This window comes from Papaver somniferum, chromosome 11, assembly GCF_003573695.1.
Source record: "Papaver somniferum cultivar HN1 chromosome 11, ASM357369v1, whole genome shotgun sequence".
NCBI lineage: Eukaryota > Viridiplantae > Streptophyta > Magnoliopsida > Ranunculales > Papaveraceae > Papaver > Papaver somniferum.
Window position 1 is genome coordinate 69,785,107 of NC_039368.1, and position 72,089 is coordinate 69,857,195.

General features: G+C 36.7%; 2 protein-coding genes and 2 pseudogenes across 2 annotated transcripts; 2 read left to right on the forward strand and 2 right to left on the reverse strand.

Annotated features, from left to right (window-relative positions):
* The first annotated feature begins 3,816 nt into the window (after nt 1–3,816).
* Nucleotides 3,817–22,267, forward strand: LOC113324527 (annotated as a pseudogene).
* Nucleotides 22,268–36,366: 14,099 nt separating this feature from the next.
* On the reverse strand, nt 36,367–38,517 carry LOC113324529 (annotated as a pseudogene).
* A 3,995-nt stretch (nt 38,518–42,512) lies between these two features.
* On the forward strand, nt 42,513–43,124 carry LOC113324530. The gene has a single exon (XM_026572849.1). It carries the CDS (start codon nt 42,513–42,515, stop codon nt 43,122–43,124), a length of 612 nt encoding a protein of 203 aa, XP_026428634.1.
* Nucleotides 43,125–44,400: 1,276 nt separating this feature from the next.
* On the reverse strand, nt 44,401–46,957 carry LOC113320106 (glutaredoxin-C4-like). The gene is made up of 6 exons (XM_026568045.1): nt 46,772–46,957; nt 46,623–46,693; nt 46,234–46,481; nt 45,582–45,655; nt 44,837–44,935; nt 44,401–44,734 (listed from the first exon to the last, which is right to left on the reverse strand). The coding sequence occupies exons 1-6, from the start codon at nt 46,926–46,928 to the stop codon at nt 44,667–44,669; spliced, it is 717 nt and encodes a 238-aa protein (XP_026423830.1). The 5' UTR covers nt 46,929–46,957; the 3' UTR covers nt 44,401–44,666.
* Between the last annotated feature and the right edge of the window lie 25,132 nt (nt 46,958–72,089).

Genomic DNA, 72,089 nt, shown 5'->3' on the forward strand with positions numbered 1-72,089 from the left:
ATTGGAATACACAACCAAACTAATTACAAAAGTAATCAATTTAATTGTCATTTGTTTTGCTCGACATAAAAAGACTTATGGAGCAATAACTAAATAACCAAACAAGATGATTAATTTAGTTCAAAAATGCTCAACATAAAGTACCTTACGGAACAACCAACGAAGCTAATAAAAAATTAATCAACTTGGTTGTATCGTGCTCAACATAAGACACATTACGGAGCCTCACAGTATTACATAAAATATGGATCAGTGAAGATCAATACTGTGGAATACACAAGGATTCATTCTATCTTCCATCACTATTTGCATAACGACAATAATAGACATAATCCTTGAAAACAAAATATTTTAACTTATTTTCCATCAAATAATTGACAATATAGGCTTAACTTTTGTATTTGTCAAAAGTGCATTCATTCTTTTACTAGTACATGAATACCGAACACGAACGACTTTACTTATGACAAAGTATGGGACAAACATAGTTCACCGACGTAAACACCAATCCCATAACCCATTGCAATATAACAAATCATAAAGATTAAATACTGCAAAACATCACCCTCCAAATATTTTTAGAATTTAAACCAATAAACCTAAAAAAGAACAAGAAGATGAACAATAATAGCTATGTGTAGTCACAATCATTGCTATTCCAAGCACTAGTTATTCTTCCAACTAAAACAAAAGTAAGACATACCAGGCAACAAAAATAATACCCAGTTTTTAATAACCAAAGAAACTAAGCCTTGTCAGCAACTAGAGATCGAAGATGGAAGAGTTCATCAGTTTCCTTCTTTAGTTCATCTTTCAGAAAAACAAGATTTCTTGTTGCAATCCCGAGATGTTCTCGTACTACTTCAAAGTCTTGAAGAAGATTTCCTACCGGTTGTGAAGACATCTGAACCGGTAGGTTTTTTTCATGATCAACTGCATGAAAGCATGTTATGGATACATCAATCAACTCACTGGTTTTTCCCTGCTCGACTTCAACAATCTTGTTGCTTCCATCGATTGTGCACAAAAAATTCAATAGAATATTCTGACCTTATGAAACCCAATATTTATAAGGTATTCCAAAAACCCTAAGAACCATGGAGTTCGTGTGGGTCTGGTACGTGTGCTTGCGGTCAAAATACATGTGACAACAAGGAAAAAAAAGAGAAGCAAAGAAGTACAAGAGAGTGTTGTGAAGCGACAGACACTTAGTGAAGGGATGCAGAAAAATATAGAGAAAAAAAACTTTAAGCAACAACTTAATACACTCCTGCTACCTTTCTCAATATGAGCATCTTGAGAACAAAGAGCATCTTTCTTTGTATAAGAAGGATGCAACCTTATGCAGTCATGGTGTACTAAGATGAACATCTTGCTCATCAATATTCACTTATTCTTTTCCTTTATCAAGGATATTTAGAGAGACATTACTTGTCATAGATAAAGAAGTTTTATCAAGAAAAGGGTTCGAAGTACCTGAGTCAACTATTTTCCATGTTTTCTTGATGCTCCGTTTGAGTCTGTTTGCACTGATTTTTAGATCTGAGACTCGATTGTTGATATGTAAGAAGTCTAGAGAGGAAGTCTTGGATTTGCAGCTTTTTTCAGAGAGAGATGAGGAACTCAAATTTTCTTTCTTTCTCCTATGCCTTTTTCTTCTTGCAGGGTCAGTCACCCTTTCGCCACTCTTCCTTCTTCCATTGTAGGCATTTTTTTGTTTTGAGCATACAATTAAGAAAGGAATTAACACAGTACATTCCTTGGGTGTTTAAAATGCCTTTTCCAACAATGTGTGAAACCGGTTTAATGATTTCTTTAGACATCCAAGTAAGAATGTTATGAAGCTTTTCATTCCTCAACCGATAACGACATCTTCGCTCAGAATGTCCTTTATTCCCGCAGTAATAGCAGTTGATGGAATTATTTTGAACCGTTCTCTTTTGAGCAGATTTAGAAGGAGTAGAATTCTTTTTTTTTGGGACAATTGCAAGCTGCCAAAGGTTTTTCATATGGAGAATTATCACTAGCTTTAACAAAGTTGATCTTACTAGTTTTTGGAGCGTCTATTCCTTTATATCCCAGACCACGTGTATCACGGTGTTCTTTACATGCTCCAAGCATAGAAGATAATTTTGTAGAGCTAGAATTGAATCTACTCAGACTCTCTTCCAGTGATTTTACTTTGCTAAGAGTAGCTGCAAGCTCAGTCTCCAAGGATTTTTCTTTGGCGAGAAGACTGCGCTCTTTGTCGCTAAAACGCTTTTGTTGAGAGTCATATCTTGCTTCAGTTTCTGCAAGTCTTTCTTTTAACACGAAAAGATTTCGAAAAAGATTATCACATTCAGATTTTTTTGTGCGTACATCTTCTTCACGATCTTTAACGATAGATTGTAAGAGTTTATATCCACCATCATATCCTTTAAAGAGTTTTCTCAAGTTTCTATTTTCTTGACAAAGAGGACCCATGTATTTACTCAAGAAGGTTGTTGACTTCTTTTCTTTCAAGGCACGATCAAACAGCTTGATATATTGAGAAACTTCCTCATCAATACTTTGTCCTTCTTCTGAATCACTATCATCTGAAAGATTATCCAACTGTTCCTCAAGAGATTTTTTCCAGTCGAAAGTAGATTCAGTCAATGGACAAGTCTTTGAGTTTTTCTCAGAAGTTTTAATCCTTTGAGACTCACGTGAGTAGATCTGAACTGGTGTTGCATTATCAGAGATGTACTTATCGTCCATAGAGTCAGATCGCTACAAACACAGACTTGTAAGGTCTTAAACGTGTTTGCCTGCTCTGATACCAATTGAAAAAGCGGTGGTCTAACAACAACACCCAACATTTCCCTTAGCAATCTGTATGGACTAACTCCGAAATACTTTCTAGAGAATCAACTAGACAGTCAGACTCAATCTAGGTAAGAGTATTTCAAGGAGTTAATATCTCTCTCATGTTTTGATTTACTCGAGCTAAAAGAAATCAACGAGTCCTTAATCAAACACAAGGAATAATTTGGATGGTACCAAAGACCAATATCCAAGGATCAATCAATGACAATCAACAACCAAAGGTGGAATTACTATAATTGATGATCTAACGCACAACCTGTATTATTTCAATTATAAAGATAAAACAATATAATGCGGAAATTGAAATAACACGGACACCATAAATTTTGTTAATGAGGAAACCGCAAATGCAGAAAAACCCCGGGACCTAGTCCAGATTGAACACACACTTATTAAGCCGCTACAGACACTATCCTACTCCAAGATAACTTCGGAATGGACTGTAGTTGAACCCCAATCAGTCTCCCACTGATCCAAGGTACAATTGTACTCCATACGCCTCTGATCCTAGCAAGATACTGCGCACTTGATTCCCTTAGCTGATCTCACCCATAACTAAGAGTTGCTACGACCCAAAATCGCAGGCTTTGACAATAAACAAATTTGCCTCACACAGACAAGTCTATCAAAGGATCAATTTGTCTCCCACAGAAAAGCCCTAAAGTTTTTGTTTCGTCTTTTGATATATAATCAAGGTGAACATGAACCAATTGATAATCCGGTCTTATATTCCCGAAGAATAGCCTAGATAAATCAATCACCTCACAACAATGTTAATCGTATGGTAGTGAAACAAGATGTTGCAGAATTAAACAAAAATCCACCATCAACAACATGCTTGAGATAGCAACGCATGCGAGTTTGACCGAACAATGCTCCAACAATATTGGAGTTTGTCCAAACATATTGTTAAGCAAAATATTGGGTGTGGTTGTTAGACCCCCGCTTTTTCAGTTACCAACGCTAATGGTATTTGTGGAGGAAGATGTAACACCATTAGGTGTGTTGATGGCGGCAGATGATGCACTGGTGTCGGCATCCGGAAGAGTGGTACCAGGAGTATTGTCAGCGCCAGCAGCATCAGGGTTAGTTACCGATCCAAACCTAAGATCCACCATTTTTCAATTGATAAAATTGAAATAAAGATTTAGAAACTGATTTTTTGCAACCGAGATATTAATCTCCCACTGTGGTTGCCAATTTGTAGTAGGGTAAAAACTGATTCTGCTAAAAATAGTAAGTTTGGTGTGCCGATGAGAAACGAGTCTAGATCCTAAACAAATGTACTACACATGAGTACTTTAGATTCGAGAGATAAATCTGTACAATTCTGTCCTAAACCTAGAAATGATCGTTCCAGTCTTGCTTTGGTTACAAAATGAAAGAGAAGGGTTGATCTTAGAGAGGGAAGCATAGAAGGTGTTGATATCAGACAGACATATTCTGCAAGGTGTAATGGTCTATGACTTGTACCAAAGTATGAAACTTTCTTGTAATATATAATTTGTGTGTTCTCTGTGTTTTTATAGATACTTGCCTTGATCATTCCTTGAATAAATTAAAAATCTATTTATATCAAGTCATAATCGAACACCCTGATCTCGTAGGAAGTGGATCAGTTGAGATGTGGAGATCGTGTAAAAATGGTGAGAACCATATCCCTATTGTGAAGGGGAGGATGGTCGTTTTTACATCCACTACTCCTTTACTCTTGTCAATTTTCCTCCTTTCCTGACACTTTCTCACAATGGGAGTGTTGCACGCCGCATGCTGTAAACCGCCAGACCAATACCCTGATGATCATCCCCCAGTTATGTGACATGTTTGATGTCTCGAGTATTTTTTTAGAAAATATGGATCAAGTCACATGAAGAATGGAACAAATCTTGCATAGTAACTGCTAAGTGGGTCTTGTTTACAAGACCTAAACATCTCGACCAATCATGCGCAAGCTAGGAAGCAGGTGGTCATAAGTAACAAGTCAAGTCGTACGAATGAGACTTGCCGTGACTTAGTACTCGAAAAAAAACATGTAGTGCTTTTGGGTTAAATAAAAAAATTAAAAAATTAAAAAATTTATGAAATCGATATTCATAGAATACGGTTTTTAATCGATGCTTACAAGGCATCGTTTTTAAGCAAGCAACTCAGAATATTCGATGCATAAGAAGCATCGTTGTATAGATCCTGCTCGAGTTAGTCGCGGATTTCACGTTCTTAAAAGGGGTGTGACCGGCTTGAATTTATCGACCATTTGAGGAATGTACATGCAGAATGGGGATGAAGTGATCATCTCCTTTAGGAGAGGGATGGTCGGTAGTGCTCATGGCACCTCATTGGTCGGCCCAAATTACATCTAATCCAGCCAAACTAGCCGGTCAACTTGGATGGTTGAGATAATTTACGGCAGTTTAACCTAATTAAGACCCCTATGGGAAGCGTGACTAGGCCTCTTTGGGCGATAATTCGGAGCAAAGCAGGTAGGCTAGGAGCGACCTGATTGGCTGAAATATTAGATAGCCCGTAGGTAGTTGTCATGGAGATTACGTGGTCATGTTAGGAGAGAGCCAAGCTTGTTAAGTTGACCGGCCAAGTCGTGTGGTCTTGATCGTTCTGCGACTGTCTTGGACGGTCTAGATTGAATTTCTTATATAAACAAGCAACTTGACTAGCGTACTTTGGCCAATGATTTGGAACGGAGCAGTTAGGCTAGGAGCAATGTAATTGGTCGAGGCAATAGACGGGTGTCCGGTCTTCACAACAGCACCCTATTTGCCGAGTTTGTAAGGGATTATTTTAGCTAATGGAGCCGACCAAGTCGTGTGTTCGTGATCAATTTACGACTGACTTGGACAGCCAAGATCTGTTTTCTTAAGAAATATAAGCGCTTCGGCCAGCCTACTTCCACTAACAATTAAAAGTGGAGCTTGTAGCTTTGAAGCGATACGATTGGCCGATAGGAAAGAGGGGCCCGTGGACATCAATATGGAGAAAGGCCGGTGGTCCATGGAAGGCGCAAGCTATGGCAAGTCGACCGGCCAAGTGGCGTGGCCGTCCCCCTTTTGTTATTTCCCCAATTAGTCGCGGTTTCCCTTTTTCCCTATTTTCCAACTTTTGGTAGGATTTGGATCCTACTAGCTCTATTCCTAGCTTTCCTAGGTTTTTGTCTCGACCAATAAGGATCAAGATATCATGCTTGCTCCGTTTTCAGGGAAAAAACTCTAATTTTTTGTGAGTTGACACAAAATTAGGTTAAAAATTGATTTGTAGAGCTAATGAGAAATCTGTTTTGACCAAGATGTTATTTGAAAATGTTGTTATTGTCTTGATGATGGGTATATTAGAACAACTGAATGACTAATATCAGTTATTGTAGGGATGGAGTTTGAGTATATGGGTTCTAAATGACTACCAGACATCTATTTTCACTGGGTTTGTCATATTATGAAACACTACAGTAGTAAGTTTCTCGCTCACCCTTGGTTTCATTTTATCTCGGCTTTTACCTGTTATATTAGATGGGTTTATAACTTTGATATTTTGATAACAGTCTCAGTGCCAAAAGGAGCTGCAAATGGAATTTCATCAACTACAATGTCTTTATTCAAAGTGTTAGGTTAAGCTGGTGGTGGTTCCATGTAAGTATAATGTTTTCCATATTCTCAATGTGGTACAAAAACTAGTTTACACTTGTTAGCCATTTCTGAGATTATTTTGTTGTGGTTCAAAGGTCTTGTAGCTGATGGCATGAGATTACTACTTTTGGAACAAGCAGGAGGTAATAATATTGCATTAACATCTCAAATATGTCAGTATGTTAACTCTGCAACCATTTTCCCATTCTCAGTTCACCATTGTGATTACTCCATCTGAAATCTTGCAGATAAGTCATGCTTCAGTCCTGCCTAGTGCTCGGGGCTGTGTTAAGCTTGACGGAGAAAGAGTTCGCAGTAAATAAAAGTGAGTTTTTAGCTTTAAAACTCCTTAATTTTTGTTCTTAAGATGTTGATTAGTCCTTATTTCACTATGTTGAAGACTTTTTACTTGAAAGTATCCTTGCGTTGTAGAATACTTAAGTAGCGTATTCATGACAATCGAGTTTAAACATTGCAAAATACTTTCTACCTAAAATTAGATGTTTAATTTACATAAATAATAATATTCTCTTTACGTTTGCTTTGCAGGTGATAGACACATTTTTGTGTTTAATTTGATCTCAATAGTATATATTGTTGGCACTCGAGTTTGTACTAATTTTGGTGTTTTATGTGTTTGTAGGCACCTTTGGAAAATAAACATTTTTTTGGAAAATTCGGCTCGAAAAGTTGGTAAAACCCCCGGAGGACACGTGTTATTCGGACTCTCACTGTTGGATAAGGGGAACCTCAATTACTAAGGGGCACCACAGGTCACCCCAAAAGGCATCTGCTATTCGCACCCCAGTACAGGATTAGGGGGAGGTCATCTTCTCCATTTGAATTTTGTTTTTGCCGGGAAAATGGAGAACACTTCTGCAGATTTTTTTATCGAATTGTTGAACATGTTCTAGGGAGATTCAATGGCTGATTTTTGGTAGATAGTTGTGATATGGCTTATTGAACACACTGTGGGCGTTTGGTTCGACAAGAATTGGCTAGAATCAGCTAAACAATTCACGGGTTGAAAACAGGGCAGTTCGTGTATATCACGGGTTTCACGTGATTTGGAGAAGATTCAACGTGTTTTGTGCGTGCATGGAAGACCCTCACAGCCTGTTGGAGCGTGAAGGAGTTAAATATGGTAATTTGGAGGCTTGAAAACGCGTGAGAAGATGAAACAGGAAAGAAAATATTCCCAGAAATATTTTCTTTACTGCCGAGTTAAAGAGAATTATATAGATTGAATGAGCGAGATTTGATGGGTCTGTTGGCTATAAATAGGTTGCTGGGGTTGAGTAGAAAGGGTGTCGAGAGTCTGGAGGGATGAGGAGAGCCAGGGAAGAAGAAATTCGAGTTTTCCCAAACTCGGTTTCTGCTGCTGATGATGATGATGAACATGAAGAACACGAAGAACGGACCTGCACCAGCAGTCGTTGTGCTACAGTAATAACAACTCACACCTGTCGGTCGTACATCAGGCAGACTTATTTGCTACAGCGTTTGCGACACAGCTTCAGCAGTCTTATTTTGTCACTGAGGGTCGTAGTTCTCTGGTTTGTAACAAATATAATTGTTACAAACCCGGTTTATTGTATTTCTCACATTCTCATCATTTGTAAACCATTTTTTAGCCATAATAAATTATTTTGAGAGCATTTTTACTATGATGAGCTAATTCCCTCGTAACCAAGGCAGTGGAGGAATCTATTCACGCAACATAAATGGGTAACTATTTCATTTAATTATATAATTCACCTAATCGCTGCTTTTGCAGAGTTTTAAATTATTTGAATGATTGTCTTAATTATTTGTTATTCAGTTTGATATGTTATGCTTGGTTTAATCTCTTGATAATCTATGCTTAAGGTTTACAATAATGTTTGAGAATCTGTATGATTGATAGTGAATTAAAGATAAAAGAGGACTTAAGAATTGAATAGAGTTTTGAAATATTTAACATTCAATTTTGCATAATAGTGGAATCTAGTGTCTTGGTTACCTCTCGCACCCATTGTTAATATTTTTGTATATATAATTTTATTAAATCTAAAATTCCATTTCCTTCACAAGTCTGAAATGAATCCTATTTACTACAATCACAATCAAAAATCTTAATTATTTTGGCGCCGCCGAGGCGGATTTGTGCTTAGGTAGAATTTTTAGGTTTTTATTATTTTTTATTATTCCATTTGATCTTTTTACGTCCCTTTGGTTGTGTCTTTGTATTACAAGTTTGAAGTTGGATACTAAAGACCTTGGAATCAAAACTTAAAGCTAAAAGAGAAGGAAAAAAGACAAAGCAAAAAAATAAAGAAAAAAAGAGAGAAAAAAACAAAAAAGGAGAGAGAATTATTATTATTTTTTAAGAGACTTTCCATTTTTTTTGTCATTATTATTATTATTTTTTTTTCTTTTCTTTGGACTGGACTTTGGCCAATTTATTTTAACTTTAAACCCTACGGAAGGGTTATATAAAAAAAAATTTAAATATAAACTGTTTGCAGGGAAGGACGACGATTAAAATATCGTCTCGGCCCCTCGGGTTCGCACATGACATAGGAGTCGTGGCCCGAGTCGACTTCAGCGGTTCTGCGCCCGTCTGGTACGGGAGGTAAGCTTTCGAAACACCCGCGAATCCCCTGTCAGCGGGTTTATTGTATGCCTTAAGGTGAATATATGCTGAGGATTTGAATACGGTTGTTTTAATTTCCTAGTAAAGGGTAAGGCCTGGCCAAATTAAGATAAGGACTCGGATTTCATCACCGTTTCCTTCTTGTCCGCTTTAGGAAAACGAAACCAAACGCAAACCTAAGCTTAAAATTTTGACTAGAACGAGACCTATAGGGTAACGAGCTTAGTATGAAAGTCGTTCGAAAAATATTGGTTACTCTTTTAGCATACTTCGAAGTTCATGATGGTTTCTGTGAGTTGAATGCGTGATTACGCCGCCTTGTGATAGCGGTGAGGCCTTGGGTATCAAAGCTCCACTGAGCTTCCCTCGCCTCAATTCAACTTACTTTGACTCGGATTGATTCCAGAGGGGTTTGCTTAAATTGTAACGAATTCCCTTTCGAAGGATTAGAAGCTGGTCTAGAAACAATCTAAGTGGAGCCATCATGCTTGTTGTTTGCTAGATTTTATAGGTTTGATTTGGTCGAGTCAGCCTTGTTTGTGATTGTGTAGAATTCCCTTGCAATTAAGAATGTCGAACTGGTATGATAGAAGCCAATACAATGATTATCGACCTGAATTTGAATATGGACATCATCCTTTCTATGACCATGTTGGGAATAGTGGTTGGGAACGCCATCCTTTTCAAGGTTATGGTTCATACCATAGTGAGCCCAATTACTATCCACACGCGAATTGGTCTTACGAGCAAGAAAATCAGGAACATTATAGTACTAGTTACGCGTTTTTGGAAAATTACTTAAAAACTAGTCCTGATTATGATATTTCTGAACCTGTTCCTTCTCTAGAAGAGACCCAACAACGGATTAAAAGGACGTATAAACGTTTAGTTGCAATGAATAGTTTAAAAAAGAGTGTACACGGTATTCTGAGATGATAAACGAGAGTAGTGAACGTATAAGTGTTATGCTCAGTGAAATTCAGGCACGTCTAGAGGCAGAAAATGAACAGTTAGCTAATGCTGCTCGAAATGATCTAAATTTCCAAAATAGTGTTTCTAATTCTACCCTTGATATCAATAGTGAATATTTGCCTAATTTAGAGGACGAGGTTAGAATAAAAGACACTACTTATTTAGATAAGGTTCAATCATCTTCGTACTATTATGATGAGGATAGTAGTAATGAAGAATCTGAAATGTGTAGGCATAGTGATCAGGAATCTATTAATCCAATTGAGCTTTATAATGATTCTAGTTCAAATCCAAATAATTTTTATGATTATTCACCTATTCAAAAGGACGAGGATTTGATTAGGGATACCACCGTTTTAGACGATGTAGTTTTTTCCTTTTGATTACGAAGCCGATAATGCTTTAGAGGAACGGGTTTATTCCGAAAATGCTGTTTTAGAGTCTAGCGACTTAGAAACAATAGTCTTAGACGAAGAAAATGAACTCGTAGAGCTATTAAATATGAGTAAGGATGCTCGCTTGAGTATAACCTCGAAGGAGCAATTGACTATTTTCAGGATTCCAATGATCTAGAAATTAAGGAAATTGTAGCTAGTCTATCTAGAGATACCCAAAAATCTAAGTTTGGGGGTGATTATCATTCTCCTTGTGCCATACCTTTAGCTCTTACAGAGATCCCTCATTTTGGACTTGATATCTCTGCCTCGACCATTTTACAAGATTACCTTCATACTCGTTTTCCCGAACCTAATGATGTCCAGGAAGAAGTTCAGTCGTTAGAAACCCATCCTCTGGTTGATGTGGTTTGCCCAGGCTAATACCCAGATTGACTTTTTTTCCCACCAAATAGTTTTCTTCCAAATGTGGGAACGTTTATATTTCAAATGTGTCGAATATTAAGTTGTGAGACTAAACCTAAATGCTTTAGGAAATTAGAATCGACATTTGCTTAAGAGTGACCACTACTCTCATTGTGGTCAATTTTGTAAGTCAAATCTTATTGACTTAGAGGATCCTCAGTTATTTAGGTTATTTTTTGCGCTTCTAAGATCATATTTGAGTTTTTCCAGACTCTAGGACCTAATGATTCGGATCCCACCTATGAAGAAACGCAACCAATGAAAATATTTTATTTAGACCCTTTCTTAGAACCTGAACCTGAACCACAATTAGATATAAATATCTTAATCAGGAAACTAGATAAGGGCATGCTATCCTTGTTCACTTTCTTGGGTTATTGTAGTTTCCTTTGGTCAGCTCTTTTTGGTTTTGAAGACCCACAGTTATTTCGGCTGTTACTTTTTGATTCTATGAGGTGACTAATTCCTTCCGATGTCTGGCTGAAGACTTTAAACTTAGCACTTCTTGGGAGGTAACCCAATCTCATGCGACACGGTAATATCTTTCCTTAACTCTTTTGCTTCAAATGGTAACAGTTTCTCCTTGTTCATATGCTTTTAATTTTATCTTTAGAACATTGAGGACAATGTTAGATTTAAGTTTGGGGGTATGGGAGAAACTTTTTAGTTGCACTTTTGAAACTTCTAGCGTCACATGGTATCCGGTTAGCTAAGTTTACATACTGTTTCTCACCGAAAAGATAGAAATTGGAATGCTAGAGATAACAACTTATTGAGACATTAGAGAAAAAGACATTGAGATCCTTGAAATTCAGGAGAGAACTTGTTCCTTTTAGAGGGTAACCGTGATGGACCTAACCATACATGATGGAAAGGCAAGTAGGTCAGGGAAATGCCAGAAAGACAAAGCAACCTCACAATGTAGTCTTAGTTACTGGATTGCGACTCTCTCTCAGTAGAAACTTATCATCATCAACAAGCGGAGCGACATCAAAATCTATGAAGAAAGTTGAAGACGTTTTAGGTTTAGAAGCAACAATAGAAGAGAATAATTCAAAAATCAAAGTTGAAGTTATAAGAGCAAATGATATAAGTTGTTAGAATCCATGATACCAAGACATCACAAGTTGCGAAGATCCAAGTTTTGAAAGTCCTTCTCTCATGGCCATGTAAATTTTTGTCTTGTAATTTTTTGTTTTCAAAAAAAAAAATGAAAATGAAAAAAAAAAATGAAACATCATTACGTTCTTTTTGTTCAATAAGGCCATAGGGAAGAAGAAATTTATAAGTCAAGCAGAAATCGAAGAGAAGAGTTAATTGTCAAGGTTCTATGAGGTTCGAGAGTTTATCATCAACAGTTGAAGACCGAAGAAGGCGTTGTTTCTACTGAGCTGAGAGAGTCGAGAGAGTCGAAGAAAGATGCATTTTGGTTGCTTTGTTAGTCTGCTTTCAATCTGGCACAAAATCTTTCTAGCACTGGTTTAACTCATCACACGTAATTAGTCCAGCTGTGTAGCAGATGTCCCTCTCCATCTTATCCAGCTGTAAAGCAGCGGACGCATCTTACAATGTTTATCTAGCTGTGTAGCGGATATCTCTTTATCTAGCAGTGGTGTGGATGTGTCTCCCCTTTTCTTCAGTCAGCTTTAGAGCTGACACCTTTAATTTCTCTGGCATTCTACTTACTTGGAGATAGGTTGAGAATATGTATGTCTTCATAGCTCTTTGGATATTTGTGACCAATTAGGAGTAAAGGTTTTGTGGGTATACCTCTGGTAAACCCTCCGGAGACAACACTCCGCCGCTAGGGACACCTAGCGGTTTAACGGCCTGCTGCACGTGCTAAGTGTAGTCTTTTTATCTTTTCAAAAATAAATTTTGCTCGAGGACTAGAAAATAATAAGTTTGGGGGTATTTGATAGACACATTTTTGTGTTTAATTTGATCTCAATACTATATATTGTTGGCACTTGAGTTTGTACTAATTTTGGTGTTTTATGTGTTTGTAGGCACCTTTGGAAAATAAACATTTTTTGTAAAATTCGGCTCGAAAAGTTGGTAAAAGCCCCGGAGGACACGTGTTATTCGGACTCTCACTGTTGGATAAGGGGAACCTCAATTACTAAGGGGCACCCCAGCTCACCCCAAAAGGCATCTGCTATTCGCACCCCAGTACAGGATTAGGGGGAGGTCATCTTCTCCATTTGAATTTTGTTTTTGGCGGGAAAATGGAGAACACTTCTGCAGATTTTTTATCGAATTGTTGAACGTGTTCTAGGGAGATTCAATGGCTGATTTTTGGTAGATAGTTGGGATATGGCCTATTAAACACACTGTGGGCGTTTGGTTCGACCAGAATTGGCTAGAATCAGCTAAACAATTCACGGGTTGAAAACAGGGAAGTTCGTGTATATCACGGGTTTCACGTGATTTGGAGAAGATTCAACGTGTTTTGTGCGTGCATGGAAGACCCTCACAGCCTGTTGGAGCATGAAGGAGTTAAATATGGTAATTTGGAGGCTTGAAAACGCGTGAAAAGATGAAACAGGAAAGAAAATATTCCCAGAAATATTTTCTTTACTGCCGAGTTAAAGAGAATTATATGGAGTGAATGAGCGAGATTCGATGGGTCTGTTGGCTATAAATAGGTTGTTGGGTTTGAGTAGAAAGGGTGTCGAGAGTCTGGGGGGCTGAGGAGAGCCAGAGAAGAAGAAATTCGAGTTTTCCCAAACTCGGTTTATGCTGCTTCTGCTGATGGTGAACATGAAGAACACGAAGAGCGGACCTGCACCAGCAATCGTTGTGCTACAGTAATAACGACTCACACCTGTGGGTCGTACATCAGGCAGACTTATTTGCTACAGCGTTTGCGACACAGCTTCAGCAGTCTTATTTTGTCACTGAGGGTCGTAGGTCTCTGGTTTGTAACAAATATAATTGTTACAAACCCGGTTTTATTGTATTTCTCACATTCTCATCATTTTAAACCATTTTTGAGCCATAATAAATTATTTTGAGAGCATTTTTACTATGATGAGCTAATTCCATCGTAACCAAGGCAATGGAGGAAGCTATTCACGCAACATAAATGGGTAACTATTTCATTTAATTATATAATTCACCTAATCGCTGCTTTTGCAGAGTTTTAAATTATTTGAATGATTGTCTTAATTATTTGTTATTCAGTTTGATAGGTTATGCTTGGTTTAATCTCTTGATAATCTATGCTTAAGGTTTACAAATAATGTTTGAGAATCTGTATGATTGATAGTGAATTAAAGATAAAAGAGGACTTAAGAATTGAATAGAGTTTTGAAATATTTATCATTCAATTTTGCATAATAGTGGAATCTAGTGTCTTGGTTACCTCTCGCACCCATTGTTAATATTTTTGTATATATAATTTTATTAAATCTAAAATTCCATTTCCTTCACAAGTCTGAAACGAATCCTATTTACTACAATCACAATCAAAAATCTTAATCAGCAGGTTTATACTAGACTAATGATGCTCTAAAGGCTTTTATTCGCTTCTTTATTGTACATTTTAGTTTGAGGTATACGCAAATGGATCCACTAAATGTTGATTGTAGTGTCCCTTCAGTTTATCGTACATTTATTAAGGAAGCTCCTTATATGAGCGAGGTATAATTACATGGTTTAGGAAGTGGCTATTCTGCGTAGAGGTGATGTGGCTGAAGCTCTCACGGTGGACCACACAGCTCGACGAGAAGGTGAGTGTAACAGAAATCAAGGTAGTGTACGCTTTACAAAGGGTGGAGATTCACAGAGGTGGTCAGAGGGTTCATGGTATCTTTCTGTTTCAGGTAGCATTGAAGATCTCCATCTAAGGGAATAGGTATGTATTTTTGTTAACTTTAATGGGAATTTTGGTTCATTTCAATTGACTGCAAGTTTATTATAAATAGTTGATCTATGGGTTTGTTTCATATGTTGAGATTGTACAACAAACTTCACAATATTATTTTGAATATGATGTGTACTCTAGTTTTCCGAACAAAGTTTGTTGAATATTTGTAGGTGAATTAAATTGTAAGTTGAGAAGACTGTAGATGCAATAATTTGATTTAATTTAGTTGAGGATTGATTTTGAAGCTTTGAGAAATTAACATAATAAGTTAATATCTTCTTGCTACCTGCGTGAATATCTGGGCCTGGTTTTATACAACTAATTAGGCATATTTTTATTCATTTTCCATTCACTCATTTCTTTCTTTGCGTGCTGCAGGAAATCACTTCTACTGGAATTAAGAAAGGTGAGTTGTTTATAGCTGATGTTAACACTCAGCTGAAAAACAAGAATATCACGACTGATTTCAAAGTTGACACAAACTCTAGGGTAAGTGGTTCTTTTTTTAATAGTTGACTGATGTTTACTTTGTTGTAGTTGTACACATATATTAACAGTCTACAACCGAAAAAGTTCACCAATATGAATTAGTTTCTTTGTATCTTTTTCAAATATATTAATGTACATGATTTATCTTGACACTTTTAGCTCTCTTCAACTGTTTCAATCGACGATCCTGCACCTGGTCTCAAGGCAATTTTTAACTTTTTCGTTACCGATCAAAGGTATGGCAAGGTAATTGGTTTTCACTTTTCGGTTAACTTTTTTCTGTCAGTTATAGGTAGACATTGTGGAGTACTGCACAAATTAGACTGGATTTTCCTTTGTCAGTCAATGCAATTTGTCGACTCTCGGTTCATCTCATCTTATCGAATGTTGATCAAGTTCTTCTCGTTGTCTGAATTTGTTGCCACAATCGATGGGTTATTAAATCAAAAATATCTTTGCTTATTTTACCATGTATTTTTTATCTGCTAGATGCATCTGTTAACATTACTCTGATTTAGACTAGAAATTTAAAAGGTGCAGATCTTAATCCTACTCTGTTTTTGTAATCTAGTAATCTTTTGCTGGGAAGTACAATGATGTTTTGTTTTATTGTGTTTTTGATGATCGTAACATGAGGATTATGTTAGTGATTAATCACATCTCTGAGTGGTTTGGATGGTAACAACTCGAGCTTCAGTATCAACATGAGCACAACGGCATCATTACTAGCATTGGCTTGACAGCAAACCCCGTGGTCAACTTCTCTGGAGTTGTAGAAACAACCCTTCTTTCTATTGGTACTGATCTTTCTTGTGACACTGCATCCGTTAACCTCACCAAATGCAATGTTGGAGTGAGCTTCGAAAATGCTGACCTGATTGCTGCTGTCACTTTGTGAGTGTTTTCTTTTGAGCTATTTCAGAAGTAAAACTCATAGATAGCTGATATGGATGACAAACACTTTGTTTTCAGTTGTACAGTGTTTTTCTTGTTTTGATTGACAGGCTCCTTGTTTTCTTTTGTTGATGTGTGTATTTTTTTCAATGCTTCTTACTGCCACATTGACAGTCCCTTGACCAATACAGTTGTTGGTGCCGAGCTTTCCCATAGTTTCAGTACAAATGAGAACACCTTGACCATCGGTACCCAGAAAGCTTTGTTCCCATTGACTTCTATCAAGGCTAGTATCAACAACCATGGTAAGTATAACAGGGATGCAAGTGGCGCATGATGATCACGCATTACAGAGTTGCAGGCCAAGTCAGTGTGCAGCCAGGATAGCGCGACATTACATAGACTGTCAAGTGCTAAGAAAGGCATAACCTCGCAGGGCCAATGAAGTGCAAGAGTAACACTACATTGTAAATACATTTGGCTAAGTAATGAAGCTTATTGTCCGACACAATGAATCTTCATTGAGGAAAGGCAAGACAAAGCCAAAGTAGCAAGATACAACATGCAACATGCGATGTTGGCATTATGGCATATTCGTAATCCAGAGATGGCCCAGCTCAAGGAATGGATTAAGGATGCAAGATAAGTCATGAGATGACTTGTGCATTGGCCTAAGGATTGGCCAAGGCCTGGCCAATGCGAATGCAACAGTGGCGTTGCCAGATGCGACATTGTTGGCCATTGCTCAGTAAAAAGAATGCAAGTGATGCACTTAGCGTATGAAGCTAAACCAAGCAGCAGAACAAGACATGATTGGCATGACTTTACTCAGATTTTGGCATCAAAAGAGTTAAGTGCATGGCTTAAATAAATGTAGCGCTAAGATGGATGCACATTGGCTCAGGCCAAGTTGCATGTAGCGCGATATTGGATGGATGTTGGTTAAAGCTGTCAGTTACGAGAGCCATGTGCATCACACACATGCTGGAGCAAGGGAGTTGGTTGAGATAGTTATAAATCCTCTTTATAACTAAGTTTGGCATGTTCAAACCATTGAAGACAAGTGTGGATTTAATCTTCATGACAACACAAAAAGTGGCAGTTGAAAGAAGATTGGTGGTTAGGAAAACTACCTATGGACATGTGGCTATCTGTAGGATGTGAAAGCGGTTGCACACAGTTTTGGATAGTGAGTTTGTTGTATAAATAGTCCTAAGGAGTGGGAAAATCAGTAGACTTACACAAGAGAGAGTTATTCTCATGTTTGAGAGAGAGTTAGGCATTCACCAAGAGGGTGAATGACCTGTTTTTGGTCCATGTGATGGACGAGTTTAGTAATCTTCTTTAGTGCAATAAAATGGGTTTGTTGCAGTATAACTTTGTGTTTGTGATGTTGCTGATTTTGTGAGTTTGTCAATTGGTTAAGTATATGGCAGAACCTCTTATGCTTATGGGGGCATGAAGAGTTAGAGAGAAAGAAGATGAAGACTTTCGTTGCGTATTGCCTTATGAGTGAAGGCAGATGCATACTTTGATGCAAGTGTGCAAGGCTGAGTACTTGTGGGTGAAGTTGATTCACTGAACCACATAGTATTGCCGGTCATGTCCCATGAAAATTTTAGGCGATTAAATGGGCATGTGACAGCAGGTATCAGAGCTGTGTTTGGGGACACAGTTGCTGATTTTTCTCTCTTTTACTCAAGTTGGTGTCATTTGTTTGTCAAATTCAGTAGTGAATTGTTTGGGTTTCACTAGTATGGAGACTAGAAGAAGTTGGTAATGTGTGGAAATATCAATTGGAATGAACTTTGAAGCTTGAAGTAGCAACATGCCAAGAAAATTCATGGCAAAGGTGCCTGAATTCCAGCCCAAAGTGTTAGACGAACATGCAAGAATCATTGAAAACCGGGTTTTCAAGTGATTGCATGAAAAAACTCAAGAGTATGCTGACTTCTATGGTGCAAGTCAGATGTTAAAGTCCATGTTTCTCACAAGTATGCGAAGATTACGAATTTGGAATGCATATCTTTGTGGTGTTATCAGTAGCGAGTACATTACAAGTTGTAATGGGGATTTTGCGAAAATTCCTAAACTCAAAGAAGTTGTTGGACTTTGCAGTGGCAAAGAAGATGAAGAACATGTCTATGTGATAGGTTGAAGGTGTTTTCATCGTAGCCAGTTGATGGAAGATTATAGTTATCTCTCTTGAATGCGTGTACCTTGGTGGTAATGCAAAGTCTGGTAGCGGACCAGCATGTTTGTGGAAATTTTATGCCATAAAAGAAGAGTTGAATGGCCAATTCTTATCTAGCATAAATCTTATTGAAAAGATGAAGAAATAAGCACAAGTTAGGGTAAAACCGATATACCACGGTCTTGCGTTTGCAAAGAGTTCTTCGTTGATGCTAGATGTGCACAAGGAGTGTTCTTGCACCTGGTTTATGAGTGGGATCAATATTCTTGGACAAGGGTGTCCAAAGACCTGCATTTGATCATAACCACAAGAGGATATTCTTGTCAACTACAAGTCAGTATTGCTACAAAGCTGATTTTGGAGAAGGGGAAAGACAAGAGTTGCCAGTTGTGCATGGGCAGTAAAAATGAGTTCCAAGTTTGAAGAAGAATGCGGCATTCTTGCTTCATGGAACGTAGGAAGTGGCGCCTCATTTGCAAGGATTATGGCCTTGTTAAAATTGTCCAAAGTGTTTATCCACGGAAGTCATTGAGTGATATGAATTTGTTGAGCCCTATAGTGATGCTCATAATCACCAAGTTAAGTCTGTTCCAGTTGTGCAAAGGTGCACAAGTTTGTGTCAAGATTTGTGTGCTAATTGGCATAGCATGTATGCAACAGTAGCATGCGCCAAATGAGATTTGGGCATGGCCAAGATGCATGATGCGGTTGGAGATGCAATTTAGACGAATCATAGATGCATGGAAAAAGAAGGACATAGTAATGGTGATATATAAGAATGGCATGAGGTCATTTTTGAAGAAATCTTCATGAAAGCTAAAGCAACTTAATAGCATCAGTTTGAAGGAGTATTCAACTAAGTGTCAATTATATTGTACTTCGTTATGGGAGTTGCATAAGAATGTTGATAGTTGGAAGAGTGCATGTGGCAAAGTGAATTGTTACATTGTGGACAATAGGTGTTGTCCCGCTTCCTTTGTTACTTAGAAGCGGAGATGAAGTCAGTATTGCAAGGCTTGTCAGGTCTTACAAGTTGCAATCAGTGGTGCGAGTATTTGCTCAAGTTTGAGTATAGTTTCAGTTTGGGTCGAGTGGACCTTAGTGTTAGAATGAAGTCTCTCTATGTATGGTAGAAGTGAATGAGGGTATTTGAAGTGAAAGAACTTGCCTCTTTATTTCAAAGTAAAGCTAGTTCGCGTGGAAGATGCTACATAGCATATTAATCCAAAATATGCAATAGAAGACGCCGGAAGTGAAAGGAGCGAATAAAGTTAGTGGCGCAGTCGAGTTTGCTGTTGGGAGTTATGTGGAAGTGCGAAGCCATTTGGTAGCGAATGCATGGAGTAACGCAGCAAGAATGAAGATATAAGTCCATCAAGTAAATGAGTTAAGATTGACTCATAGTTATGAGGAACATGATATTGTTTTTCCGCCCATTAAAGCGTAGCAGTTTGAAAAAGCAAGTGATGCTTAAATTGTTGGTTTCAAAGGAGAGTGAAGAGGATACTGCTTTTAAAGTGACGGTGGAGAGCCCCGAGTATCCTAAGTCATGACTAATACAAAAGTCATGCATTTCAATCATGGTGTTGCGACAGTGAATGCAAAGAACAGTAAGGTGCGGGATCTTTGGCATACAAATGATGCAAGTCCAAGAAGGTGAAGTTTACAACATGATTTGGAGGCCAAATCTAATAAAGTCCCGAAGTTTGCAAAGTGCAGCAAAGGATATAGATTATGGCGCTTACCAAGAGTGGTATGGAGTCATATGGTGTATACCTTAAGGCATGGCATAATTTGGCGTAAGCGCATATGATTGAAGAATGAGGCCAAGTCTTGCATAAGTCCTGTTCTGTTGCATGGTGCAACTAAAGTCGTAAAATGAAGGCAAAAGACTATGGCATTGATCATTGTGATCAGCTGGGAAGAATCATTACTTGTGTACACTTAGGCACAAATGATTCATGCGATATTCAAGCACAATTCAGGGAATTGACAAGAAGAATTTCCAAGTTGCATTTGGGTGTTGATATGCGATTGTAGTTGAAGTTGGAGCGTAGGCAAACATGACAACAACAGTATAAGTCAGTAGGATCAGTGGCAAGGTAGTAAGATAAGTGATGGAATTTGGTACTAGGCATAAAATTCTTGTAAAGAATGAGGGCCACACAAGTTTGCTGAATTTTGAGAGTGGCTCAGAAGCGTACAAAGCCGGAGAACAAGTATATTGAGTATGCTTGGTTGCGTTAAACGAGGACGTTGAACAGATTAGGTGGGGGAGGTTTATAACAGGGATGCAAGTGGCGCATAATTATTACGTGTTACAGAGTTGCAGGCCAAGTCAGTGTGCAGCCAGGATGGCGAGACACTGCATAGACTGTCAAGTGCTAAAGATGACATAACCCCGCAGGGTCAATGAAGTGCAATAGTAGCACTACATTGTAAATACATTTGGCTAAGTAATGAAGCTTATTGTCCGACACAACGAAGCTTCATTGAAGAAAGGCAAGACAAAGCCAAAGTGGCAAGATGCAACATGCGATGTTGCCATTATGGCATATTCGTAATCCAGAGATGGCCCAGCTCAAGTAATGGATTAAGGATGAAAGATAAGTCATGAGATGCCTTATGCATTGGCCTAAGTCTTGTCCAAGGCGAATGCAGCAGTGGCATTTCCAAATGCGACATTGTTGGCCATTTCTCAGTAAAAAGAATGCAAGTGATGCACTTAATGTATGAAGCTAAACCAAGCAGCATAACAAGACATGATTGGTATGACTTTACTCAGATATTGGCATCAAAAGAGTTAAGTGCATTGCCTAAATAAATGTAGCGCTAAGATGGCTACACATTGGCTCAGGCCAAGTTGCATGTAGCGCGATGTTGGCTGGATGTTGGCCAAAGTTGTCAGTTACGAGTGGCATGTGCATCACACGCATGCTGGAGAAAGGGAGTTAGTTGAGATAGTTATAAAGAGGCTTTATAACTAAGTTTGGCATGTTCTAACCGTTCAAGAAAAGAGTGGCTTCAATCTGCATGACAACACAAAAAGTGGCAGTTCAAAAGCAGATTGACGGTTAGGAAAACTACTTATGGACATGTGGGTGTGTGTAGAATGTGGAAGGGGTTGCACACAGTTTTGGCTAGTGAGTTTGCTGTATAAATAGTCTTAAGGAGTGGGAAAATCAGTAGGCTTACATAGGAGAGAGTTAGTCTCATGTTTTAGAGAGAGTTAGGCATTCACCAAGAGGGTGAATGGCCTGTTTTTGGTTCATGTGATGGACGAGTTTTATAATCTTCTTTAGTGCAATAAAATGGGTTTGTTGCAGTATAACTTTGTGTTTGTGATGTTTCTGATTTTGTGAGTTTGTCAATTGGTTAAGTACATGGCAGAACCTCTTATGCTTATGGGGGCATGAAGAGTTAGAGAGAAAGAAGATGAAGACTTCCATTCCGTATTGCCTTATGAGTGAAGGCAGATGCATACTTTGATGCAAGTGTGCAAGTCTGAGTACTTGTGGGTGAAGTTGATTCACTGAACCACATAGTATTGCCGGTCATGTCCCATGAAAATTTTAGGCGATTAAATGGACATGTGACAGTAAGGCAAGCGCTCTTATCCAGCATGAGTGGAAGCCAAAGTCCCTTTTCGCCGTCTTAATTAACCAACTGACGGTGAGTTAGAGTAGACCATAATCTTATACTAAGTTTTCATCAACCAATCTAGTCTTTGTTATAGAGAAGCTCGGGTAATAATACTGGTTTCTTGTATGACTGTTTTACATTTTATACATTTGTTTTACTGTCACAATAGGAACTGAGAATGTGATGCTTAATATCTAATTTCTAATATGAATTGTTCAGGTATGATCATGGGTACAGTTGGGTCAACCGTCTATTAAAATCTTTAGCAGTCGCATTGGCTCTCGTTTTCCTTACTAGGTATTCATATTTTCCCTAAAGCTAATTAGGCTCAAACATTATTCTCAAACTTTATGTTTAAATGATGGAATTCAATTTAGACTGTTCGATTATATCTCCCCGAAGGATTGAGAAAGACATCCTTGAAATATAATTAATATCCATAACATGTCAGTTAAATGCATAATTATAATTTTTGGTGTTGTCTCTTAAAGATTTCATCATCATACTTCTGTTTTTGCATGTTGCCTCTTCACTTGGTGTTTACCTTGTGCTTGTACCATTCAATTTCTTGACTAATCAATATATCATCTGTGGTATCCATGGTTTTAAATCTAATTTGAAGGAAGTGACCATACCCATCACTTATATACTGGTAAGTCATACTTATCATATCTGATTTCTTTGGTTATGTACATTTATATCCCTTTATTTCTTCTATTTTTCAGAATCATAACTTACTTTTGCTACGGATACACCATTATAAGTTGGGGGGGGGGGGGGAGTTTATCATTTTGTTGTTTAATCAATTGTCTATTAGTTAATCATGTTGTTTAATCGTAGAACTGACTAGCTAGCTTGGACATATGTATTGCTTTGAACTCAGGATTTCAATCCCTTTTTGTATAATTTTATACCTAATGGATATAATGAATGAATGTTGAATTTTCAGTTTGAGTTTGAATTTGAGTTTTAGTTTTGGTTTCATTTGAATTTCAATTTGCATTCTATTTGAATTTAATTTGAGTTTCATTTGATGTTCAGTCAGATTCAGCCATTCAGGCATTTCAGCAAATTTGAATCTATTTTTTTTCTATTATAATTTATATCTATGAACGGTCTAATGTTACTGTACCTCGTTACCGTTAGAATCAGTCGATATACTGAGACCCGCGAATTCTGGTCGTACAAAAAAAAACACGCTTTATCTGCGATCCTATCAGAGACCGTCAAAAACAGGTACTTTAATTCATATATATGACCTGTCCTGACGGTCATGGAACTTTTATTTTCCACTAGTGATATTTATTACATACATTAGCGCAACACTGGTTTCGTTGCCGCAGCTTGCGCATTTCGTACCTTCATGCATATTTGGATACAAACACTTCGGGAGATTGATGCTACTCAACTAAGAGTGAGCATTAAACGTCATATTATGTCGGAATCAAGAGTTCAGCTAAGAACACAACATAGAATAGATACTTAGCAGGCTCCGCATTAGCGGATAATGCAACTAGGAGCTTAAATAAAATTCATAGAATATCGGGGATTATTGCAACATGCACCAATAGTATTCTAATAAATGTTTTATATAGAGATACTGAATTACTCAGCACATATGTAAGCAGAGAGGCACATGCACTCATCATCTTTAAATGGCTCTAATTCTTAACAGAATGAAGACACATAAATATAGGGTTTTACGGTTTTAGCCCTGAACTAAAAACCACCATCAACAGTAAGGTACTTGGGAGTCAGAAAAGGGACATGGAGTTATTGGGTAGTTTTTGGAGTCGTAGCCATACATCAATGGTAGTTCTTAGGATTTTTATTCTTTTTCTTTTATTTATTTTTTTAATGAGCAGCTAAACCCAATCTCTGGGACGACGGAGGAAGTTGCAATTCTTTTATGATTTTAGCATCGAGCTTAAATTGATTATATGATTTTGATTAATTAGCTATGTTTTTTTATTGATGGAGCATGCTTAGCCTAGGGTTTTGATGTCCCATGTTTTTGATTAACTGCTAATATTTTGAAAATCTACTTGTCTAGGCAATATTTTTAGAATCAAATTAAACATTTAAGTTGTGTAATTATTGTTATTAATTGAATCACTAATTTTGGTCAATGGTGGAATCTTAGTCTTAGCGATTCACTAATTTTAGTCTTAGTGATTCACTAATTTTGAATCACTAATTTTTTTATTAATTTAATTTTTCTTTATTTTAGTATTTAAAATTAAGTCTAAAAATCGAAAATCTTCAAAAGTCTCAACGAACCTTTTTCTACAACTATTAATATTTTATTACAGCTAGAGTATTTTTTAAACACAAAACAATATACTACTAGGAATAACCTAGACGTAGATCATAAATTGTGTTGAGGAATTTTCAATTTTCAGTTCTCATCCTATCGACTAAATTATAGCTGAGAGTTCTTTATTTCTCTGTCGTGTCCTAATGTTATGGCTGGGAAGATAAGAACTCCCACCCATATGCAGTTTCTGAAACTGCTTTTTTGCAGACCTTAATTTTTCAAAACCAATTAAATGAACATGCAAAGGCAGTGGGGTTTTCAATTCATACCTTATAGCAATTATATCAGGAGTATCACCGTCAGCTTCATCTCCTTCATTCACTACTTCATGATCTTCAGTTTCATCTTTACTTGAAGATGATTAATTTGAAATCCCTGGTTAAGGGGTTGTTTCAGATCCTTTCAGATTTTCCTTCGTCTTCACCGTCGTTGACGATGATTTTTTTTTGAAATCGATGATTAATCATCTTGAAACGGAACGGAGAAAATAAAAAGATGATGAAAACAAAAGAAAAAAAAGGAGAACAGGAGGAGAAGAGGAAGAGGTGAGCCGTTTACGATTTCAGTTCTTATTTTATTTATTTTTTAATTAGTTTAGATTAATTAGTGGAAGTGTAACTGGGGAATAAGTAAAATTTATTGAGGGTGTTTTTAAACTTTTACGTACATTTGGTCCCCACATCCATATATTAGACATTATAATCTAGTGCAGCCCCCAAAATCCAAATGGGTGCAGCCCCAATAATAAAATTGGAAAGAGTTGAAAAAAAACAAACAAAAAGATATTAGCATTTCCATTCTCTATAATCCATTGAATTCATCTCACTCCATTTCGGTGAATCCGACTCTCCTAGTCTCTCAAAAAAAGGAAAAAAGATACAAATGTTATTAGTTGGGTTGATATTTTGTTTCAGGGCCAAGTCATAGAAAAATTTCAGTCACTTTGGACGAAGCAATATCAATAAGTAAAGGAGAGAATGGTGGTTGATGGTAATAGAACTAATAAATGGAGGTGTGGGTTTTTATATATTTCTTGGTCTCTTTTTGTTTTTCTTGATAATGAGTTGAATTTTGATGTTTTGGTGTTGTGGGTTTTGCTTCAGAGAGAAAGAGATGGAAGGAGAGAATAATTTAAGAACTTTAGAATTTTTAAGAGGAAGATTACTAGCAGAAAGAGTAGCTTCAAAAGCAGCTAAACATGATGCAGAATTCATGGAAAACAAGGTTAACTTTATCCAACATTGTTTTTGCATTTTGTTTTCTTTCTCATATGATATGATAATCCCTTTTCATATTCTGACTAATTTTGAATTGTTTGGTGGGTACAGTTAAGGGAGCTAGAAAAACAACTAAGTACAGAGACTGAATTACAGACATGAAACTAAAGTTACTAATGAAAAAGATGAAATCTATGAATATTGCATCACTTGTAAAGTCATCTACTAGTTCTTCGGATCTTAGAGAACTAGAAAAGAAAAATTCTGATTCACAAATTTCTAAGCTAGTAAAATTGTAAAATGTAGTACGTCACATGACACGAGGGAATTTCTGATGGTTCAACTACAAGAGTAGGTAGAGAAAATGTTGGAAAAACGATTAATAAAAAATAATTTTTTAAAAGTTTTAATAAAAATTATAATTTATTGTTTTCTATTGTGAATGAAACTTATTTGTCCCACATTGTGAAGTTTCCAATTTTTAATAGTTTTGAGAAACAATATAAACCTTTTAGTCCCATATTGGGGAGTTTTTCTTCTTAAGTTGTTTTTGTCAATTATATAAACAAATTCACTACTTTTGTAAAATCAATGGGAAAGGGGTTGCTCTATATTTAGAGGGACCCCTAAGGGAAAAAAATATTTTATATTGTTTTCTCAAGTGTTCAAGATTTTCCTTTATGGTTTTTTTGGAGTTGTCAAGCTCAAGTTGAGCATCTACTACATATACTAGTAGTAGGTGTAGTAGGGTATTTTATCCTGGAGATATCCGTCCTGTGAGGGCTATAACATCACTCTTGAGTGTAGCCGGTCGCTCATGTCTTAAGGGAAACGTGTTGAACACGTGACTCACTCTGTTTTACAAAGCTTTGCCTTATTGTTGTTGCGGAGATATGGGGAGCTCGTCCGTTTCATCAAATCGATCACTTCCATTATAAAGGAGCTAAGTATCAATAACTTTTGCTTATTTGATTTTTCCTTGTTTTTGATTATTGCACCCAACAATCTTAAGACACCAGAATTTGTAATAATCGAAAATGGTTGGTTGGTTTGTGAATCATGGATGTTAATCGTGGAGTGAAAAAAAAAACGAATTTTTGGTCAGCTGTAGAGTTTCAAGTTTATCTCTTAACCTAAAAGGAATTTCTATGAACCCTTTGACACAACGTAGTAGACATCCTGATAGGTACCCACTTAAAATTTCAGATTTTTTGGAGTTGTAAAAGTATTTTTTTGATATTTTACAACACAGAGAAACGTTCCTGAAAAATTCTGACGGGCAGAATTTTGTTGTTAACTAAAGTAGTTTTTATGGGGTAACCATGAGTTTTTTGATATGATGGTTCAAACGAAGTTTATAAATCTAGATATTATCTTCAAAACTCATATTTTATCTGAACTAAGGTTTGTGAGATGTGGTGTATTAGGTGATTGGGAAATTACCGTATCCGTGGTCAGAGTATAAACGAAGTTTGTGACGTGAAATTGAAAAGGAACATGGCTACCAGGCGCATGTGGATGAACACAAGTCTTCCAAAGCTGACAAAGGCGAGAACATCAAACACAACTCTAAGCGTAGTCTTCATAAGAAAGGTATGTTTCGTAAAACTGAATCCGACATTACTTTAATTAAGGGTGATTGTTATGTTTGTAAAATTCCTGGCCATACGGCAGTAAAGTGTAGACAACATAAAACCTTAATAAGTAGAAAGTTAATGCTAATTTGGTTGAAACAAATTAGAACGATTTCATTGACATGATGTCGGAAGTTATTTTAATAACCAATGTGAGAGACTGGTGGGTGGACTCTGGAGCCACTAAGTATGTTTGTTGAAACAGAGACCTGTTCACCTCTTATCAGAGGATAAGAGATGTCGAAAAACTCTATATGAGTAACTCATCTGCTACAGAGGTTTCATAAAAGGGAAAGGTCGAGCATAAACTCATATCTGTAATATTCTCACACTGAATGAAGTTTTCATGTTCCGAGCATATGAAAGAATCTTGTATCTTGTTCTCTTGAATATGGTAAAAGATTGAATATCTTAATTAAATGTGGAAAACTTTTTATAACTAAGGGCATTGATTTTTTAGGAAACAATTATAGGACCTAGGGTCTATATAAGTTTAAGGAAAATCTGATGAAGTGAACATAGTTGATTCTTGTGTTTTTTTTTTTTTTTTTTTTTTTTTTTGTGTCTTTGAATGTTTTGCATGGTAGACTTGGAAACGTAAAATTGTAAGTCAATGCATAAACTGCCTAGCATAGGCTACGTACCCAAATTTAATTTGGATCTTGAACACAAAAGTGAAATGAATATGCTATAAAATCTTTTAGCACAAATGTTCAGAGTAATTCTAAGCCTTTAGAATTAATTCAGTTAGGCCTAGTTGACATGAGTTCAACCCAAAACCACTATGATAAAAGATGGTTTATAACTTTCGTGGATGATTGTACGAGGTACTATCTTGTATTCTTTATTAGAGATAAGGATGAGGCGTTAGAAGCCTTAAGATGTATAAACTTGAAGTTCAAAACCCATTAGAAGCCTTGAACATAACAAATGTATCCTTAAGAAGATATGTTGATTAGTTCAGGATTACCTGCGGCCTTGTGGGGGGAGGCAGCCCTCTTAACTAGTATATCCTGAATATAGTACCCTTAAGGATCAGATGAAACTCCATATGATTTATGGAAAGTTAGATGACCTTCTTATGAATGCGTCAAAGTGTGGGGGTGTTTGAATAAGATTGTCATTCCTCTTCCTAAAAGAACTAGATATAAACCAAAAATGTTGATTGTGTCTTCATATAGGGTATGCTGAGTATACTTCTACATATAGATTTTTGGTTGTGTGTTCTGATTTTTCGTACTTTGGGGATGCTGAGTTCTTTGAACATGCTTATTCTTAAACCTGTACCTCATTAGAGATGTGTTGTTGATCCCCTAGATTTATTTTCAAATAGTCAGAACTTATCTTAAAGGAAGATGAAGTTAAGGTTGATCCTAAGAGAAGTAAAACAATTAGACTTGAGACTTCTTATAAAGCCGTCTTCATAACATGCCTAGCTTAGTCTAAGCCCTGGACTTGTAAAGAATCCTTGATATCTACTGAAACCACATTCTGGTAAGAAGCTTCATTTAGTGAAATGGACTCAGTCCGTCGGAACCTGACTTGGGAGATTTCTAGTTTACCTCCAAAGAGTAAGACCATGAGATATAAATGAGTCTTTAAGAGGAAACATTAGGTATATGGAACTGTGGAAAAATATTAGGCTAAGTTGGTAGCTAAAGGCTATAAACTAAAAGAAGCTGCATATTTCCTTGATTCTTATTCACATGCGACGATATTTACTTCCGTTGAGATGCTAATTGTTATTGCTGTCATAAACAAATTAGAGAGACATCAGATGATGTTAAGACAGCTTTTCTAAAATCGTAAAATTAGATAAAAAAATTTTACATAGACCAATCTGAGGACTTTGTAGTGAAAGGTTATGATGACAAAGTTTGTAAGTTGAACAAAATTTTGTATGGTTTATAAAATTAGCACGCAAACAGTGACATGAAAAATTTGATCATGTGATAATATGCAGTAGATTTAAGTTAATGAATCTAACAAGTATATTTACAAGTAACTTGTTAAGGATGCCTGTGTGATTGTATGCTTGTGTGTTGATGATATGCTTATACTTGATACAAACATAGATGTGATTAATTCCACTAAAAATATGCGCTGAATGAGAACGTTGACTTGAAACACTTAGGCCCTGTTGATGTAATCTTAGGGATGGGGATTAGAAAATAATCTAACATATGTAGTCTTAGTCATTCTCATTATGTTGAATTTGTACTTAAGAGATACAATCAGTGTGATTGTAAGCATGCTTGTACTCCGTACGATTATTCTTAAAGACTCAAAAAAGGGTAATGGAGTATCTTAACTTGAATACTCAAGAGTTATAGGATGTCTGATGAATTTAATGAACTGTAAGAGTCCAAACATTGCCTATATTGTGAGTAAGTTAAGTAGATATAATTGTAGTCCAGAGCAATAGCATTCAGATGCACTGAGTAGAGTATTATGGTACCTAAAATACTCTATTACCTTTTATTTGATTTATGAAAGGTATCTTGCTGTCCTTGAGGGACTTTGTAACGTAAACTGGATATTTGACTCAGAGGAGTCTAAGTCTACGAGTGGATATGTTTCACTCTAGCATGAGGGTTTGTTTTTGGAAGATTTACAAACAAACATATATTGCTCAATTCATTATGGAATCTGAGAGTATTGAGTTAGATAAAGAACGAGAGGGGGCCGAGTGCCTAAGATGCTTTTTAGAAGACATTCCTCTCTGGCATAGGCCTGTGCCAGCTATATCTATACATTGTATTAGCCAAGCTATAATAGCTAAAGCTGAAAATAACTAATCTCAATCGGCGTTATTTCCATTGATTGGATAAAGTCCAAGGAGAATATCGCGCAACCTTTGACGAAAGGTTTATCCCAAGAGATAGTTATAAATGCATCGAGGGGGGAGGGGCTTAAGCTCATAAATTAAACTTTCCATGAAGGATACTCAACCTTGCTGACTGGAGATCCCACGATCAAGGTTTCGAATGAGATAACTCATTTGTGGTGGGTAAAGGTAAACACTATTAGAGAATTTTATTCTCTGTCCCGTCCCTATGGTGTAGACGTGATAGTGTGACTGCATGTGAAGGATGACTATTAAGAAGTCTTAATGAGTTTTACAGTTTAAATTTAAGATTGAAGTGGGGTGTAACAGTAACACTCTTTATGGAAACTCACCTTTCTGAATGAGGAAGTGGGCCACTTCCTATGAGAATATGAGCTTTGATTCTCTAGATCATTTTGAGAAACAGGATATGTCCAGGGCCAAATTGGACAAAACGGCACGAGCTTGGCAGCAACCTTGGAGATATCACCCGTGGTTGTTATCGCGAATTACATCAAATGCTAGCAGTTCAAGACATAGTTCACTGTCTCTAGCAAGTAATTCCAGTAATATCTCACTAAGCAAAGGTTCAAGACCTCATGGACACCTCTGCCTAAAATGGTATTTCCTGCGCTTTTTATGTGATTTTCGTTTTGATGGTTTTGGTATTACTGGAACTTAGGACCTAAAGGTCACTAAGGGTTCACTAGTTCATGCTTTTTCACTTTGGTGAAAGATACCTATAGTCTCACCATGTGAGAACTAAAGATGAAAGCTCTCAATACTATTATGATTTGTGCAATCCATAGTATGACCCTGGGGTCAACACACTTTTGTGTGTGAGAGAGGACGTAGAAATGACTAGTATGATTTCAACACTTTCACGATCAGTCTGTTTGGATCGTGAGATTGGGATGTTGATTTACCAAGATCTATCTGTGTTTTCATGTTTTATTGAGTTTTCATTCATGTGGGGGATTGTTGGAAAAACGATTAATAAAAAATAATTTTTTAAAAGTTTTAATAAAAATTATAATTTATTGTTTTCTTTTGTGAATGAAACTTATTAGTCCCACATTGTGGAGTTTCCAATTTTTAGTAGTTTTAAGAAACAATATAAACCTTTTAATCCCACATCGGGGAGTTTTTCTTCTTAAGTTGTTTTTGTCAATTATATAAACAAATTCACTACTTTTGTAAAATCAATGGGAAAGGGGTTGCTCTATATTTAGAGGGACCCCTAAGGGAAAAACATTTTATATTGTTTTCTCAAGTGTTCGAGATTTTCTTTTATGGTTTTTTCGGAGTTGCCAAGCTCAAGTTGAGCATCTACTACATATGCTAGTAGTAGGTGTAGTAGAGTGCTTTATCCTGGAGATATCCATCCTGTAAGGGCTATAGCATCACTCTTGAGTGTATCCGGGCGCTAATGTCTTAAGGCCAACGTGTTGAACACGTGACTCACTCTGTTTTTCAAAGTTTTGCCTTATTGTTGTTGCGGAGATATGGGGAGCTCGTCCGTTTCATCAAATCGATTACTTCCATTATAAAGGAGCTAAGTATCAATAACTTTTGCTCATTTGATTTTTCCTTGTTTTTTATTATTGCACCCAACAGAAAATTCAGTATGTACATTATCAGATCATGATCATCAAATGACAACAACTGCGAGTAGTTCGGGTTCTGTGGGTACAGCTCATTCTTGTAAGGATAGCGACGATCGTTTTTCCAAGGAAGAACCTAGAAAATTTAAAGATGATGAACCAAGAGAATTTCAAGAGGAAAGACAAAACAACATTCAACAGGAAGAACCCTGCGAAATTCAGGACGAAAGACACAGAGAATCAATGGCAGACCATATGTGGTATTGAGTTCTTGATCAGTCAACTGCATTTTCCATGTTTTGCAATGGCTAGATATAAATTTGTATCCGAATATATTAGTTTGTTCTGTCTTCTTTCATACAAACTTCGATAGATGAAAAAGAGGCAAGTAGGCAAGTGAAAACAACTCAGACTCGTTCGCTTTAGTTCCAGCTACTATTTGGCCAACGTCAACAACTAATGAACCAAAGATTAACAGTGTTGAGATTATTAGTCCCACATTGTCTGGGCATTTAAGATCTTGCGGTTTATAATTTCTTATGGCGTCTCCACTCATGGACAATTGGTTTTGAGTTGTATGCCCGTATTCTAACATGGTATCAGAGCAGGATATTTGTGTTGAGTCGTTTGACTACACCCTTACTCCGCGTCACCCGATTTATTGTCCACGTGTTAGACCCAACGAGGCTACACGTGAGGGGGCGTGTTGAGAATATTAGTCCTACATTGTTTGGGAAATTTAAGATCATGCGGTTTATAATCCTATAGGCCTCTCCACTCATTGACAATTGGTTTTTAGTTGGATGCCCGTATTCTAACATGGTATCAGAGCAGGTTATTTGCGACGAGTCATTTGACCGCCTTTTACTCCGCGTCACCCGATTTAATTGTCCACGTGTTAGACCCAACCAGGCTACACGTGATGGGGCGTGTTGAGATTATTAGTCCCACATTGTCTGGGCATTTAAGATCCTGCGGTTTATAATCTCTTAGAGCAACTGCAACGGTGCGACCAAAACTAAAGACCAAAGACCAAAAAAAAAAAAGTTTTGGGTTTAGTCTGTGGTGGAGATTAATGGGAAATGACCAAAATTTGGTCAAGCGTAGATTATATGTCCGCTCAAGTGAGACGGACTTTATATGTTGGCTCGATGATGATTCACCACATGTGCCACAAGTGTGTGTGGTTTTATATATTTGGTTATATTAAATAGGCGGACATTATATGTTCGCACACACATTTAATCTCCTTCCCACTCCAAACGGTTATTATACCAATGCCCCACTCCAGACGAATTTTTAATCTCCGCTTGACAAAATTTAGTTTTGGTCCGTATTATAGACCAAATATACTCCGAAACAGTAAAAATACTAGACTATATTCCCACTACAATTAGTTTCTGGACCAAAATTATAGTTTTGGTCGTCCATTGTGGACGCTCTTAGGACCTCTCCACTCATGGCCAATTGGTTTTGAGTTGGATGCCCGTATTCTAACAAACAACGGAAAAGTTCTTGATGTTCTTACTGCTTTAGGACATGCAAAGAAACAACTTCAGAACTCAATGGGGAGAAAAGATGTTATTTGCTCCAGATGAGTGACTTCCGTTTCTCCACGGCTAGTGTTATTAATAAAAACACCGCTTGTTGGTATTACATTTCGATCATTTTCATAAGGTTTTGTTACCAACTAGTACCATACCTCGTTTGTTATTTACATTCAAAATTTCGCTACATCTTTCTCAGAACCCACATTGGGTCAATATATCATGTACTGCCTATCAACAAAGATTGTTACAACGTTAAATTTCAAAACCAAACAAAGCATCACCACCACTATCAGCTATACACTTTTAAGGAATATGTAGGTTATTAACTGTTAAATGTTGGTTCTGTTATTTAAAATATATCGTCGGTTCTGAACCAAGTTTGCTTGATGATTGGAAATGAGTTGGTATTACATTTTGAACAGATCCGACTCTGACTGCCGATTAAAAACATAATATCTTAGAATGGTCACTGCAAGATCCCTGTTCCTCTATGCAACTGTTCAATCAATTTCTTGTCCTAACTGATAACATGAACATGACGAGGGCCTCATACAAGCACTCAAATATATGGAGTATCGCATTTAAGTAATTTATTTCTCTTAATCAACGTAACAATGTTCAAAAACATACTTTCGCATTGATGCCTGAAGAACACCTTCTCTAAAAGTCAGGGAGAAGCAGAGTTCCAGAATTCAAGTGGCTTCATATGCTGGAAGACAAGATTAAAACATTAGGGAAACCAAAAAGAAAACGTAATCTCTGTTTTCATTAGTATTCTAACATATGACAGTAGACCAAAAGGGGTACTTTCTTTAAGGAAAGTTTACACTTCAAACATAAGGATGCCCTAATGTTAAGGATCGAGTAAGAGAGAGGAGAGCATAAACGCGGAAGCATAAAAAACTACATTGATAATAATTCGGTGTATTAATTTTCATGGCTTAATAGCCTATTTATATTATTCACAAACTTGATGACCACTCAAGGTACTTACCTAACTAAGATCAAACTCTAAACATAGACACTTTCCTAATATAACTCTCACAAGTTAATGTGCATATCTCCTAAATATAGACTCTCATATATTATTTCCTAATACCCTTCCTCAAGATGGAGCATGTAGATCACGAATGCCCATCTTGGACCAAAGAAATTTAACTTCGGTTTTCTTTTTTTTTTTTTTTTCCCAACGCTTTTGCGAAAAAAAAGAAAAAAAATCTTCAGATCATAGTTTAAGGACGTTTCGGTCCTCTTCGTAGTTTAAGGACGTTTCGGTCCCCTTCGTAGTTTAAGGACATTACGGTCCCATCTTTGTAGTTTAAGGACATTTTGGTCCTCTTCGTAGTTTAAGGACGTTTCGATCCCCTTCGTAGTTTAAGGACATTTCGGTCCTCTTCGTAGTTTAAGGACGTTTCGGTCCCCTTCGTAGTTTAAGGACATTACGGTCCCATCTTCGTAGAATACTTCTTGTACTCTTGGTTTCTTGGTTTCTTCGATAGAATACTTTTTGTACTCTCTCGACAACTCATAGGATTTTAACCTACTATTGTTGTTCTTTTTCTCATCACCTCTTGGTGATTGGTTTTTTTTTTCACAACATGAATGTTGTTTCTTCTTCTCTCTTGTTCCAGTCACGCACTTCTTGCGAAACCTTCACACTTCTTTGTTCTTCAAGATTCTCTCACAATCCTGTCGTCTTTACAAAGTCTGCCACACTTTGTAGGATCTCCAAGTTTCTGCCACAAACTCTTCAACCATACTTCACTTCTTCCAACATGTTTAACAGCTTTCTGCAATACCTCTGCCACAAAACTGTCACACTTTTCTTCCGTTACGCTTCTGTAACGACTGTGACCTCCTTCAGTCACACTATTCCTTATTTGTAACAGTTCTCCTGTAGTTTTGTAACACCCAGACTGTTACTATTTTCCAGTAACACTTCTGTCCAACTGTGATAATTATTCAATCACAATTCTGTATCTTCACACGTAACATCCATAGATTTTTTTTTTTTACGAACCTTGTGACCATCTTGGCATCAGGTTCTCTTCACTGCAGTTTGTAGCCAACTTTGAAAGCGAACATGCCCAACAAATCTAGGGCAGCAGTATGGTACGTCCCTGGTTTCTCTAGTTCTTCCATTAACAGATAGTTAAGCAAGTTACTCAACTCGTCAACGCCATCACAACACCAGCAACTTCTCTTCTCTTCCATCGAGTTTTATCACCAGCTCGAACACTTTCTTTGTAATCACTATCACGATCATCATCAGCAGCAAGCTCATGGCATACTCAAGAATTCCATAACAACTCTGATTGTAGGGTTGTGAAACCCTAATTCCAACGTTGCTGTTAGAAGCCTCTAACCACAACAAATAACACGAGCAACAACAATATAGTACTACTCATGGATCGAACCAAACCTTCTCACAGACTACAGCTTCAATCACAACAAGCTCAATTTCCACCACCTGCCGGTTCTCAACTGATTTCGTGTTTCAATCTCACGTACCCATATTCATCTCTTTTTTTTTTTTTCTCATTATTTTCACCATCAGATTGATGCAGCCGCTATTAGTCAATCTTCGCATCCAAGCCACATCTGTGACAATAACTGAGAAAACCACACGATCACTGTTCAAACTACCACATCATCAGTTCTTCTTAGCTTCTCTAAACAACAGCCGTAACTTCTTGCTTTCAAGAAATCATCTTCTTTCTTCTTCAAAACAGTAGCAACTCTTTTTTTTTTTTAAACTCTTCTCAAACCCTAACGCAGCTTGACAAACTCCAATTTTTTTTTTTTTTTTTTAAAACCATCAGAACTTCGCACACTACTTCTCTTTGAAACTTAAAGAAAAAACTTTGAAACTTCTCTAACTTTCTCCTTCTCCTCTCCCTTCCTCTCACCTTGCTCTGATACCATGTTAAGGATCGAGCAAGAGAGAGGAGAGCATAAACGCGCGGAAGCATTAAACGTCTACATTGATAATAATTCGGTGTATTAATTTTCATGGCTTAATAGCCTATTTATATTGTTCACAAACTTGACGACCACTCAAGGTACTTACCTAACTAAGATCAAACTCTAAACATAGACACTTTCCTAATATAACTCTCACAACTTAATGTGCATATCTCCTAAATATAGACTCTCATATATTATTTCCTAATACCTAACATCCTTTGCTCTGTTGGTCAGCTAGATATTGTAAGTTGTTACAGAGTTTTACCTCTGAAATAGGCATTTTAGTTCTAACAGAATTTATTAATGAGAAGTCAATATTTGTGACAACAATACCAGTTGAAACTCGATCTGCAACAAAACGCAAAAAAATATTAAGTGTTGGTAGATGACTGCCATTGAATTCGAGTACGTGGATACCTTAAAAAAAAACAACTATCCCACAACCAATTGAATGAAATTAATTTCCACCTGGTAGTCGACCGACAACTTTTCCCCATGTGTCGATAATTAAGGTGTCACCATACCTTTCTCTTTTATCATTGTGCTTTCGAGCCTGTGCAGCAGCAATTACCTAATGGTATAAACATGAATAATACCAGAATATTAGAAGCAAGATATCACATCAGATTAGATAACCTAGTCAAGAAAGTTAGAACCAAAAAAGTTAAGATATAATACATAGCATTGGGTTTCAATTGCACGAGCACGAAGAAGAATCTCCCAATGAGCCTCCCCTGTTATCTTAGTAATAGAACCTGCAAGGAGTTCTCATGAAAATAAACACGAGGTTATGAAACACAATGTTGGACTATTCTATTCTTCTTTTGGTGAAGAAAAAGAACAGAAAAACATAATATGTTCAGTAAACGAAATTCACATTCTACCTGTGCTTGATGCTGATAACCGCTGGTAAAGCTCCGGAAATCTCAAATCATAGCAGACAGTTAGACCCAAACGCCCAACAGGACTATCTACTACGACAACATTCTTCCCTGGAAACTACAGTAGTTTAATAATCTAGTATCCAAAAGTCACAAATTGCCGCTTGTTGGTATAGAAACAGCCGTATATGGCTAGCGATTAACACATAACATAAAGATGTATGTATAGATTGGAAGGGAGGCTTCAATGGGAAATGCACAAGATGGTTGTGTGTTCAATGGTAATCAACCAATTAATTAGGTTCAGAAGGTTACTGAAACTTCAGTGCTTTTGGATGGACAGTTACCTCCATATTTCGTGTAATATTCAACAACCTAGTAGAATATAGATTTATGATCATTTGAATAGAGCTTATTTTTTTAATCTAGGGAATTCATGTGGGGTTCTAATGACCCATTAATCCTTCTGACCATGTATGTGCTATTGTTCGTACCTGCTTCAGTAAAACAACTCTCCTTGAAGACAGCTCCTCCGGGAATATCCACATCAAACCTTCAGATAATAGGAAAGATAAGAGCATTATACTGTAGCAAGTACAAAGGTTTTATGTAATCTTTACCATGTGATAACAAGATATTCAGTTGATAGTTCAAACTAATGTAAGAAGACGTAAAAATAAGCCCAATCGGAAGAGAAGACGTATCTTACAAGTGTATTTTCCCGTATGTGCTCCTAAGATTCCCAGTATCATCAATTAAAACATGTGCATTACACAAGTGTGTATCATTAGGTTCTTTCTCTTGAAATCCTTCCAATGACAACCATATGTTGGATTCTCTGTCATTTACAAACTATAAATTTTTACACTCAAAGAGATCAAAATATCAGTTTACATATACTAATGGTAGATGGGTCTTTCTTTACCTAGCGAGGGAACAATATTTTTGCATGATTGTCCCATCTAGAGGTTCCACAATTTTCATACTTTCTCCATCTCTCGCACCAACAAAAGAAAAATTTTCTGGAAACAAAGCATTTTTGCTCCAGCAACAACAGCCTTCTTCAAAACATAAATACTAAAACCAATTTAATTCAATTTTCCTAACGATTTTGATCCAATTCATTCTTAATTTATAAGAATAAAATATTTTACCTCTACGAGATGAGAATAAGTATTGAAATTGGAAGTTAGGTCATTGATCGATGTCATCTGTGCAACAACTATTCTCACTGTGTTGTTGCTTGTTGCAACACTGAACCGACATCCCTTATTTCCTTATTTATAGCTACCTTAATTAGTTTGCATGGTTTCCTAGTTTACATAAATTCTTACTATTGGCATTGCTTGTTTATCAAGCAGTTCAGTTTACTTTAAATACTTAGCTCGAGATTGTATCAAATACAAGTTTTATTAATACAACTCAGTTTAACTGAATTCTTCTCTTAAACCTTTTAAGCAGAGGTGGCTAACCCCCATTAAAAAGGGTTTTATCTAGGGTTCTTGATATCTTTTTCCTGTGTTCTAACTAGTGTTTGGTCAAGGACCCTAACACTTGGTTCAGAGCAGGTTTAGATCAACTTCAAAATTCTACCAATTTTTTTTTTTTTTTACGATGACATATAAAGAGGATTTATCTCTCCTACAAAAAAGCATTAATGGAGTTACAACAAAACTTGATTCACTAGTCTCTACTATTACCAAAAATCATACTCATGATGAGGAAGCTCGTCAACGAAAGAAAGCTGAAGAAAAATAGCTTCATGAAGAAGATCGTGCTGCTAGGAAATTGGATTTGTCTGAATATACAACGGAATTATCTAACACTCTTACAATAGATCTCACAACAGCTTTAACCTTACATGCAGTGTTTAGGGAATTTCTTCCTCAGATTAATCAGGGTAATGGTGTTGCTCCACCACCACCACCTCCTCCCCCTCCTCCTCCTCCTCCTGGTGGTAATGATGTTGTTATTCGAGCTGGTTTCATTAATTTAAAATTCCCAACTTTTGATGGTGATGTTCCAGATCATTGGATTTTAAGTGCTGACCAATATTTCAGTCTACACACAGTGGCTGACAATCTCAAAATGGCTATCTCTTCCGCACATCTTAAAGGTGATGCCAATGCTTGGTTTCGCTGGAAGAAAACAACTACTATTGTGAATACTTGGGCAGAACTTTGTGATCTTGTTTGTGCTCGTTATTCTGCTACAAAATTTGTTGATCCTAGAATGGCAATTAGCACCATTAAACAAAAAGGTATGGTTCGTGATCATAGATCTGATTTTGAACGTTTGTTAAACTTTGTCACAGACTTACCTGAAGAGCACTTAATCAACTGTTTTATCCATTCCTTAAAGCCGGATATTGGCTCTGTAGTCAAACTGCTTGAGCCACACACTTTAACTGCGGATTTTACTAAGGCAATAAATTAGGAAGAAGTTTTGTTAGCTACAAAACAACCTTATCGACCTCCTCAGATTAGGTCTGCAACTCCTCCTTCACCTACTCAATTTAAACGTCCTAATTTACCTCCTGGAGCTAAGAGACTCACTTGGGAAGAACAAAAAGAAAAAAGGGATAAGATTCTTTGTTTTAACTGTGACCAATTTTATACTCCGGTCATTTGTGCTTAAAAGAAAGATTATTAATCTTGGAAGGAGCCCCAGTGGTAGTTGAAGTTGAACATGATATTGTATATGAAGAAACTACAATGTTGCTGGACACTACTTTTGAAGATGAAGATGCAGTTAAAATTTCAATGAACTCTCTTGTGGGTTCTTCTTTTCCGAGAACCATGCGTATTCATGGTTTTTCTAAGTCTCAACCTCTCATAATCTTGATTGATTCAGGCTCAACTCATAATTTCATTCACCCTGCCTTAGCAAAGAAGTGTGGTTATTCTTTACAAGCACAAGATACTGGTTTATGTGTCACTGTGGGTGATGGTGGTAAACTCAATACATTGGGTACCTGCTTCAACGTTCCTATTCGACTGCAATATTATTACTTTACTATTGATTTTCATGTTTTACCAATTAGTGGTTGTGATGTTGTTTTGGGAGTACAGCGGTTGCGCACATTGGGACAAATTTTTTGGGATTTCAACAAGTTAATTATGAAGTTCGGTATTAAAGGCGTAAACATTCAATTATTGGGTAATAATTCTTCTTCTGTCATGATCTTGTATAGTGTGCCCATGCAACGTTTACTACAATGTGAATTTTATGGTGTTTTTATACACTTTTCTACCCCAACTATTGCTTCATTGAATGCAATTACAGCTTCACCACCTGAAATTCAACAATTATTGTCTGAATTTGTTGATGTTTTTAAACCTCCAACTACACTTCCACCAGAAAGATTACATGATCACAGAGTTCCCTTATTACCAGGATCCGCCCCAGTTAATGTTCGACCTTATCGATATCCTCATTTTCAGAAGGATGAAATTGACAAGATTATATCCGAATTGAGCCAAGCTGTCGATCCGGTACAAGTCCATTTTCTTCTCCTATTCTGAAGGTACGTAAAAAAGATGGTTGTTGGAGGGTTGATTACAGAGCTTTGAACAAAATTACAATCAAGGATAGGTTTTCGATTCCAATGGTGGATGAACTATTAGATGAAATTCATGGTACAATTATATTTACTAAGCTTGATCTTTGTTCTGGATATTATCAGATTCGTCTTTACAAATATGATATTCAAAAGACTGCATTTAGAACTCATGATGGCCACTACGAATTTTTGGTTATGCCATTTGGATTGTCCAATGCACCAGCTACATTCCAGAGTCTCATGAATCAGATCTTTAGACCTTATTTGCGAACGTTTGTTCTTGTTTTTTTCAATGATATATTGATTTACAGTAAGAGTATGAAGGAACATTTGGAACACGTATCCATAGTGTTTGAGCTTTTCCGTCAACATCAATTATCTGTGAAAGAATCCAAGTGCACTTTTGCACAACCCTCAGTTGGTTATCTTGGCCATGTTATCTCCTCTGAAGGTGTTACAGTGGAAAGTTATAAAATAAAGAGCGTTGTTGATTGGTCAATTCCAACCACAGTTAAAAGCTTGAGAGGTTTTCTTGGATTAGCAGGATATTATCGTAAATTTGTTAAGGATTTTGGTAAGATAAGTGCTCCATTGACTAAGCTGTTAAAGAAGGACTCTTTTGCATGGCATGGTGAAGCTACTGTTGCTTTTCGAGCACTACAACAAGCACTTACTACTGCTCCAATTTTGATGTTACCATATTTCTCAAAAACGTTTTGTTTGGAATGTGATGCTTCTGGTACTGGCCTGGGTGTTGTTTTAATGCAATCTAAAAGACCTATTGCTTACTATATCAAAGGATTGACAGGTAAGAACTTGAACTTATCCATTTATGATAAGGAAATGTTGGCAATAGTTTCTGCAGTGCAAAAATGGAAACCATATCTACTTGGAAGACATTTTAAGATCTATACTGATCATCACAACTTGAAATATTTCTTGGATCAAAGAATATCTTCAATGGAACAACAAAAATGGCTGTCTAAATTATTGGGGTATGTTTATGAGATCATTTTTAGGAAAGGAAAAGAGAATATTGTTGTTGATGCCTTATCAAGAACCACAGGTTCTCAATTTTATGCAATCTCTACTCCAATCTTTTCAGGTGTCACTGAAATTATCCATGAAACCAACAATGATGAGGAATTGAGTGAACTCATTGCATTGCTGCGCAACAATCCTTCTCACAAACCACATTACTCTTACATTAATGAGATTCTGCGTTACAAGGGAAGAATTGTAGTTTCTTCTACTTCTGAGTGGTGCACAAAGATCTTACATGAGTTTCATTCTACACCTTTAGGAGGTCATTCTTGATATCTTCGCACTTACAAGCGGATTCAACAGAATTTTTATTGGAAAGGATTGAAACATTATGTTAAGCAGTTCATTTCTCATTGTGATATTTGTCAGAGAAATAAATCTGAAGCTATAGCTCCACCAGGATTATTACAGCCTCTTCCAATACCTGCTGATATTTGGTTGGATATCGCGATGGATTTTATAGATGGATTTCCAAAATCTTATCGTAAAACTTCCATTTTGGTGGTTGTTGATAGACTCTTGAAGTATGCACATTTTATCGCATTGACACACCAATATTTTGCTGCTATTATTGCTGAAGTTTTTGTGCAAGAGATTGTTCGTTTGCATGGAGTGCCAAAGACAATAGTCAGTGATCGTGATCCAATATTCATGAGTAACTTTTGGGAAGCTTATTTTACTCTACAACAAACTAAGTTATGTTGAAGCTCAGCTTATCATCCTCAAACTGATGGATAAATGGAGGTAACAAATAGAACTCTTGAATGCTATTTGCGCAGTTTTTCTAGTGTCAAACCTTCAGAATGAAGTAAATGGTTACCTTGGGCAGAATGATGGTATAATACCAGCCATCACTCAGCTATTAATATGTCACCATATGAAGATGTTTATAGTCGAGCTCCACCAACAATTTCGAGCTACTTACAAGGAACCACATCTGTCAATGATGTTGATTTTAACTTAAGAGTAAGAGATCATACGCTTAAGTTACTTAAATTCCATCTTCAGGCTGCTCAAGCTAGAATGAAGTCTCATGTTGATAACCATCGTACTGAAAGAAGCTTTGCGGTGAATGATTGGGTATTTCTTCGTCTACAACCTTATCGACAATCCACAGTGGCGATTCAATCATATTCTAAGATTTCTCATCGATTTTTTGGACCCTTCAAAATCATTGAGCGCATAGGAGAAGTTGCATACAAATTAGAACTGCCTGCTGAAAGTCGTATTCATCCAGTTTTTCATGTTTCTCAACTGAAACTTAAACTTGGATCTTCTATTGTTGCTGAGACAGTTTTACCTAATGTGGTTGACTATGAAAAGTGGGAACCTGACGCTATCCTAGAACGAAAAATGTTCAAGAAAGACAATAAAGCTGGGACTAAGTGGCTTATACAATGGAAAGATCATTCTCCAGACGAAGCTACATGGGAAGATGCAGATGATATTCTCTTGCGTTTTCCAGACATTGGGGCTTGAGGACAAGCCATTTTCCAAGAGGGGTGGAATGTTGCAACACTGAACCGACATCCCTTATTTCCTTATTTATAGCTACCTTAATTAGTTTGCATGGTTTCCTAGTTTACATAAATTCTTATTATTAGCATTGCTTGTTTATCAAGTAATTCAGTTTGCTTTAAATACTTAGATCGAGATTGTATCAAATACAAGTTTTGTTAATACAACTCAGTTTAACTGAATTCTTCTCTTAAACCTTCTAACCAGAGGTGGCTAACCCCCATTAAAAAGGGTTTTATCTAGGGTTCTTGATATCTTTTTCCTGTGTTCTAACTAGTGTTTGGTCAAGCACCCTAACATTGATGTTGTTTTCCATCGATGAAGAAGAGGACTAAGTCAGAGTTAACGAAACAGAACGGATCACTGGAAGGCGAGTGATGAAGTTTGGATCCGAGTCAAACCAACTGCCTTAAATCTCTTTTTATTCTATTCGGCAGAATTTGACACGTGTCAAGTTCACAAGATTTACAAAAATCTATTTCCTTGCTCTCTCTAAATCTGCTGCAGCTGATCAATGGGTGTGATTGAAAAAAAAGAATGTCCCGTTAATGGAATCGCAACAAAAGTAATCGCAACTCGCAAGTGTATGAGATTGACCAAAATATTATGGCCTTTAGATCTGCTACATGAGTTGATGAAATCTCCTTCGAGTGGTGTGCCGTACTTGTTGATGATTAGTCCCACATAGCTTACCTTCCTAAACTAGATCCTCGTTATATGCATGAGGGCCTCTCCACTCATTGCCAATTGGTTTTTGAGTTGGAAGCCCAAGTGCTAGTATGGTATCAGAACTAAGCCTAGGCCCTGTATGTGAAGTAAGACCGTAAGACCCGACCCATGAAGGGGACATGCACTCATGCAGTGGTCCACGTGTCGGGTACGCCCCTACATGTGGAGGGGGCATGTTGAGGATTAGTCCCACATAGCTTACCTTCCTAGACTAGATCCTCCTTATATGCATGAGGGCCTCTCCACTCATTGACCAGGTGAAAGTATCCAAGTTTATGCAAGGATTCAGCTGAGCACTTGTTTCAGCCTCTATAGTCTTACATGAGGGCCTCTCCACTCATGTGAAAGTATCCAAGTTTCTGCAAGGATTCAGCTGAGCACTTGTTTCAGCCTCTAGTCTTACATGAGGGCCTCTCCACTCATTGACCAGGTGAAAGTATCCAAGTTTATGCAAGGATTCAGCTGAGCACTTGTTTCAGCCTCTAGTCTTACAAGAACTTCACAAAGATAAACCAAACAACAAATGATCAACCTTATTCAAGTACACCTATTTTATTCTGAATTTTCTTTCCCGTACAAAAGATATAAATCCCTGTATGAACGTAACACAACTAAAAGATGACAACCGCTTGAATTCAAAATATCAATATCAAAACTAAAAAGAGAACGGGAGTCTTGTATTCATTAATTATGCCTACTGTAGGACTTTTTATAGAGAGCCTTGTGAGTTGCACTTGCAGCAGAAATCTGCAATAACTCCGGTATTCTACTGGTTCAAAGTTCCTCTTTGGCAATATTAAGAAGCTTGGCTAATTCTCCACTTTCATAAGCATCAAGGGTATCTGACATCAGTTTCATCAATGAATTAGTACAGTGTCAAGAATTTGCCAAGTAATGTTCTTTAACTCTGAAGATAAATCAAATCATATGCATGGTTAAATTACCGTCTGAGCCACCTATGTGTTTTCCATTAACAAAAACTTGTGGTACAGTTCGCCTGCCAAGTTTCTCGCCAAGTGCACCTTGAATATCGTACCCATCGTCTGAGGAAGAAAATGAAATTTCGTATAAGTTTTGTACAACTTACACTACAAATTGTTAAAATGGTAACCAATATGTTGGAAAATTCTCACATGGTTGGCGAGATGATCAAATCTATCCTTTCCATTTTATATTATCACCAATGCATAGAGTACACTACTTGTTGTGAATGGGACAAAGTCTTTTGATTACCATACAGAAGACCGTTGCTGCTGATATATGTCTTTTGTACACAAATGGAACAATTTTTTGTATAGTATTTGTAGGTTTGTCTTTTTCTACGCATATAATGTACCTAAGATGCAATTCTGCTTGTTCAACTCCACTTTAAATTATAAAATATCATTCTCAGAAACCCACCATGCTGTGATGAGAATCGAGAAAACAAAAACAACACCATCTTACAGAGCTAGACACCATAGAAAAGGGATGGACACATGAGTATAAAATACCATTAGTATATCATCTAAGTCTTGAGAACAAAATTGAAGGTAGTTCACCATGCTGTGATGAGAATCGAGAAAACAAAAACAACACCATCTTACAGAACTAGACACCATAGAAAAGGGATGGACACATGAGTATAAAATACCATTAGTATATCATCTAAGTCTTGAGAACAAAATTGAAGGTAGTATGCATACATACCTCGTTCGTCCAATTCAATGACATGAGGTGTTTGATTCAACTCTTTGAAAACAGCTTTCGCCCTCTTACAGTATCTGCACAAAACAGCAGAACAGAATCAATGGTGATGGATACATTTACAGTAATTATATAAAACTCCCAAGCACAAGAATAACCGGTGGCAGCAGCATGTGAAGCTATAAAACAGGATGCCATCCGCTATGCTCAGGTATCTCTGGGCATGTTACAGTAAAGTGAGGGCAGAAATAGAAGCAAGGACATAAGGTCTTTAGTATATGGAGCCTACCCATCAAATGAGTGACTGAGTTTAGCTCTAGCTTATATACTATTAGAAAACCTAATTGAGGCAAAACATCCTACTACCACCAAATGTTTGCACAGTTCTATTCATAAATCCAAAGAATGGAATAATCTTGTGAATTAAACATTTATATCCTTTAAAGTCGTATTAATAAAAGTCCTACAAGATTAGGTCTGATCCCTCTGGTCCGGGAGCTACTTCAAATTATGAATTTAGAACGATATAGTTAACAAATTTAAAACACATACCTCTTAAACTAACAGAACAAGCATCATATGCATCAACATGGGAACTTCATTACCAAATTCAAGATCAATTAGTAAAAAAGTGAAAGAGTTAAAGGATACTTACGGGCAATAAGACTTAGAGAAGATAACAATGTTATGAGAAGAGATAGTCTTGTCAATAAATGCAGCCTCAGAAGAAGATCCAGATCCAGAAGTTGCATATACAGTTGTTGTTGATGAACAAAGTGAAGCTACAATTATAGTCATCATCAAAGGCATACCGCGATTCATAATCATCATACTTCTTCCTATTGAACTTATCTCACTCTCACTTTGTCTCTCCAAAACTCCTACTCTTAATCTCTTCTGCACCTACAACAGCAAACAAAATCATTTAAAACCCGGATATATTTTTGATTAAGATGTGGGTTAACAGTCGGATCAGGGTCGATCCAGAACCGAATTAATCACTTTACTAATCAAAACCCTAACATTGACATCTGCGATTATAACCTTTGAAAGTGGGGAGAATGAAGAAAAATTGGAGCTTAATAGAAATGGAACCAGTGACTCCTTGCAGTTATCTGAAGATTGATGAAAAAAAATTGTCAAAAAATTGAATTGGAAAACAAATTCAAGAAGAAGAAGAAGTGATTACTGACTGATTGAGAGAAACCGAGGAGATTTTGTTGTTGCTGTCGAGAAAGTCGTAGTTTTCGGAGTAGAGATTATGAGAGAAGGAGATGAAGACATGGTTTTAGTACGTGTTGAAAAAGAAGAAGATAATACTTGTTTTATGAAGAAGGTGGTTTTCTTCATTCTGGAGTTGAACGTTTTTTGTTTTTTTTCTTCGAAATGGGAATGGGATTCTTACAGGAAGGTCAATAACGTCAATGTACACATCCTTGATTTCTTTTCTACGGTGGTAACTTGAAAGTTGGTTGAATCAAGAAATCACCGCCAAAAAGAGAGGGTCTGTTTGGCAGTACAAAACCTTGCGACAAGGTGTACATTAGGAATTACCATTAGTTACTACTATTACAGGGATGCAAGTGCCGCATAATTATTACGCGTTACAGAGTTGCAGGCCAAGTCAGTGTGCAGCCAGGATGGCGCGACACTGCGTAGATTGTCAAGTGCTAAGAATGGCATAACCCCGCAGGGCAAATGAAGTGCAAGGGTAGCACTACATTGTAAATGCATTTGGCTAAGTAATGAAGCTATTGGCCGACACAATGAAGCTTCATTAAGTAGAAGGCAAGACAAAGCCAAAGTTGCAAGATGCAACATGCAACATGCGAGTTGGCATGTTGGCATGTCCGTGGAATTGAGTATGCCCAAACTCAAGGACGATGCAAGCAAGTGAAATAGACTCAGTATTAATCTATGGCATTAGTTCAAGGCTGGCCAAAGCTTGAACAATGCAAACACGTTGGTAATGCAAGAGTTGGATTTCTATTGTCAAGCTAATTGGCTTAGTGAAACATATATGACACATGAGTAACTAGAGCGAGCTTAAGGAGTTGGCTTCGATGATTGAAGCACAACGATTGTCCGTGCATTAGCTTAGAGTAATAAGCATGCAGAGCCAAGATGGCTGAGCTTTGGAGCGAGGCAGAATTTAGTAAAGCACAACAGTGGTGCAATACGGTTCAAGTGACGGTTACGAGTTGGTTACGGGCTTCACAAGCATGCCAATGACGCGAGACGAATTATGATGGTTATAAAGTGAGTTTATAACCATGTGGAAGGTTCATAACCACCAAGAACAGGTGTGTCACCAGTTGGCGTGACAACACAAAAGGTGGCAGTTAGTTGGCGGTTATGGAAACCACTTTTGGGACACATGGTTGTTCCATGCAGGTGCAGGCGGTTGTAGTTTTGGCATGATTCTAGCATGTATAAATAGCTTAGGAATCAATAATGTTAGTTTTGTTCAATTGGGAGAAGAACCACTAATGTGGAGAGAGTTTTAGACATTCACCAAGAGGGTGAATGGCCTGTTTTGGTCCATGTGATGGACAAGTTTTGTAATCTTCCTTTAGTGCAATAAAATGGGTTTGTTGCAGTATATCTTTGTGTTATAATGTTGTTGATTTGTGTGAGTTGATCAATTGGTTTGATGCGTGACAAACCTCTTATGCTTATGGGGGCATGAAGAGTTAGAGAGAAAGAAGATGAAGACTTCCGTTGTGCAAAGCCTTTAGAGTGAAGGCAGATGCATACTTTGGTGCAAGTATGCAAGGATGAGTACTTGTTGTTGATGTTGAATCACTGAACCATAGAGTATTGTCGTTCATGTCCCATGAAAATTTTAGGCGATTAAATGGGCGTGTGACAGCAGGTATCAGAGTTGTGTCAGGGGACACAGTTGCTGATTTTTCTGTCTTTTACTCAAGTTAATGTCATTTGTTTGTCAAATTCAGTGGTGAATTGTTTGGGTTTTTCTAGTATGGAGACTAGAAAAAGTTGGTCTTGTGTGGATAGATCAATTGGAATGAACTTTTGGAGCTTGAAGTAGCAACATGCCATGAAAGTTTATGACAAAGGTGTCAAAATTCCAGCCCAAAGTGTTAGACGAACATGCGAGAATCATTGGAAACCGGGTTTTCAAGTAATTGCATGACAAAAATAAGGAGTATGCTGACTTCTATGGTGCAAGTCAGGTGTTAAAGACCATGTTTCTAACAAATATGCAAAGATTACGCATTTGGAATGCATATCTTTGTGGTGTTATCAGTAGCGAGTACATTACAAGTAATAATGGAAATTTTGCGAAAATTCCTGAATTCAAAGATGTTGTTGGCCTTTGCAGTGACAAAGAAGATGGAGAACATGTCTATGCGATAGATTGAAGGTGTTTTCATCGTAGCCAGTTGATGGAAGATTAATGTTATCTCTCTCGAGTGAATGTACCTTGGTGGTAGTGCAAAGTCTGGTTGCGAACTAGCATTTTTGTGGCAATGTGATGCCATAAAAGAAGAATTGGATGGATAATTCTTATCTAGCATAAAGCTTATGTAAAAGCTGAAGAAATAGGCGCAAGTTAGGGGAAAAACGATACATCACGGTCTTGCGTTTGCAAAGAGTTCTTCGTTGATGCTAGATGCACACAAGGAGTGTGTTTGCACCTGGTTTATGAAAGTGGGATCAATATGCTTGAACAAGGGTGTTCAAAGACCTGCATTTGATCGTAACCACAAGCGGATGTTCTTGTTAACTACAAATCAGTATTGCTACAAAGCTGATTTAGGAGAAGGGGAAAGACAAGAGTAACCAGTTGTGCATGGGCAGTAAAAATGAGTTCCAAATTTGAAGAAGAATGTGGCATTCTTGCTTCATGGAACGTAGGCAGTGGCGCCTCATTTGCAAGGATTATGGCCTTGTTAAAATTGTCCAAAGTGTTTATCCGCATAAGTCATTCAGGGATGTGACTTTACTGATCTCTATGGTGATACTCAGAATCACCAAGTTAAGTCTGTTCAAGTTATGCAAAGGTGCACAAGTTTGTGTCAAGATTTGAGTGCTAATTGGCATAGCATGTATGCAACAGTAGCATTCTCCAAATGAGATTTGGGCATGGCCAAGATGCATGATGCGATTGGAGATGTAAGTTAGGCGAATCATAGATGCATGGAAAAATGAGGACAAAGTAGTGGTGATGCATAATGATGGCATGTGGCCATTATTGAAGAAATTTTCATGAAAGCTAAAGCAACTTGATAGCATGAGTTTGAAGGAGTATTCAACTAAGTATCAATTATATTATGCTTCGTTATGGGAGTTGCATAAGAACGTTGCTAGTTGGAAGAGTGCATGCGGCAAAGTGAGTTTCTACATTGGGGACAGTAGGTTCTGTCTCGCTTCCTTTGTTGCTTAGAAGCAAAGATGAAGTCAGTATTGCAAGGCTTGTTAGGTCTTACAAGTTGCAATCAGTTGGCACAAGTATTTGCTCAAGTTTGAGTATACTTTCAGTTGGGTTGAGTGGACCTTGGTGTTGGAATGAAGTCTCTTTATGTAAGGTAGTAGTGAATGAGGGTATTTGAGATGAAAGCCTTGACTATTTCATACAAAGTAAAGCTAGTTCACGTAGAAGATGTTACATAGCACGTTAAGCTAAAATATGCAATATAAGACGCTGAAAGTGAAAAGAAGCAAATATGGGAGTTGGTGGCATATTCGAGTTTACTGTTGGGAGTTATGTGGAAGTGTAAAGGCATTAGGCAGCGAATGCACGGAGTAACGCAGCAAGAATGAAGATGTAAGTCCATCAAGTATATGAGTTAAGAGTAACTCATTTTTTGGAAGAACATGATGTTGTTTTTCCTTCACATTAAAGCGTAGCAATTTGAAAGAGTAAGTGATGTTTAAATTGCTGGTTTCAAAGGCGCGTGAAGATGATGCCTGGCCCAAAGAGGCGTTGTGATGTCACGGGTATCCTAAGTCATGACTATACAAAATTCATGCATTTAAATCATGACACTGTGACAGTGCATGCAAAGAACAACAAGGTGCGGGTTCTTTGGCATACAGATGATGCAAGTCCAATAAGGTAAAGTTTGCAATATGATTTGGAGGCCAAATCTAGTGAAAGTCCTAAAGTTTGCAAAGTGCATCAAAGGCTATAGATTGTGGCGCATACCAAGAGTGGTATGGAGTCATAGAGTGCATATCTTAAGGCATGTCATGTTTTGCGTATGCGCATATGATTGAAGAATGAGGCCAAGTCTTGTATAAGTCCTGTTACGTTGCGTGGTGCAATTAAAGTCGAAAACTGAAGGCATAAGACAATGACAATGATCAGTATGATCAATTAGGAAGAATCAATTGCTTGCGTACACTTAGGCGCAAATGATTCATGTGAAGTTCAAGCACAATTCAGGGAATTGGCAAGAAGAATTTCCAAGTTACATTTGGGTGTTGATATGTGATTGTAGTTGAAGTTGGAGCGTAGGACAACGTGACAATAACGGTACAAGTCAGTAGGATCAATGGCAAGGCAATAAGCTAAGTTATGGCTTATGGTACTAGGCAGGAAAAGTTGGCAAGAATGAAGGCCAAACAAGTTTGTTGAATTCTGAGAGTGGCTCAGAAGTGTACAAGGCCGGAGAACAAGTATACTGAGTATACTTGGTTGCGTTCAACGAGGACGTTGAACAGATTAGGTGGGGTATGTCTATTACAGGGATGAAAGTGACACATAAAGATTATGCGTTACAGAGTTGCAGGTCAAGTCAGTGTGCAACCAGGATGGAGCGATACTGTGTAGACTGTCAAGCGCTAAGAATGGCATAACTCCGCAGTGCAAATGAAGTGCAAGGGTAGCACTACATTGTAAATGTATTTGTCTAAGTAACGCATCTATTGGCCGACACAATCAAGCTTCATTAAGTAGAAGGCAAGACAAAGCCAAAGTTGCAAGATGCAACATGCAACATGCGAGTTGGCATGTCCGTGGAATTGATTATGCCCAAACTCGAGGAAGATGCAAGCAAGTGAAATAGACTCAGTATTAGCCTATGGCATTATTTCAAGGCTGGCCAAAGATTGAACAATGCAAACAATTTGGTAATGCAAGAGTTGCATTGCTATTGTCAAGCTAATTGGCGAAGTGAAGCATATATGACGCATGAGTAACTAGAGTGAGCTTAAGGAGTTGGATTCGATGATTGAAGCAAAAGGATTTTCCATGCATTAGCTTAGAGTAATAAGCATGCAGGGCCAAGATGGCTAAGCTTTGGAGCGAGGCAGAATTCAGTAAAGCACAACAGTGGTGCAATACGGTTCAAGTGACGGTTACGGGCTTCACAATCATGCCAATGACGCGAAAATAATTAGGATGGTTATAAAGTGAGTTTATAACCATGTGGAAGGTTCATAACCACCAAGAAAAGGTGTGGCACCAGTTGGCGTGACAACACAAAAGGTGGCAGTTAGTTGGCTGTTATGGAAACCACTTTTGGAACACATGGCTGTTACATGCAGGTGCAAGTGGTTGCACGGAGTTTTGGTCTGATCCTAGCATGTAAAAATATCTTAGGAATCAATAATGTTAGTGTTGTTCTATTGGGAGAAGAACCACTAATGTGGAGAGAGTTTTAGGCATTCACCAAGAGGGTGAATGACATGTTTTGGTCCATGTGATGGACAAGTTTTGTAATCTTTCTTTTGTGCAATAAAATGGTTTTGTTGCAGTATATCTTTGTGTTATAATGTTGTTGATTTGTGTGAATGGATCAATTGGTTTGATGCATGGCAAGCCTCTTGTGCTTATGGGGGCATAGAGAGTTATAGAGAAAAAAGATGAAGACTTCCGTTGTGCAAAGATTTTAGAGTGAAGGCAGATGCATACTTTGGTGCAAGTATGCAAGGATGGGTACTTGTGGGTGATGTTGAATTACTGAACCATAGAGTATTTTCGGTCATGTCCCATGAAAATTTTAGGCGATAAAATGAGCGTGTGACAACTACCATCATAAAACAAATATTATAAAAGAGCCCAGGGAAGGATCAGGGTACCCCTTAGATGCTGAATACAAGCATCTATTGAAGCCCTCAAGCGGATTAAGGAACTGAAGATAACCTCATGTTATTTTGTCAATAATTACAAAAATCTCGTCCCATCTATGCATGGAGTTCAAACTTCTCTGTATTATTGGAGAGTGCAGGATACTATCTTGAAATGCAGAAACTAATTTAGCTTGTTTAGTCATGTGTGTTTTATTTTTAGACATAGAAATTTCTTGTTTTCAGTTGACAAAATAGTTAAAGAAGCTAGAGTGTTAAGTGCTAAAAGTTTCTCTATGGAAACCCTTCCTAGTGAAACAAAAACATAGGTTTTTGAAAAACTGAGAAGGAATTTATCTACAATCTTTAGTAATGCAACCTTTGCTTCTTAATAAAATCGGCAGTTATAAAAATAAAAAACTAACACCTCGTTCGGTTGGGAGAATTGGAAAGCTAAGAATTTAATTATGGGGTAATCCAATTCTTTCCAAAGAATTCGATTTAAACCCTAAAAATCCATGCTCGGCTGAGGTAATTCAATCACCTTTGTTTTTACCCCAGATTCCAATTCCATTGCACTATTGGACCAATGCATTGGAAATCCATTATTTTTTGAGGGAATTTGATTCATAGGAATTAAAATTCTTAGTTCCATAGAGTTCATTTACCCCGTTCAGTTCAAGGAATTAGATGCATTACCTAGGAATTGGATTCCAAGGAATTCAATTCGAACACGCTGTAAATATATGGGTTGTTCAAGTGGCAGGTCCGTCCATTTAGGCTTTATTAGCTGGAGATCCCTTTGTCATAAAAGTTAAAAATTCATATCTTCACCGACTTGAGATTAGAGAATTCAGCTGTAAATAGGTCATATATTTCTCCAAGATAACACACAACTTTCTCATAAAGTCTCATAGCAATTCGTCTTCAAACTCTATAATTCTATTATCTCTTTCTCTCTCTTCATCTGCTTCCCTCCCTAAGACCAACCCTAAGCCTCTTCTCTGTGACTCAAGAAGACTTTGAACGGCCACTGTGCGTGGTTTGGGCGAAGAATGTTCGTGCTCAACCTCCCGTAACTCACTTTCAAAACCCTAGAATCCCATTTTTAGCCTCCCACCGATTTTAGGTAACTACATTACCAAAAAAAAAAGTGAATGAATGGAGTGTATTTTTGATGTACTGTTTTATGGAGTAAAATTAATGAAAAATACTTAATAAAGCAAATGAAAAAAATGTCAGTTGCAAAGAGATATATATGGGTAGAATTGGTATTTGACATCATATTCGGTTAAGAGAGATTATCAATATTTTATGTTTTCCAGATCGATATTGGTGTATTTGATGAATACAATGTGGTATTGTGTTAAAATGGGTTTCTCAAAACTGTTCTTATTAAAAAATGTGGTGTGATTCTAATGAAATATGTTGACTTATGGACGTTCTTCTATTTCAGGTTTTAGTTGAGAAAATAGGGCTTCCTGAAGGGTTTTGATTCGCTTCATCAAATTCTTCGGATGTCCTATTACAAGTAACACAGGTTTTTGCCAAAATATCAACAAGGACCATAGATATGCCTTAACAACTCAACTAGATGTGATTATCTCTCTTCGCATCGGTATTCAACATGGACACAAATGATCAGTGAGACATAATGAAAGGGGTATTTAGTTGTTGTTTATGTTTGTTCTTGCAGTTTTTATGTAAAAAAAAACAAAACTTTTTCAGTACAGAATATTTGTACTATTGCATCAACTAGGTTTTTTCAGTATGTTGTAACCAACTAGCTTTTTTTGTGTTTTTTTTTTGTGCCAGTATAGCATATATGCACTATAATGATATAGTATCATAATGTAGAAATAAAATAGGTTATTTTATTCAGTAAAGCATATATGTATTATTTATTTCCTTTCACACAACTTCAAGTATGACAATTCTGAAGCTTTATTACTACAAAGTCACTCAAAGATGCCACCTTTTTTTTTGAAGCCTATAAACATACCACCTAAAACTGTAAGATTATGAGGTTCCTCAAATAAAATACAATATATATGTACTGCTGGATCATACTGTAAAAATCAAGTGCATGTCAACATAAGTGATAAATCTACAAAAGACATAAAATCGGATAGGTGTATTATTAGATCATACTATGAAAATCAACTCCAATGTCAAAATAAATGATGAATCTATGAAAATCACAAATTGAACCAATTTTTTTTAGTACAACATATATGTACTGCTAGATCACACTGTAGAAATTAACTACATGTAAAAATAAATGATGCATTTATCAAAAATCACGAAACTGAACCAATTTTTTTAGTACAACATATATGTACAATGGTATCATACTGAAAAAATCAACTGCAACGTCAAAATAAGTGATTAATCTATGAAAATCATAAAATTTTACCAGTTTTTTTCCAGTATAACAAATATGTACTCTTGTATCATACTGAAAAATCAACAATAATATCAAAACAAGTACTGAAGATTGCATTATTATTTATAGTGACGCATCTTTTGACATTAACACTAATCTCTCGGGAACGGGTTTGATTATGAATGATGCAGCAGGAAACTATATTGGATGAAAGGTCACTCCAGAAGTAGCGAGGATTGCTGAAGAGGCTGAATGCTTGGCCCTATTGGAAGCAAGTAGTTGGGCGAAAGAAAGGAGCTATAGTAAATTGTGTTTCATTAGTGATGCTCAGTTAGTAGTAGGTTGTTTCAATTCTAATAATAACCAGCTGTTCTGGTACAACAAAATAATAGTAGATGATTCCAAGTTGATTCACAACTATTTTTCATTTTCTAGAATAGAATTTCTTAAAAGAAATTTCAACAATCTTGCTGACATTGCAGCTAAGCATTGTAACAATTATCGAGTGCAGGGAGAATGGTTGGGTACAATCCCCACTTCCTGTCACAACACCTGTAATTTCTTCGTTTTAATGGTATCTTTTTATATTTCTTAGCAAAAAAAAAAAATCGAATCTAGGAAAATCACAAATTTTAACCAGTATTTTTCAGTACACCATATACGTACTTCTAGATCACGCTGTGAAAATCAACAGAATGTCAAAATACATGATAAATCTATGAAAATCATAAAAGTTAACCACTTATTTTCAGTACAGCATATATGTACTGCTGGATTATACCGTAAAAATCAAACTGAACATTAAATTGAATGATGAATTTATCAATTGTACTCAATTAATTGATTAAAAGGAAAACAGAAAACTTTTTTTGGATTAAGTGCAATAGAGAAAAAGTGTATAATCTTAGATCTTAAATAGCTCAATACAACGTCTTAAAGATTCGTATAACTAAATATTAATTATCAAAAGTAAGGAAATATGTCGAGAGTTCCTTCTATACGCAGTTTACTGGTCCTCTATGATGTGATGCCACCAACAACGCAACTCTACTTCTATTATTATGATAACCAAATTGCAATTTCTCCTATGATACCACCAATATTATTAACATCTACATCTTCTTACTTCGCCATCGCCACCACCAAAAACTCCAATTGAATAATGCGAGTAATGATCCCTTTTTCTCTCGCCACCGATATAGTCTCTTGTTGTTTTTCAGGATCTGTTTTTCGTTCTCTTTCTTCTTTTTGAGTTTGTGGATGCACATTATCTTCCATTAGCACCACACATTCTGTGGACATGGGTAGTTAGGTCTTTTGAAGTTAGAAAATTATTATGGACCTAGGATTAAAAAATAATTTCAGGTTGGACCTTACTATAAGTACTTATTTGGGCTTAGGACCAAATAACAAATTTTCCATGATTAGAGTTATCCAACTTTTCTTGTCGGATGTAAGAAGAGAGAAACCGTGAGGTGGTGAGAAAATTAACTGGTGATGATTTTTTAGTTGCTTTTAGTTTCTTGCGTGTCAATGTCTCCTCCGTCAGGTGGTATAGAGGCCTCTGCTCCATCACTTTTTCGCCGCTACCTTTCGTATCTTAGAGGTAGCTGACTGTTCAGTGAGAGATATGAGTGCTTATTCTAGCTCTAGGGTTCCTGGAGCAGTGATGATAATTTTCTAGTCGATTCTCGATCTTTTGTACCTTCTCTTTCTGTGAAAATTTTGTTTTCTTCTCTGTTTCCGGTGAGAAATGATGTTTCTCCGGATGCTACTATGAAATTTTTTTCCTACTGCAATGGTTGGTGGTGAAAAATGGTTGCTTTCAAAGGTGCTGATCTTGATTCTAAAATCAAGAGATTTTAAAACTTGGTGGTTGGAATTCTTTTTTTGGTAAAAGATTGTAAAAAGGTTGCTCAACGTGCTTGGAAGCTTAAAGGTAGTTTTAATCTTACTATTCACGACGAATATGTGTTATATTTGGTTTTGATAATGTTGAGCATAGATCTGCTGCTCTAGAACATGGATACATGTATATTTCAAATAAAGTGTTCTTGGTACAACATTGGCACCCAGATCTAGAATGTGAAATTGTTGAACTTAAATCAGTTCCTATCTGGATGAATTTTAGGAGAGTTCCTCTTCATTTCTGGGATTCTGATGGTTTGAGTAGTATTGCTAGTTATTTGGGTAGATCTATCATGATGTATAAATGACCTTGCATCGGACTAGAATGAGCTATGCTCGTGTTTGTGTGGAAGTTGATATTATGTTTGATTTTCCAGCTTTCATTCCTGTTGTGATTGATTGTACTAAGAGATATACAGTTGATATAGAATATTCCTGGAAACCCTTTAGATGTATGCATTCTCATATCTTTGGACATACTATCAACGGTTGTGCTAAAATTAAAATGGAGAAAGTTTTTACTGTAGCATCTGTTATAGAGAAACAAAAACAACAAGTGAATGAAGTATGGGTAGTGAAGCACACTAAAATTTATAAGAGAAATAAAGATTCATCATATGTTGAGGATGATATTCTTCTTAAATATTCTAGTGACTCTACTTTTATTGCAGATATGAGTGATGATGAGAATCTTAATTTAGGTCATGTGCTTAAACAAAATGATCATATGATTACTAATAATGAGTTTGATGTTTTAGATTTTAATACTTCTACAATAGTGTTGTTGGATATTACTCACAAGTCAAATGGAGGGTAGGTACTACAGGTATTGGCATTGCTAGTGCTCCTATTGTCTTATCCTCTAAAGATGATACTATGTCTAGTGGTTCTGCTAGAGCTCATTTCATTATTAAGTCAAGTTCTTCAAATCCTATTGCTCAGAGATTGCAGATAAGAGTTACTGACTCTAAAAAAGTTAGTAGATTAAAAAACCCTCACGTTCCTTATTAAAGATGTTTAATGCAGCAACTTGGAATGTGAGGGTCTTAAATGATCCTATCAAGTAGGTAGAAGTAGGTAGATTAATTAGAATGAATAAATTACCCATTATGGGCATTTTGGAGACTCATGTTTTGCTTGTGAATAAGTCTAATATTAGGAATAATATCCAAACTGGTTGGCGGTTTATTGATAACTATACTAATAATAATTTTGGGAGAATTTAGATTGGTTGAAATCCTTTAGAGGTCACCATTTCAGTTTTTCGTTATTTTTCTCGTGCTATTTTTCTTGATGATTTCACCTCAAAAAATATTAATTTTGTTCTTACTTTTGTTTATGGTTTCAATGATTCTATTCGTTAGTACCTTAAAATTACTTCTAGGAAAAACAAATGCACCGCCGTGGTACTTTCTTTTTAGGTTCAAAAACCAAAATCGAACAGGACAAGCCTAAACTACGATAGTAGCCGTTCTGTCCAGCTTCGGTCACGAGGAGAGGAAGATGGGTTGATCTTAGGGGAGGGAATCAGAAAAGTTCGAGTAATTACAGTGGTATTAAATGGTGTATTTTTGGGTATTGAAAACTATGAAGAATAACAGAGCTTTTTGGTATCAAAGCTTGTTCTGTTTTCTGAATAGGCTAAGTAGCCTTTTATAGTAGTTTAAAAATACATTGCTCTTCTCGTAAGTAGTGGAGGTAGTCAGGCTGTGAAGAGATGGATAACATGGAGATGATGTAGGTGAGATGAGATAATTTAAGAAAGTTTCTGGAAAACCATTTTTCACCGTATCCACTATCTTTCTAACTGTTATAACCATCACCACTACTTTAACTTTTCACATGGGGTGTTGCCACGCCGCATATTTTCGTAGACCACCGGACCAATACCCATGAAGAATCTTCGCATGTGATGTATTTTGATGTTCCTTAGGTGTTTTAGATGAGCTATGAACTTCATCTTGTTTAGGCTAAATCGTAGCCATTGATATGCCATATGCCTTATAGGCATATGTTGAATCGTATTTTGTGGAGCTGCTATGAGAAACAACTTGGCCATGACCAACTAAGGCATTGTGGAATGCTCATGGCCTACTGAGGCGTTAGATGGCATGTTAATGGCGTAAAAGTGGCATAATACGTCCGCACTTTAAGCCACTGGAGAGAAATATTCCAGACCATAATCTTTATGCGAGATGTAGGAATGCTAAATTATTGTATGGCCTTTGGATGTCTTATTTATGGTGATAGAAAATGGTGTAGTGGCCTATAATGGCGCTGCCATGTCCTTTAATGGCGCGCTAGCTAATAAAGTTGTGGTTTTGTAACGGTTTAATGTGCTTATGGTAATTAAGACCGAAATTGTTGGATCTCTTCTTGTCCATATACTTTTACAGTACATGTGCGACATTGTAGAACGCCTATAGTCATTCATAGAGGTTGGACCAATGTGTGTTTGGACATGACTCGATATTGTCCGATTATGGCAAAGGAATGATACGAATAGGTCATGGCCTATAATTAGGCTTTGGCCTCAATTCGTCCAAGGCCATCGGGATGTGATTCCTATTTTAGCTAGGATAACCAAGTTGGATTTGGAATGGAACTAGGTTAATCATGAACGAATTATGAGATAAGATCGGATCATTTTTAGATCGTTGATTTGCCATGGCCCCTAATGGCATATTAAGAATTCACAAACTTGGCCACGACATGTTGATGCCTTGTAGGGGTAAAATAACATTTATTATGGTCTTGGCCATAGCTGGCCGAGGTACCATAAAATCGCGACTCTCGTGTTATGGCATTGGCCGTGACTGGCCAAGGTCCGATAAAGTTGTAGCAGCCTTGACCACGGCTATCCAGGGTCCATCAATATCGCAACATCCTTGGTAATGGATGGAAAAGTCCCGGTAATGTCACAACAGCCTTGGCCATGGCTGGACAAGGTCCGATATTTTCGAAGTTGCCTTGTCCACGGCTGGTCAAGGTCCGATATTGCTATAAATATCCTTCCATGACTTTGGCCGTGGTTATCCAAGGTCCTATATTGCCGCATCTCCCCTGCTCTTGGACAAAATTCCGGCCAAGCTGCATATGCGCGATGATCTAGGCCACAAGCTTGGTCGTAGCTGTCTGCTCTGAAATAGGTGTAGCAAGTTGTGCTACGGACTTGGTCAACGTCGGTCTAAGTCGTATTTGGCGCGGCAAGATGTACCATGAAGCCTGCCAATGCCTAGGCCAACTTAGGGTCTGCATCTTGGTCGTGATTCACGGCTTGTAGGCGCGATAGTGGTTATGCTACAATTTTGGCCGGAGCTTGCCAAGTTGTGATTCACTATGCTATGGACTTAGCCGATTGATTTGGGATAATTTCAACTAAGCCATTAGTCCATTCTTATCTAATATGAAAGTGATATGAGCTGCAACAGCTGTATTATAAGATATGCAGTATATGCTATGGGTTTGTGTTAGAGCATTGCTCGGTCGAACTCGCATGCGTTGTTATCTCAAGCATGTTTGTCAATGTTAGTGATCAAAAATATAAGCATTGATTTCTAGTCTATTATAGCTAAGTCTCGGACTAGGATAGAAAGTGTAGTTGAGCTCAAGGACTTCATAGCGATTCATCATACAAGAAGAAGAACTAATCAAGGAACCGGTGAAACTTCTCGGAAAAAAAGTATGTGAAGACTTGAACTTATCTGTCACTCAAAAGTCTATATCCTCTATCTCCTACTCTTTGAGACAAGAAGTCATATGCTATATATATAGACTTGAATTATACACATTTGGTATTTCGAGCCGAGGATACCTCGCCTATCTATATCTCGAAATATGTGTTGGTAAGCTTTCGCTTCAACCAAGTTCATCTTTACCTAGTGACGAAAGTCATGATATGTTTCTATCACTTTGAAAATTGCTTTGACGAGAAATGGTTTGTGAATAACAACTATATAACGTCCTCTAAGAATGTTTCAATGATTGAAATGAGAGTTTAAATTACATAACCGATTGTAGACATAAACATTGTTGTGGAAACACATTTATGTATAAGTCTTATTCCTTGAACCAAAGTTTGCGAACTTTGTTGATCAAGAGAAACTGGAAGAATGTCTTGTTGCCAAGTCCGCGAACTGCCGAACTTCTCATCCCGAGAAATTCTGCTGGAGTTGACAAACTAGACTAGTCCGCGAACCGGCGGAAGGTCTTTGCCGAGATTTTCTGCTGGAGTTTGTAAAATCTACTTGGGATTGTGAAGCCAGGCCGATACTCCTTTAACCTCTGGTTTTCTTTTCTAAAACCGGGTTAACGACTTAAAGACTTCATTGGGATTGTGAAGCCAGGCCGATACTACTTTTATCGTAGTTGTGTGATCTGATCTTGCATCTTCTATCGTACGAGTACAATCAGATTGATTGGCTTGAGATTGATATCTCCGATAGGAAAGATATAAAAAGTAATCACAAACGTCTTCGTCTCATCGTTTATGATTCCGTAACATCTTGTTTCGCTACCATACGATTAAGATTATTGTGAGGTGATTGATTAATCTAGGCTGTTCTTCGGGAATATAAGACCGGATTATCAATTGGTTCCTGTTCACCTTGATTATTATCAAAAGACGGAACAAAACTTTTAGGGTTTATCTGTGGGAGACTGATTGGGATACGACTACAGTCCAGTCCGAAGTTATCTTGGAGTAGGATAGTGTCTGTAGCGGCTTAATAAGTGTGTGTTCAATATGGACTAGGTCCCGGAGTTTTTCTGCATTTGTGGCTTCCTCGTTAACAAAATTTCTGGTGTATGTGTTATTTCAATTTCCACATTATATTGTTTTATCTTTATAATTGAAATAATACAGGTTGTGCGTAAGATCATCAATTAGAGTAATCCAACCTTTGGTTGTTGATTGTCATTGATTGATCCTTGAATATTGGCCTTTGGTACCATCCAAGTTATTCCTTGTATTTGAATAGAACTTGCAGTTCCTGCTTGAGTAAATCAGATAAAGAGAGAGATATAAACTCTTTGATATACTTTTAATTGATTGAGTCTTGTTGATTCTCTTAAAAGTATATTCGAGTTAGTCCATACAGATTGCTAAGTGAAATATTGGGTGGTGTTGTTAGACCCCCGCTTTTTCAGTTTGGCCATGCCTAACCATTGTGTTGCAATCCTTACGCCATCATGATGTGATCTTCATATGGCTATAATCTAAGGTTTGAATTTATGGCGATATGCCAGGCCTAGATTTGAAGTGCAATGTTATTCTAGTACGAATTTAAATACGATAATGTTCCTATATATAGTATGTTCAAAGAACTCACCTATGTGAGTTTGTGACTTGAGACGATACTGATATGATTATGTACTAAATATAATACTCTTAGTAGCGTGTTAATTCAATAATGGCGTCAAATCCTATTCTGAATATAAATAATGCCATCTATGTAGCAAAACAGGTGTATATATTGGCGCACATGAAATAACGAGGTTTCTGCCCGGGAAAGTCCTAAAGTTAGAATAGATACAAGACTATTGAATATGTTAATTGAATATGCTTTATTGATTCTCTTGCGGAATACAAATTATTTAATGCATATTCTCCAATCCTGATGTCGGGACATGAATTTTCATTATATTTCTACAACTAGGGGAAAGCTAATTTACTACAAATTCCTTTGTCGAAAACTGACCATCAACACTAGTCAAAGAATTTCTTTGTGGAATGAGTTAGTGGTTTTTGCTGATTTTAATAATAGACCCTGGATGATTATGAGGTATTTCAATTCCATTTTGTATACTCATTAGTAGATGGGTGGTTTTGTTGTCACTTCTAGTCAAATGTCAGGCTTCCATAATTGTATTCAAGCCTCTTGCCTCTTTGATCTTTATTATTCTGGGTGTTTTTTTTACTTGGTGTAATCAACAACAAGGTGATGGGATGATTGCCTCAAAATTAGATAGAATTATAGTGAACATTGAATAGATAAACCAGTTTGAAGACTTTAAAGCTGAATTTCTTACTAATGGTGTATCTGATCATTCCTCTAGAGTAGCTATTATCTCTGAAAAGAGGAAATATAACTGAAAAAGCGGGGGTCTAACAACCTCTCCCAATATTTCGATTAGCAATCTGTATGGACTAACTCCAATATACTTTTGTAGATGGGGAAAAACGATTTGCTGGTTTTTACGGAATTGAGGAGACGGTCGCGCGGAGGAGACTCCTTGAACCGAGCGAAATGTTTAACCTCACACAGATGCACTGCAAGAAGGGAGTGCTTTAAATTCGAGAGATAAATCTGTAGGAGTCAGGACTAAACCAAGACAATGGTCGTTTCATAGTCAACTCGGTCACAAGAGAGGATGGGTCGATCTGTAGGAGGGAAGCTGAGAAATGTGTGAGATCAATGGTGATCGAAGATTGTAGGTGTGTTGTGTATTCTGCGTGAAGAGATTGAAGATTGAAGACTGCAAGAAGACATCAACAAGTACTTTATCAACAAAGGTAAGTGATTCATTTTATTTGGATTCTTATTCAATTCTACCTTTCTAATCTATCAAGATATATGCTCACTATATGGAACAATTCCGATGACGGTAAATGTACATTTATGTATATATACTTGAGGTTATTTGATTCATGACCTTGGAGACAATAACCTTTATCATTATAAAGAATCTCATGTTACAGTGAATGAGCTTAAGAATCCAACGATACAAGAATCACTCAATTCCGAGTTATAACGATGAAGTTATGAGTGGTTTATTAAAGTAACAATTATAAGTGTTGCTGTAATTGTTAGAGTTCGTTAGTAGGAAACAATCCATGGACTGTTTGTAACAGTACACGGACTTGGGCCCAATTACGTGACTAAAAGGCATTTTTGGTCAAGTTGGTGATGTTTCCTTATCTAGGCAAGATGTCTATTGGTCCAAATATATTTGATTACCATATTAAAGTGTTTGTGTTTCCTGCCTAAGTTAAAATGTGATTTATTCACATAAATACAATTTTTATAATTAGTTATTTATTTAATTATTTTGGGAAGAGTTGTAACTTAGGAAAGACTCCCATATTTAGGAGATTCTTGAAAAAAGAAAATATTCAAAACCCTTGCTTAGCTTCTAAGCTACCTTTTTCACTATAAATAAAGGGTTCACGAGTTTACACGTTTATATCCCCTTTGGAAAATTGGTGTAAGCTTTGAGGTTGTTTTCCATGTCTTCTGTTCTTCGTGAACAAGAGTGAGATAAAAGTCTTTGTATTGGGGATCACAAATCCGAGTTGGATTTAATCTTCGTGATTGATCATACAACTTGTGATCTAAGTTTTTCACCTCTTGCCTATTCTAAGGTTTTTTTTTTCTGATATAAAACCATTCAAGAGTTGTGGATCATAAACCCTAGGTTTTGATAGATTTCAGTTTCCGATCGTATACCAACATTTGTTAGTCGAAATCGGAGACTAGAAAGAAAAACTTCTATTGAGGCATCTCGTAAAAATCCTTGAGAAGTTTTAAACAAGATATCTCTAGATTTATTCTAGTTGTTCTTGTTGTGGAGTTATTAGGTTTCTCTTCCTATTTTTGAAGAGTATAATAATCCCTAATCTACAAGTTTGTTTTGATATTGCTTTTACCTAGTAATTGTTTTTATCAAAATAACCACAAGATTTCCAAAACCTTGATTCATATCTAAAGGGAAATCAAACCGGTGTTTTGTGCAAACAAAATAACAAATCGTATCAATCGTGTTGGTGTATCTTCTAAAGAGAACTTTGGGTTCTGCTAGAAGATTTGTGTGAACAATTTCTAAAGAGAATCGGTATTCTGCTAGGAGTTCTACAAGTTCTGAAGTAGGTATTACATCTATTCCGAATAGGTAGTTGGAAATTTGTGTAACAACTTTTAATTAGTGTGTGTTTATTCTGGACTAGGTCCCGGGGTTTTTTAGCATTTGCGGTTTCCTCGTTAACAAAATTATGGTGTCTGTGTTATTTCTTTTCCGCATTATATTCTATTTATATAATAGAAATATCACAGGTTGTACGTTAAGATCAATCAGTTCTTGTATCCGGCCTTTGGGTTGTTTAGTGAATTGATTGACGCTCGAACATGTGTCTTTGGTACCGTTCAAGTTAATCCTCTTATATTCAATCGAGCTTGCAAATCCCTATTTTCTGATTGCGGATTGAATCAAGAGATAGAGATATAAAACTCTTTGATATACTTTTTATAGATTGAGTCTAACTGTCTAGTTGATTCTCTTGAAAGTATATTGGAGTTTGTCTATTCAGATTGCCAAACGAAATATTGGGTGTGGTTGTTAGACCCCCGCTTTTTCAATTGGTATCGGAGCAGGCAAACACGCTAAGATCTCATAAGTATGTGTTTGTAGGAGTCTGATTCTATGGACAGAGGTGCTATCTTTATAAGCGTACCACCAGTCTTCAATGGCACGAACTATTTATGTTGGAAAATTGCTATGCGTTCTTTCATTCAAGCGCGAGATTTTTAATCATGGGTTCGTATTGTTAATGGATATGATCCTCCATCAATTACAGTAGACGGTGTAACTGTTGAAAAGAATATGGGTGATTATAATGATCTTGAGATTCTTGTTGCAAAGAAAAATTCTGAAGGATTAAATTCGATCATCCACGCCGTTACCCCAGATCTTCAGCACCACGTTACTACGTGTAATAAGTCTAAAGATGCTTGGGACATCTTAGAAGCCGTATTCGAAGGGAATGCCGCAGAGAAAGAAGCAAGGCTTTAAAATCTAGCTTCTGACTGGGAAAACCTTCGCATGTATAATGATGAAACCTTTGATAAGTTTAACCAAAGACTTTCTCAAATAGTTAACTCCTCGTTTGCGTTAGGAAGAACTATTCCGGAAAAATATATTGTGTGCAAAATTCTCAGGTCTCTACCATCAAGATACGAGTCTAACAAATATGCCATTGAAGATGGAAACGATCTTTCTACACTTTCCAGAAATACTCTTGCTGGAAAGTTAAAGATCTTTGATAATGAACACGCAAGAAAAGAGGTGATTTCTCTTAAAGCTGCAAACAACTCTGAATCCTCTTGGGATAAATCTGGTTCGCCAGATACTAAGGATGTTACTCCACGACAATTTAGAAAATTCTTAAGAGACAAGAAAAAGAGTTTTTCTAAAAGTGTAACATCTTCTAAGGATGATTTAAAATGCTATAACAGTCGTGGTTTCGGGAACTTGTCTTCAGTATATCCTAGCTGGATTCGTAGACAATCGGCATATGCAGCAGATTTGCCTACTCTTGATGATGGACCTGAATTTTATAATCCCCAAGAGTTGGATGGAGGGGTTGCATTAGATTCTGGAAAAATTCTTGCGGATACTGATTCTGATTCTGACGAAGAAGTGTTCCATGTGGATCCAGTTGCTAATAACCTTCTTAAAGAAAGTCATAAAAAACTCTCGAAAGCTGAAGACACCATTTTTAGTGAGAAAGTTAAATATAACAGATTTCGTAGCCGAAATAAAGACTTGCAAGACCAACTTGATTCTAGTGGTGCAAGAGATTATCTCAACGAAATACGAAATCTTAAAGAAGAAATTTCCGAAGGTCGTGATCGGGAAATTATTCTTCAAGCAAAGCTAGATAACTTGGAAAACATTGAGATGAACTTGTTATTTGATTCAGAACGAGAAGATCTCAAAGTTCAATGTGAATCATCCAAGAATGATCTAGTTATTGCGCTTGAGAAGGTCAAAAGTTTGGAAGAAGAAAACTCGATCTTAAAAGAGAGTTTGTCTAGAAATAGCAGCTCAGATAAATTAACCTCGATATTGGGAGCATGTAAAATTCATCGTGATACACGAGGATTGGGATATGAAGGAATAGATGCTCCTAGTATTTGCAAAGAGGTAAAATTTGTCAAAGCTAAAGATTCTCCTCAACCAAAACCTTCCACGGTTGACAAAAGTAAAGTATCTCTACCAATTGTCGATGCCGAAAAGAGGAAATTACGTCAAATTCCAAATCAAGCACACATACGTTCAGGTAATACTAAACATAACTTTTTCCATTCTACTAAACTTTTTTTTTATTGTGGAAAACCAGGTCACTTGCAAAGGAATTGTAGATTTATTAAACGAGATAAAACCAGATCTTATTCTATTAAGATGACAAGGTCTGATGTTCCAAACTGGAGAAAAACTGAGTCTCATAATACCAGTTTTTCCGGTATTCCCCCCAAGAAGTTCCATAATTATATTCGGGAAAAAAAGAAATATGTTGCTCCAAAAGCTGCTCAGAAATGGGTACCAAAGAAGACCAATAAAGCAACGAGTAACATTCATAAGGATCTCCCAAACAAGAGTTCGACAAGGGATAACATATTAAAAAGGTATGGAACATTTATTGAAAGTTTCAAAGATGTTGTTAAATTCCTAGATTTCATGTTTGATATTGTTTCGAATACCTGTTGTGAGCAAGATCTTGCTCACCTCAACACAACCTGATTCTGTTGAAAGTGCATCCTCACCAAGAAGCCCTACTAAATGCGGTGAGGATTTCAAAAGAATTGGGGCGCACATATTATGTTGGGATATGTTTCAATCACTTTGAAAATTACTTTGACGAGAAATGGTGTAACAACTATATAACGTCCTCTAAGAATGTTTCAATGATTGGAATGAGAGTTTAGATTACATAACCAATGGTGGATATAATAATTGTTGTGGAAACACATATATGTATAAGTCCTATTCCTTGAACCAAAGTTTGCGAACTTTTTTGATCAAGAGAACCGGAAGAATGGCGCAAGCCAAGTCTGCGAACTGCCGAAGTTCTCATACTCGATAATTTCTACTAGAGTTGACAAACTGTTGCGTGATTACCAGTCTGCGAACTCAGTCCGCGAACCCAGTCCGCGAACCGGCGATGTTCTCTTTTCCGAGAATTTCTGTTGAAGTTTGCAAACTCTGCCCGGTAACTTAAGTCCGCGAACCCAGTGTGCGAACTTAAGAAGGTTATATATCTAAAGACGATTTCTGAACTTAAACTTAAAAAGACTAAGGAATGTAGTTTGCAAACCGTGGCTATAAAAGTTCATGAACGGATTCAAGTGAATCAAATCATCTTTGCTTCAATTGTGTCTTGTGTAGTTATATAAGATTTCCTTGCAATTGAACAACTCTCCAACTAGTTCTTTTGAAGTCATTAGGACTAGTTATGGTGAAGATAAATATGGCTAGATACCACATGTATGATTCTTAATTACCTAACTTGATTTGTGATTGAAATTCTTAATTATCAAAGCCATGGATGTTGGTTTTTATTGTCAAAGAAACTTTTTCATACTCTTATGGTAACCATTCTTGGTGTAAATCCTTGTTGAAAAGTTTATTCTTCCTTCTAAGAATATCAATTCTTGTTCATACAAGTTTGTATCTTAGAAAAGATGATCACAATACTTGATCTTCATGATTACATATTGTGTATTATTACCATGAGATAGTTATATTGTTCAGTAACTTGATCTCATGAGAGACTTTCAATGATTGGTTCTTAGTTCGCATCTCCTTGTGGGTTTTCTAAAATCCAATATATAAATCCTTATCTCTAAAGTAAGGTCGCTCTTGTTGTTTTTTCAGGAATGACATCAAATGGGGGAGAGTTCTTTGGAACTGGTGCATAATGGTTATATCTTGAGGGGTGTGCGGCTGTGGAATTTTAGAGGGGTTATCTTGTATTTTTAAACTCCTTGATGAATGCATTTATCTTCGGCTTTATGATTGCATCTAGCTTCGGCTTTATGATTGCATATAAATTAGATGGTATGTATTTTTTTCTTTTAGTCATGAAATGTCTCTTTCGGAAATTTTATTATGATCCCGTTCTTGTACCTTTGCCAATTTTATTGACAAAAAAGGGGAGAATTAATATATAGTTCACACTATAAATACATATGGTCTTCGGATCATTGTGTAAGGGGGAGTGGTTTCCATAAGAGATGGAGTATTGACTAAGGGGGAGTGATACACATCACCGTAGTATTATTGTCAATGTTGTGATGCAATGAAACTTTGATACTGTGTAATAATACTATGATGGATCTTCAACAAGTACAGGATGAACACATGCAGAGTTGAAGAACCAATGAAATCAAGATTGTCGTTTTTACTTTTAACAAGTACAAGCCATATGTAAAATGGTTTTATCACTAAAATTGACAAAGGGGGAGATTGTTAGGGCACTGCTCGGTTGAAACCACTAGCGTTGGTATATCAAGTTAGTTGTCAATTTAAGTTGCCAAAATGCATTCTTGATTTAGCATACTAAAGATAGTTTCGGACTAGATTAGGTCTAAGAAGTTGAATCGAAGCTATCCTTAAAGGATGAAGATTGAAGATTGAAGACTGCAAGAAGACATCAACAAGTACTTTATCAACAAAGTTATGTGATTGATTTCATTTGGATTCTTTTTCAATTCTACCTTTCTAATCTATCAAGATATATGCTCACTATATGGAACAATTCCGATGACGGTAAATGTACATTTATGTATATATACTTGAGGTTATTTGATTCATGAACTTGGAGACAATAACCTTTATCATTATAAAGAATCTCATGTTACAGTGAATGAGATTAAGAATCCAACGAGACAAGAATCACTCAATTTCGAGTTATAACGATGAAGTTATGAGTGGTTTATTAAAGTAACAATTATAAGTGTTGTTGTAATTGTTAGAGTTCGTTAGTAGGAAACAATCCATGGACTGTCTGTAACAGTACACGGACTTGGGCCCAATTACGTGACTAAAAGGCATTTTTTGTCAAGTTGGTGATGTTTCCTTATCTAGGCAAGATGGCTATTGGTCCAAACATATTTGATTACCATATTAAAGTGTTTGTGTTTCCTGCCTAAGTTAAAATGTGATTTATTCACATAAATACAATTTTTGCTAATTAGTTATTTATTTAATTATTTTGGCAAGAGTTGTGAATTAGGAAATACTCCCATATTTAGGAGAGTCTTGAAAAAGGAAAATAGTCAAAACCCTTGCTTAGCTTCTAAGCTACCTTTTTCACTATAAATAAAGGGTTCACGAGTTTACACGTTTTTATCCCCTTTGGAAAATTGGTGTAAGCTTTGAGGTTGTTTTCCATGTCTTCTGTCCTTCGTGAACAAGAGTGAGATAAAAGTCTTTGTATTGGGGATCACAAAGCCGAGTTGGATTTAATCTTTGTGATTGATCATACAACTTGTAATCTAGGTTTTTCACCTCTTTTCTATTCTAAGGTTTTCTCTTCTAATATAAAACCATTCAAGAGTTTTTGATCATAAACCCTAGGTTTTGATAGATTTCAGTTTCCGATCGTATACTAACATTTGTTAGTCGAAATCAGAGACTAGAAAAAAAAACTTCTATTGAGGCATCTCGCAAAAATCCTTGAGAATTTTTAAATAAGATATCTCTAGATTTATTCTAGTTTTTCTTGTTGTAGAGTTATTAGGTTTCTCTTCCTATTTTTGAAGAGTGTAATAATCCCTAAGCTACAACTTTGTTTTGATAGTACTTTTACCTAGTAATTGTTTTTATCAAAATTAACACAAGATTTCCAAAACCTTGATTCATATCTAAAGAGAAATCAAACTGGTGTTTTGTGCAAACAAAATATCAAATCGTATTAATCGTGCTGGTGTATCTTCTAAAGAGAACTTTGGGTTCTGCTAGAAGATTTGTGTGAAGAATTTCTAAAAAGAATCGGTATTCTGTTAGGAGTTCTACAAGTGCTGAAGGAGGTATTATATCTAGTCCGAATAGGTAGAAGGAAATTGGTGTAACAGCTTTTAATTAGTGTTAATTTATTCTGGACTAGGTCCCGGGGTTTTTCTGCATTTGCGGTTTCCTCATTAACAAAATTCTGGTGTCTGTGTTATTTCTTTTCCGCATTATGTTTTATTTATATAATAGAAATATCACAGGTTGTACGTTAAGATTAATCAGTTCTTGTATCCGGCCTTTGGGTTGTTGAATGAAATGATTGATACTTGAACATTGGTCTTTTGTACCGTTCAAGTTAATCCTCTTATATTCAATCGGGTTCGCAAATCCCTGTTTGCTGATTGCGGATTGAATCAAGAGATATAGATATAAAAATCTTTGATATACTTTTTATAGATTGAGTCTAACTGTCTAGTTGATTCTCTTGAAAGTATATTGGAGTTTGTCTATTCAGATTGTCAAACGAAATATTGGGTGCGGTTGTTATACCCCCGCTTTTTCAATTGGTATCAGAGCAGGCAAACATGCTAAGGCCTCATAAGTATGTGTTTGTAGCAATATGATTCTATGGACACAAGTGTTATCTCTATAAACGTACTTCCGGTCTTCGATGGCACGAACTATTTATGGTGGAAAATTGCTTTGCGTTCTTTCATTCAAGCGCGAGATTTTCAATCATGGGTTCGTATTATTAATGTCTATGATCCCCCATCAATTATAATAGACGGTGCAACTGTTTAAAAGAATATTGGTGATTATAATGATCTTGAGATTCTTGTTGCAAAGCAAAATTCTGAAAGATTAAATTCGATCATCCACGCCATTACCCCAGATCTTCAGCACCACGTTACTACGTGTAATAAGCCTAAAGATGCTTGGGATATCCTAGAAGCCGTATTTGAAGGGAAAGCCGCATAGAAAGAAGCAAGGCTTCAAAATCTAGCTTCTGACTGGGAATACCTTCGCATGTCTGATGATGAAACCTTTGATGAGTTTAACCAAAGACTTTCTCAAATAGTTAACTCCTCATTTGCGTTAGGAAGAACTATTTCGGAGAAAGATATTGTGTGCAAAATTCTCAGGTCTCTACCATCAAGATACAAGTCTAACAAACATGCCATTGAAGAAGGAAACAATCTTTCTACACTCTCCAGAAATACTCTTGCTGGAAAGTTAAAGATCTTTGATAATGAACACGCAAGAAAAGAGGTGATTTCTTTTAAAGATGCAAACAACTCTGAATCCTCCAAGGATAAATCTGGTTCGCCAGGTATTAAGGATGTTACTCCATGAAAATTTAGAAAATTCTTGAGAGACAGGAAAAAGAGTTTTTCTAAAAGTGTAACATCTTCTAAGGATGATGTACAATACTATAACTGTCGTTGTTT

Excerpts from the sequence above, each read along its gene's own strand:
- LOC113324530 (XM_026572849.1), top strand. The coding sequence starts at position 42,513 with ATGTCACCATATGAAGATGTTTATAGTCGAGCTCCACCAACAATTTCG.
- LOC113320106 (XM_026568045.1), bottom strand. The coding sequence starts at position 46,928 with ATGAAGAAAACCACCTTCTTCATAAAACAAGTATTATCTTCTTCTTTT. Across the intron at positions 46,694-46,771 it reads TCCTCGGTTTCTCTCAATCA|ATAACTGCAAGGAGTCACTG; the intron begins GTCAGTAATCAC and ends ATCAATCTTCAG. Across the intron at positions 44,936-45,581 it reads CATTGAATTGGACGAACGAG|ACGATGGGTACGATATTCAA; the intron begins GTATGTATGCAT and ends TTTCTTCCTCAG.